This window comes from Heliconius melpomene, chromosome 5, assembly GCF_056956725.1.
Source record: "Heliconius melpomene rosina isolate 202511_hmr_F chromosome 5, ASM5695672v1, whole genome shotgun sequence".
In the NCBI taxonomy this organism is placed as follows: Eukaryota; Metazoa; Arthropoda; class Insecta; order Lepidoptera; family Nymphalidae; genus Heliconius; species Heliconius melpomene.
In genome coordinates, this window is record NC_140393.1 from 7137256 (window position 1) to 7198203 (window position 60948).

Here is a 60948-nt window from a genome sequence, read left to right on the forward strand (position 1 = left end):
TTTAAACATTAATTATAAAATATGCGAAGAGATTTTACTTTTATTTTAAAGTAGAGAAAAGGGATAATATTTTTCATCAACCTGTAGGGTATTAATTTTCATTCTTCATACCTCATAGCATGGCAGACAAAAATAAACAGTGTCAAAATACTCCGTCCTCCTCTTTTTGCCTATATTGGAGACATTGCGAAGACTCCCAACAAGACGTGCCGCTTTGAAATAATAGAGCAATAATATGTGGAAAGAAAAAAACTAACTCGTGATGCTGTCTAAATACTTAACGTATTTGGGCATCCATCTCATCATCTCCAAAAGCGAGTTACCATTTCAGGCGTGGATCTTAAAAACTGTAATGCAATTCACAAAAAAATCCAATAAGCCTAATTAGATTCAAAAATTACGAACATCTAATTGATGTTAAGTTGGCGTATCAGTGCCGACTTACGACTTACTTACCGATTATACTTACCGATACTTCCTTGCACTTAGTTTTTTCATATTATTATGACGGCATAAGAAACGAACGAAGATAATTCAACATACGCAATTATATACCTTATTTGTTTGAAATAGAAGTGAATTTGAAGTGATAGTTTAATAATCAAGACTTCGTTATAAAGCGATAAGTGACACCTGTCTTCTTTTCCCACAGGCAGACGGATGTTGCAGCTATTTGAAAACATAGGTATATTATATGTATACTTTAAAAACACCTTCGTTAATTTATTATGTTTAATTTCTGTGTTTAGTTGATCTACAACGTGAGGTCAGTCGTTGCGTAATAAGCGTGATAGGCTATAGGTTCGATTCCTACTCGAGAAATATTTCATATTTTCATTTCTTCGCTCTGTTGGTGAGGCAAATCGCGATCTTGAGTTCGGGTGGTCAACACGTATTGCTTTTAGAATTAGGAGGAAAGTAGGAAGCGGAGTGTATTTACACTAAGCTCACTCTGTCTACCCTATTACTTGCGGGATACAGCGTGAAGTTGAAAAATAGAAAGTTTCGTATATGATTAACGAATGGTTAATATTTATTACCAATATGAAGTTAGCTGTCACTACAATGGTATCTTCATTTAATAAAATTAGTCGAAGCTTTTTATAGATTAGTTGGTAATTAAATTTCATGGTAATTAATTTTTTTTTTTTTTAGTTACGCGCTGTATTTCAAACCTAAGAGAGTAGGCAGAGGGAATCTGGGAACCTAGTGTAATGACTCCGTTAAATATATATCTGTGCCTTGTTCTTAAAGCAATATGTGTTGACTTGTGCCCTTGCGTCACTTTAAAATTTATTATTAAATATTACCATAATAATAAAAGGTTATTCTTATTATAAACATTTAAAATGGTAATTTAGGTAATTTATTTGAGTTACTGGCGATAAGTGTCAGAAATTTTCTTATCTTAGTAAATCTTGTAGGTCGGAAATAATCGTTCAGATAAGAAGATGCGTATTTTTTGAGATATATTATCTACTGATGTTAAAAAGTCACAAAAATAATCAATTACATGAATATATATTATTACTATTCAGTTTAAACCTACAGCAAAGAGAACTTATTGTTCTAAGAGAAATTCGAGATATCTAAATTCGAGATATCACGAGATATCTAAATTCGAGATATCACGTGACTCCATCACAGAGATTAACACCATACTTACCACGAAAAAAAATTAATAGGTGCGTTGGATTCATTTATTTATTTTTTCTTACACATGGTATCCCGCATATAGCACGGTAGGCAGAGGAACCATGAAAACCTAGTGTTAAAACACTCCGTTAACTACTTTCCGCCGAATTCTTGAGAAATTATGTGATCATTCTCGCGAGTGCGATGACCTCTAATTTAGTTTTCCAAAATCAATAATTGATTTTTGATGTTTAATTTTACATAAAATCGATATAGTTTAATTATAATATGCTAAACGTAATTTATTAAACACTAATAGATTCGTTTACCTTGATATTAATATATAAAGGCGTTACTAACAACATTCAGACTTGAGAGTCCAATTTCATTATTGATATAAAACTACATATATATATTGTATATTTATACTTATTTTTATTATATATAAATACTATAAATAGTATACATTAATTTTTCTTTTTAAATTATTATTTCTTTGAATTTATTACAAAATTGTAATCTTAGTGTAAGTGGAGTGGAGCGGAGTAAAAGTGGTTCTGTAGCAAACATAAATTATTTAGCCAAAATATAATAATATTTTTTTCGTCAGTGAAATTAATAATTTAGTTATAATTGACAGATTTTTTTATTATAATTTTTAAATTTAAACTTTTAATTTACAAAAAAATATATAGTTTGTACCTACTACAAACATAAATTATCAGATTTTAACAGTATCATCAAATAAATTTTAATAATTACGTTAGCATTTTAATAATAATGCCATTAATTATTTATATTACATTCAATTTTATGGTCAATTAAGAATATCTAATATCTTTACAAATTAACGAAAAGAGTTGATGTTTTTGTAAAATCTATTATTCATTTGAGGCTGTCTGATGGTAGGACATGAATACACATTTGTTTCAATTGTTCTTAATTAAATGTTTATATAGATATTTTCTTGGTTTTTTTATATATATATAGCTAACAATCTGCTGAAATGGAAATCTATTACTAGAATCGTAATAATGACATAAAATAAAAAGAAATCACCTAAAAAACCTACAGTGTACCTATTAATTTGGTGTGTATAAGGAAACTGTTTTACATTGGTCAATTCAAGGAAAAAGTTTAATAAAAACACTGTATTTAATTAAAAACTTACTCCCAATTTATGGCCAAATAAATAAGAAGATTATAATAAATAAAATAAAATAAGAAGATAAATTAAATAAATTAAATAAGAAGATTATAATAAAATAGAAAATCATTAGGAAAATAAATAACGAGAATTTATGTTTAGCCTGTATGTGGTTTGTTAATCTAATTATATTAAATTAAATATTATATTAATTTAATATTTGAATAGTAGTCATATCAGAGCGATAGACTGTAAACGAGATGGTTGTGGGTTCGATCCCCACTGCGGGGGAGAGAACACCCAGTTGGACCTGTATACTTCTACGAGTGGGTATTATAAATTTTATTATAATATATATAAAAAACATTTTTAAATATAGATGTAGGTACCTATATTGCCTTCTTAACTCGTTATGTTAACACGGATAATTGTAATCAAAGATTGCATAGATAATTTCATAATGTTGTTAATGCTATAGAATAGATACATATTTAAATAATATTTGAAATAAATATAGATATCGATTTTGAATAATTAAAAATTTTCCACTATAACAAGAATGTTAATTTGGCGGATCTATTATAAAATAATTCATTTTGATTTGACATATGTACTACTAGTATAAAGATAAAAAAAAATCTTCAGAATAATCCTTAATACACCGATAGGCAGAGAAAAACTAGTGTTGAAACACTCCGTTTTCCACTTTCCATCAGAATAACTTCTACCAATTCAATGACACAAATCGTTTTTTCACATTACATATCTACATATCCTATACTTATAGCATAAAAATTTTATTATTTACCTTATTAAAAAGATAAAACAGAATTATCTTTAAAATGTTTAATTTAACTAACATTTTTATAACTTTAAAGTTATAATTTATACGAGAATTAATTTCCTATAATACGTTCTACCAGCAGTAAAAATATCGTAAAAATCTAATATTACACACATCCACGCAATAAAATCACTATAAATGATTATAATTGAACATAAAAGGCCTATTTCCAGTAAAATATCATGGATATTCCAATTTAATAGTGTTGTACTCATTATACTTATTTTATATTTTTTTATAGTTATTTATATATGTAATTTTTTATTTAGGTCTAGAAATAATATGGAATGATGGAATTTTATGGATTGGATATAATTGTGTCAGTAAGAAAATTTTATTTAAATATAATTTCTGTTAGTTGACTTAACTATTATATAAAACGATCAATATAAAAAAGGTACGTAACCTAGATTTTTTAAAATTACGAACTCTGGCCCTTATTGGGCAATACAATTTAGAAATATGAACTGTTATATAATATCTTATCTATTTTAAATTTAAATATTCTGTATTTTTTGTACTTACTCCCGAAGAAATGAATAAATTACGAAAGAAGATGAATATTTATTAATTGTATATGTATATACAACTAATTAATTCAATTAAAGATCACTTACAACGCGTAAAACAACATTTAAAAATAATTAATTAACTCGAACTATAACTTAACACAACTTAGGTAGTTAAGTAGAAATTTTGTAATATGTATAAAGGCTGACAGACATACAGACGGATGGATAGACAACAAAGATTTTATAGGGGTTCCTTTCTTTAAAAGGTACGGAACCCTAAAAAAATGTATGTTACTATTTCAACCAGGAGCTCTACACAAGCAAAGTAGCGGGCAGTAGCTAGTAAATATAATAATAAAAAATAATGTAATTGCTTGAAATCTGACTCAATTATTCTGTAATAGTGTCATCTGGCCATCTCCTCAATTGTCATCAACTGGCTGTCATTCCATTGAAACAAATGAAACGTCGTAAAACACGCGGTTCCAGGATCGTTAAATCCGATAAATTGATAAAGTGTTATTTGTGCTAGTGGGAAATGGTTATTGCGAGTTTTTGATTGATGTATTCTAAATACTAATGTTCAACAGACTATTATACTTACTTATAAATAAATATAAGCTAATACTTGTTATAAGAATTGGTAAGTTAGTTTCGTAAGTCAAGCTAATCAAGAATCCAGCAGAAAATGGGTAACGGATGTGTCCTTATGAGGAACGGAGTGTATTAACACTAGGTTTCCAGGTTCTCTTTGTCTGCTATGTGCAGGATAAAGCGTGAAGCTAAAAATGAAGACGACGACTGTTGGATGGCGGTACTCAAGGCCCCCATTGACTTGGCAAAGAAGGGAAATGAAAACAGTTCATTCCCCTTAATGATCGAACCCACAAAACATCGCGTTCCACTTTAAAACACATATTAAAAGCAATTTAGAACGTCAGCATTGTAAGGCTCAGGTTTAATTGTAAATAATCATCAATAATCACCATCTTATTTTTGCATTCCTAACCTACTTTTGAAATCATTAAAGATTTCCTTTATTTAAAAAACTCGTTAAGTGCGAGTTGGATTGCTCACCGATGCTTCCGTACCAGTTTCAGGCACAATTTATATAACTTTCCAAACTTAAGTTTGCTGGCAAATGCACTCATTTTATATGCAATAAACTGCTAATATAAGTTGGTAATTATTTTTTTCTATGGAATACGTAGAAATTTTTACTTTTCGGTTATTTTCTTACTTCATGCCCAATTTCATAACTGTTGGGAAGTACCCTGAAATGCAGCAAAATATTTAGAAGCTGCAATTTTTTTGTTCTTCAAGGGATCTTAAATATTTGACATCAATTTTTGCTTGATACCTTCACACGATCTCGAGACGAATGGTCTTGACAGAGAACAGATGGACAAAGCGATCCTATAAGGGTTCCTTTCACCTTTTGAGGTACGGAACCCTAAAAATAAATTAATTAAGAACAGGTGGTAAGGAAAGATTGTTATTTCACTTAGCTGAAACCCTGTACGGATATAATACCGCTATGCGGAGAACATGTACCGTTCACTATTAATGAATTATTATCTTCCTACTGTAGTTGTATTCTAATGTTTGCATTAAAATTAATATTTGCAAGATTGGTAATATATTGCTATTGAAGTTTAAAATGCTTACTTGCTAAAGTATAAAAGCTTTAAGGCTCAAAGATTACAAAATATTATAAAATATTTTTCTTTGTTTTAGCTTTAAAAAACTTTGATGTAATAAAAAAATCATTAATAGGTATTTGAGGGCATTCGGTAGTTTTTTTTGTTCAAATATTAAACAAGATAAAGAAATTAAACAAGATAATGTTTAGAAAGGTTGAACGGAAAGTGGGGAATGGTATGTCTTAACACTAGGTTCCCTCTCCCTACCCTGCTTTATGCGGGATACAGCGTGAAGCTGATTATAATATCTATGATGGAAGTTTGAGAGGTACCTTACTTATAAACCTAATCTAAAAAGGAATAATTTTACAATTTTCTAGCAGTAACGTACCAACTCAAATTACGTTAGGATATTTTTTTTTTTTATGGAAAAAGGACAAGGCAAACGAGCGTTCGGGTCACCTGATGATGATCACCGCCGCCCACGACCCCGTGCAGCACCAGAGGAGCTACAGGTATATCGTAATTTTACATTCAAAGACGCAAATACCAGCATGTTATACACACGATTACGTATTTCTTTCATTATTATTCGATAGATGAACTTTGATTTATGGTGAAGTACGTACGTTTTACGTTCTTTTGATATTTATCTAAAGCTGACATAATTTTTAAGTGCAGTAAGACAATAGAAGCGGGATATTTGAAGTGTAATAGTCTAAAAATACTTTTAGATTACGAAAACTAAAACGTATTTTTTTACAGCTTTTTTTTTCCCAAATAGGTAGGCAGAAATGTTCTACCAGCTGGATTCCGAACTCTAAAAGGAGAATTAGCAGACCAAAACGGAGATGGCGAGATGAGCTGGATTACAAGCCTGACTGGTGTTCAATAGCGCGAAATAGACCAGAGTGGAAGAAGTGGAGGGAGGCCTTTGCCCAACAATGGAAAAAAAGGTAGGTAAGGGAACAGACTGTACTAAAAACGCTTCCACAATTTTCGCCGAATATTTGCCTTACGAGACGTCTTGTGTGACAGATCATAATGCCGCCTTTCCTCCGAGTTGGGAAATGAAAATAAATTTAATTTCCCTGAGTAGGAATTGAACTCACAACCATCACTTTCACAGTCCGACACTATCCACCGCGCCTCAAAAGCGAATTACATTTTGTAAGCCAAAATATATAAAAAAACTACTATATATACTATATAAATTTAACTACAAAATAACATTACTTTGTGGGCGAAGCCGCGGTTGGTGTGCTAGTGTATAAATACTGGCACATAGATCAAAGTTTATTCTACGCAGGCGTGGTCAATTAAGTAGCTCGTAATAACTAGTCGCGACCGAAGAAAATATTTGTCTAGTTCCAATATAAATTACTTAGCCCCCCCCCCCACTTCTAATGTTTTAAGTAAACACATTATAATGAACATGAAAACTTTATTACGCAAAGCAATCAATTTGTACGAAAAACAATGTGACATACATATTTTTCCTATGTGGTACTTGACTTTTAAAAAAATATTTGATATATTTATTTTATTTTTTTGTCTGACTGTTAGTACGGTGGTTGTGGGTTCGATCCCTTTTGAGGAAAACATTTTTTTTTTCTTTTTACGCTGTATTCTGCACATAGCTGGCACCTGGGAACCTAGTAATAAGACATTCCGTTCTTATTAAGACAGTACTGTTCTTCACTTTCTGGTGAATTCTCGAGACATTGCGTATTGCGTGACCTATTGACCTTTAAAAAATGTTTTATATATTTAATTATTTTTATTTGAGGTTATTTTTAATTTTCTAACATACTTATAACATTGGTGCATATCAAGAAAAGAAAATAGATAGAGAGACCCATTGAAATAATGTTTGACTGTCAATACGGTGGATGTGAATCCGATTTCTTTTTAGAACAAGGATTCCTTTTTAGGCAGGCAGAGAGAATCTTGGAGGCGAGAGGTTCTTCTAATATATCATTTAATATATTCAATAGTTATAAATAACTTTTAATCTACAATTAACCTCTTAAACAATAAATTTAAATGACAAAACTCAACATTTCTTTAATACCCTACACCAGTTAACCAGTTTGTAATTTAAAACTAGTATTAATACGTTTTTAATCATTTTGTAAAGCTATACTTAATAATGATGAATTACATACGAATTGCATACAAAGAAAAAGATACTTTGGAAGATGAAACTTCACTTAACATAATAAAAGCATGTACTTCCCTCCATAATCCGATTACAAATGACTCTGTTATTCTTTCATGATTACCGCCAGTTAAGTAAGGCTTGATGATATATAACTCTAGTTGTAACTTATAACTATAGTTATAAAATATAAGTATAACCTTAGGCTGTATGGAATTTTCAAAGACATTTGTTGGTAGGGCCTGTGGAACCCAATATGGAATGATTGTTGCTTACAATTTTATTAATGTCGAATTTTGATATATTGTGAATGTATGTATGTGTAACGAGTTCTAGTTAACTGTTGTTTATAGTTTACAAGGAATTTTGGTTGATGTCGGCAAGTTTTCAAGAAAAGTTTTTTAGAAACGTTTATCTACGTAATATATCATAATAAATAATTTATCAATTAATTAGGATCATCTTCCTGCTTTATAGTCTGAAAGTCAATACAGTTAGTGTAGTGTGCTATTTAAAAAAAAACTTCTGAAAAATAGTATATCCGCTATTGCTATCATTTTTTTTTATATATATTAAATTATTAAAAAGAAATAATTAAGGTTTGTCATCGCCGAAACATGACATGTAAAAAACCCATTTTTTTCCGTTTCAGTCGAAATTTTAAGAAATTCTCCTCTAGTACTCCCCAAATAATCTATATGCTAATTTTCTCCATTCTACGCTATACGTAGTCTATCATTCCCTCGGTAGCGAAAAATTTTATATATTTATACAGGTATGTTTCTTCATACATTTTTATTCCAATCCACTTAGTCTATCATTAAATGAAAATGAAACAGCAAAGTAAATGTAGTTAAAGCGAAATACCGATCTATAATTATTATCGACACGTTTCATTCTAAAATAAGCTGAGTAAAAATGGAAAAAAATCTTTATCACCACCCAAGTGCACCCACAGACAGTAACTAGTATTTAATTATTGAGTAAAAAAAGCGTAATTGAGCCCGTAAGCGGAGAGCTGCCTCATTGAAAATGCAACATTGTTGATTCTTAGTGCCCTCGCGTGTCTTTTCCCTTTTAAAATTGATCTTCTTTTATATTGACTTATTATGTTGTTTGAAGATTTTTTTCATTAAAAAATTCGCGGTAGAATTTTTATTGCTAATTATTATTAACTGAGTATATTAATTATTATGTGTTTATGGTAATTTATCATTTGCAGAGTAAAATATACTTTTATTTATATATTTTTTTTATATTATATTATGTGGTGTAAGGCCAAGACAAGCGTGTGACTGTCAACGCGACAGGTTGTGAGTTCGATTCCCAATCGAGGACATTAAATATTTAGTATTTTCTTTTATTTCCTCTAGTGTCACGAGTTCCGCTGTTCAACATGGAAATTGGGGGGTGTAGCATCTTAAAACTAGCCTCCTCTGCCAACTCTGTTACATGCGTGATAAAGTGTGAAGCTGACAAAAAAAGAAAACCTGAACTTTTCTTCTTTGTTTATAATAGTAAAAAAAAAGATATTTGACTATCCAGTATTGACAAGAATATTTTACAAGTTCAAATTAACAGATATTAATGACGATCCAGTGGAAATATATGATTTAAACAAAAACGTAATCGCAAACGACGCGTGTCGCCGCACTATTTACGTGTTAATGCGTTAATATACGCCTTTATTGGACAAATTGCGGGGCAGAGCAACGCTAATATTTAAATAAAGCTTAATGTATCGTTGGTCAGCACTGAACTGCTGGGAAGAAGAGTTTATAAGGGTATAGAAGTCACATCGTCAGCTTAGAGTCTATTAAGATAATTTTAGGAGATACAAATGACATTTTTTAGTAAAAACTAAGTAATGGTATATTATATCGGGTTTTGAAAATTTAGATAATTGATTTTTATTATTTGCTATAAGAAATAAAATAGAGATCGATTTTGTATCTTTTTGTTACACTTTCGAATGGTCTAAAATGTATATAACCAGTATATAACCATAAAATGGATTTTGCAGGTTTACACTCTAAGAGTACGATATACCTACTTATTTTTTTTTCAGCTTCATTATTTTGTCTGTATAGCAAGCAGTGTATCCTGCAGCCAAAACATTCCGTTCTACAGTTTCTTATCTTAGTAGTAAGAATACCTGCCAGATATTAAATCAAGGCAAGCAATTGAGCAATACGAGAAATATAATATAGGCATATACGAGTGTTGGATAAGTTAGCGAAATTGAAGAGAAGAATGAAGTTGTGGTCAATCAATCAAAGTTAATATGTTTTCTAAATATAAACCTATCTAATAATACTAAACTGAATTTAATATAGGTAGGTATATGAGAGTTTTTAATATTAAATATATAAAAGTAATTCCTATTGTTTTAATCTTAAAACGTTTAACGAGGATGACACTGTAATAATTTAGTAAATTATTTTTATCTGTTACGTTGTATTAATGTAAATTAAATATAGATTTTTTATTAAATGAAACTAATGTGTACGACTGACCTTTGCTTATCTCTTGATTTATTGATTGTTAAAATATAATAATAATTTAAATTTTTAAACACACTTTACTATTTTGTCCTTGAAGTTAGTCCCACGTAGACTGATTTATGTCACAACTCTTTAATCTCTATTATGTAAATTATATTAGCTAATCGGTTATTTATATAATACTTTGTTTAGATACAATTTATTTCATTTAATAATATTTTATTTTACTTATTGTTTTTTATTAGTATACGTCAATTTATATAAAAACTGGATTATCTTTGGCTTCGTTCTCGAAGGTATGAGTGCAGTTATATAGAAGCCACAGGATCAATACAATTAATATTATGTAATATAGTCTAAAGTCGATAAATGGACTAGCCTAAACAAAAAAAAAATTCGAACCATTAGTTCCTGAGATTACTACATTCAATCAAACAAACTCTTGAATTTTATAATATTAGTATATATTTAAATATAATTATCTCTACGTCTTTACGTAGAGTTAAAATATAATTTATTAAAACATAAAAAAATACATTTTCCAATAAAACCTATTTACAAAATGTCTATTATGCAACATTCTTAAGTCTATAGCACTTAGAAAAATCCATACGTACGGCTCTTTCATAATACCTAAGGTATGCATAATATTGCACACGAATAGAGTTATCATATAGAGGTAATGCGTTTTAAATTGGCCCGGACTCTTTGACACCTGTGTGTGATGTGAGAATAATCAAAGGGACATAAGAAAGACCCCTATTTTATAGGGCTCCGTGGCTTACTGTCGATACGTTTTCGTATTCTACTTTATTATATGAATATATTATTAGTTTTATATATTGGGAGACTTTTTAGAATATTAATAAAAATAAAAAACAGAAATGAAGCTTTAAATAAAGGTTTTGCTATGATTTGATAGTATTATTTTTAAATCACCATCATCATCAACAGCCATGTTTTGTCAACTGCTGGACATAGGCCTTCCCCAATTCTCGCCACCACACTCCTCCTCAGCTCTTCGGACCCATCCGCTTCCCGCCAACCTCTTTCTTTAAATGATGTTTTTTATGTTTCACTAATTGCTATCTTTCTATTGTACCTGTAACGAAAATTCGTGAAAGTGATTTTTAAATAGTAGCGTGAAATGAAAAGGGTCGCGTTACCTTGTTGTCGTAGTGCTAAAAAATATATTATTTTCTATATTAATTAATAAATAAAACACCGAAAATTAATAAAATTATTAAAACGAATTATTTAATAATAATTATTATTAATACCAAAACCTACAAGTCGAATGCGTTATAGCCCTCGCTCATAAAACACACAAGACCATGTATAATGTTATAAGTGGGCAGTAAGAATATTTTTGCTTACATTAATCTATGACTTTACACGTATGCGTACACAATCAGCATTCACTATAATTTATAATGTGAGAAAATAAAACGAAAAATGTACTGCAGATGCTCTAATTCGCAATGGTAGATAATGTAATAAGGTTTGCTAAGTTTTATTTATATATATGTAATTTGTGTATGTTGTCTGTGTGTATATCTCGCATAAGGCAGTGTAGGCAGAGGAAACTTAGTGTTAAGGCACTCCGTTCCCCACTTTCCACTGAAATTTCGAGGCGACAAGAGAATGTCTCGTCTGACCAGAGTCAGGAAAGAGGAGGATTGAGAATATTAAATAATTCATTCCCCTGAGTAAAAATCGAACTCACAACGATCGCGTTTACAGTCACACGCTGTGCCATAACGGCGTAATTAATATTTACTATATTGAAATATAGAAAAAAAACATTTAAATTCGATTCAAATGAAATTTGGAATGGTTAGTTCGTTAGCACACTTAGATATATATAAAAAAAATATTTAAGAAATTCCTTTCTTAGCGACTTATATAATAATGAGACGTAAAAAAATCTTTGTTTTGAACACAAACAAAAGATTTTATCTCTTAGAGTTTTGGCGAAAACAAAGAAAAACGAAACTGGAATAACAGATGAAGTAACGGATACTAATAAAAATATATGGTAGAATAGAGTGTGTACAAAAACAATATCTTGCAATAAAAACATTATTGCTTTCAAATTCCTATGGAAGTCTGTTTAAGGCTTTACATAACATGTTGAGGCCAGTCGTGGCTCTGGTGCACGAGCCTATGATTTTACACGCGACAGATTGTGGGTTTGATTCTGACTCGAGGAAATGAATTATTTAATATTTTCATTTGTTGAGGCAATCCACGGCGTTGAGTTACACACAATGCCTCCAGAATTTTGCTGAAAGTTATAAGCGGAGTATCTTAACACTAGTCTCTCTGCCTATCCTATCGCATGCGGGATACTTCGTAAAGCTAAAAAGGAAATGAAATATATAAATAATATATTAAATATTAGCTATATAAAAAAATTGATAATAAAAAAATAATATATAAATAATTATGTCATCTTTTTTTTTATTTTTTCCTTATATTTTCATTAGAACACCATATTCAACTGACCTTATTAAATTATAAAAATATTTAGAATATATTTACTTTTAAGCATTTTATAAAGTATACAAAAGATCAGCTATTTTCGTTTATTCACATTCTTGGACTTTGGCCCACACTGTTTACATTCTTCATAAAATTGACTTTGGACTCTGTCGGTCACGTCAGTTACACCTACTACGTATTGTATTACACTTAATTTTCTTTCTAAACGCATAATTTTGTCGTTAAAAAAAATAATGGTAAATAATATTTACGTTACATTTTTTTTCTCTACACTTTCCTTGTTTTAATGATGCAATATGAAATTATAGTATTTTGTGGGTTCGATTTTCACTTGAGGAAATTAAACATTAAATATTTCTATTTCTTCCTTCTAGTGTTGATGCAAAGGGCCTCGTTGAGTGATGAGGAACACTACGCAATCATGCATTGCCGCCAGAAATCACATTAGGTTCCCTCTGCCTACCCTGCAGTGTCCAGGATACAGCTAGTTAAAAAAACATGGTATTAATTATTAAAAAGTGGACCGAAGTATTAAAAAAAAAATCCTTTGTCGTGTCAAAAAAAAACATACAAGAGGTTCATCGCCTAAAAAATATTTCATTAATAAACTTCCCAGCGTTCTCAAGTTTAATTAACGTTTTCATTGATTCACTAAAAGCAAAGTTCCTGTCACGCACACGTCGTAGTACCAAAATGTACAAGTCAATATATAATACCATAGCAATCTGTATGTCTGTATGTCGTATAAATTATTTATTTACCATGTTAAACTATTTTATATATTATTGAGGCCAGTCGTGGCGTAGAGGCATGGCATGGGACTAAAAACGAGACAGATCGTAGGTTCGATCCCCAATCGAGGAAATGAAATGTTTATTGTTTTCATTTCTTTGCACCTAACCCGTAAACTCCACGATTTAGTGAAAATGGGGGGGCGGAGTGTCTTATATGTATATAAAAAAACTATTTTAATGTTTTTTTTATTATTTTCAACTGCACGAGCAAAATCAGTCTCCCAAACTAGTATACATAAAAATGTCATACGAATGCACAATAAGTGTTATCTTACGTGGGCCGTGGGTGCAACCCGCTCAAACCCGCTCGAGCGTGTACGGTCTTACACAAACATAGTGACACGAACCGCTACTTAGCTAGTGACATGATTTCTTTAAAGAATCCTATATTTATATATTAGATATATATTTGGAAATATTTATAATACTTTGCCTCTAAAATTTCCCGGAAAATTGAGAACGGTAGTGTCTTAATGGGAACTGAGTGTCTTAACACTAGGTATCCAGGTTCCCTCTGCCTACCTTGCTATATCCGAGATACAGTACAGCTAAACAAAATCAGCCATCTTCAAATGCCATCATCACACCAATTCTATGGTACCATAATATTGTCTTGTCATCTAATCTACATATAATTGCCAAGTTTCATGGTGATACTACAAATTAGAAGTGCGTTTAAAAAAATATCTCTAAGCACTCTAGTTTAGAAAAGAGATTCTTTGAAAAAAGATAAGCACAGGTTACAGATAGTGGGTTCAATTTCCACTTGAGGAAATTAAATAGTTTCTCGCTCTGGTAGTAACTGGTCTGGTTGCCACTGCCTTCTGCCACTAACACGCAATACCTTCAGAATTCAGCAGAAAATGGGGAGCGGAGTGTCTTAACACTATTCTCCCTCTGCCTACCCTGCTACATGCGGGATTGAGCGTGAAACTGAAAAAAAAAAAAGATATTTCAAATTCCATTTAAGCAATAACTCCGTTTTTGCCTTATCGTCTAGACGGATACAAATAAATAAATATTTGCTTTACTACTGCCGCACTAAACGGCTGAGTTATTGCAAAAAAATATATATATGTATTAGAAATATGTTGTCCATATGAATGTTAGATACCTACATATATATTTTAAGTGTTAATAGTATCTAATAGCAGGGGCTTTAATATTTTTAAAGGAAACTAGAAATAATTGTAACAAAATCAATTAAATAATTCTAACCAATGCTAGGTTTATAATGACCGGGCATTTTAGTAGGCGTAATATAGAAGTTTTGAACGATCAATTTATATTTATGAGACATAACCTGTTGATTTATTTAATGCATAATTATATTGCGTATATTTTTATTTTATTTGTTTTTTCAGCTTTACGCTGTACCCCGCATATAGCAGGGTAGGCTGAGGGAACCTACGGAGGGAACTCCGTTTCCCATTTTCCGCCGAGTTCTGGAGGCCAAACTTAACGCCGCACTTTGTCTCGATACCATAAAATAAATATTGTACTTCCTCGAGTGGGAATCGAACCCACAAACGTCGTGCTTACACTCAAATATTTGTGCCCCAAAGTCACGATGCCCTCCTAAGATTTTTTTTAATAAATACATACTATTTTAAACTAAGTTATTTTATAGCTTGTACTCACTACCTAGTAAGAGTACATGTAGGTATATTGTAATAGGTTTAACCTTGCTTGTGATATGTTACATTCAACAAGGAAAATTCTTGTAATAAAAACATAAGTGAGATGTTTCCTTATTCAGCTTCACTATCCTTACCTAGTTTTAAAAAAGGTGGTGCGCGTGTGTGCATGTGAGGATCCTGCAGACGGTTCTAATTCGAAGACTTCCGATCCCCATTTTAAACGATTTTATTACCTCGAGTGGGTATTGAACCTACAACCTAGCGTTTACAGTCGCACGCTTGTGCCCCTGCACCATGTCTGGCCTCATATGATTTTATTTGGTAAATAAGAAAATACTATAATTAAAGTGAATTGATTAATTTCATAACTCTATTTATATGCATTCAATCAAACAAATTTTATTTATTAAATGTCCAATTTACTTCATTACCACTACATTGTAAAATAACTCTTAAAAAAAATTCGGCGCTAAACACCGTGTTTTATTTCTTACATACATACAAACCCTACAATGTCAGTTCGACAATCATCAAGTTCTATTATATTATAACCCTAAAATTATAAATTTTTAAATAGCTCATAAAAAACAATAGTGTACACTAACCCTAATAATTGTCAATACGATTTACTAATTAAGTAGAAGTAAATGCAATAATAAATTTTTATGTGTGTGGCATACTCTAGTTCGAAGGCGTGGCGGTAGGCGGGTGTAAATAAGACTTAACGGAACCTTACGGAACCTTACTTATAAAAAAACCTGACCACCTATATCTGTCTCAATCGATGATCGATCTATAAGAGATTAGATGTCAATTATCTAATGAAATATTAATGTGATATTGATCTATGCATTAAACGTGCTATGCCCTTTTTTGTATAAATGTAATGTAAGAATTAAAGAGCTATTATTATTGTTAAATGAATTATTATACTTAATATTTTTATGAAGGTCTAATGGAAAAAATATAAGGTTTGTTTAAAGTTTTACTATATTTATAATGAAAATATATTTACAGGTATTTCAAATTTATTAGAGGCCAAACGTGGTGCAGAAGCGCAACCGTGTGAACGTTACAGGTCGTGGGTTCGATTTCCACACGAGAAACTAAATATTTAATACTTGGATTTCTTCGCTCTGGTGCGAGGCGAAAGCACGGGGTAAAGTTCCTCCACTCCACAGGCAATGCCTCCAGAATTCACCGGAAAGTGGGGAATCCATCTACCCTACTACAGCGTAAAGCTGAATATAGATATTTCATGCTATCACAATAAAGAAATCATCAAAAAGCAGTAGGATGAAGGCAAGTTCAAGTTCAACTCCTGAGTTTAGCCTGGAGTATCTATCTATGTTTTGGACTAGGAAAAACAAACAAAGCTGAAAAATATAATTCATGTTTTTCATAAAATATCTAAATTTCCATACCAGGTGTGATATCTACCTACAAAATATGGGCGCGGCCAGGTGCGACAACCTGTTTACCTCGCTCCTTGATAATATTCCCATATCAAGTGCCCAATACAAACATTACTTGTTGATTCTTATAGATTATTAATAGCCAAATATTAGTGGGAGTTCAATACACCCGAAAATTCAAATATTTGATAGTACCTAATTTGAAATAATCCGGTGGAACGTGGGTTTACTCGTGCGCGCGGTGGCGTGTCATTTGTTGGCCGTAGGCAGTATTGTGACAGGAAAATTGACATTTTTAATATTAGCTTTTCATTGCGTTGCGTTTGCGGCGTTGAGTTACGCTCAATACGAAAATGGGGGACAGAGTGTCTTAACACTAAGTTCTCTCTGCCTACCCTGCCTTGTGCTGTATACTCGTACAGCGTAAACATAGACTCGATGAGTTACTATAGGTTTGTATGAAATTTATCATACGATTATTTTCCTGATATTATGAATGTTATTGACATAATTGTAATATATCTTTTTTTTTTGTTATATGGACCGTTTATTTTGAGAGTGGTGTAAGTCCATTTTCTTTTGTTTCGAGAAAATTAAAGGTTAGTATGTCGATGATTATGCAATTTCATTTACCGACCGATTTTAAGTTGTTTAAAACATGGGTTTTTTTTGAGAAATTATACACCGACTAGTTATATATAAAAAAATTACATTAAATTAAGCATGAATTACGTGATAGCTCATTTTTGTCAAAAATGGACTTACACCACTTTCAAAATAAACGGTCCATATATGTAAATAAAAGATTTTTATTTTATAATGTTGGCAAAATGTTTTATGTCACGTCGGCACGCTCACAAGTATAAACAATAAAGATACATAATAGATCATTAAACAAAACAAAAACCCGGTTTCTTTTTATTAGGTACTTTTTTTCTTCTTTGTTTTTTGAGTACCTTTACAGAATAAGATTATTTAAATAATATTTTTGAAGTCATTATTTAACAACAAAAATTATGGACAACTATTATAATCTATATAACGGTTGACAAATATTTATCTATAGAATTAAAGCAAAAATAATGACTTATAATAATAATAAAATATTATAATAAATAAACGTATTAAAAAAACGATTATTTGAATTAAAATGAAAAAAATATTATAAATAAGCAGAAAAGATCTAATCTTTAGTTATTAAAGATTAATGAGTAAAAAGCCAAGTATTTAAAAGGCAGAAAAACATAACATAGGTACTAAAAAAGTATTTAAATAGTCTAGAACTTATTCGCATATATGGCCAAATAATAACTTATCAGATCTTAAAAGTACCAAAGTAAGTACAAAAGGCAACCCAGGTGGTTCCTTGCGTCACCAGTCAACCAAACAGTCCACGCGCTAATATATTCAACGCGGCGATTGATGAAGTATAAAATTTCTTAGTACCATCTCACATACAATGGAATTATGATAATTTATCGGATGGCTTGTGCCGGCAGTGTGTGGGAACGCGCGCGGCACGGGCTTTCCCACGACAGAGAGGCGCGGAGAAGAATGTCACTTCTGTATACAAATGTTTGGTACTTACGACGTTTGTTCTTTAAGCCATAATAACTGCTAAACCCCAAAACGTCGTAAGTGATCCTGTTGATGGATGGCAGTAGTTGGAACCTGTCAAGAAGGTCGATTCTGGTGCTTAAGACGTTCTGTAGTCTGGTCGTGTAAGACAGAATTGGAGTAAGTAGCGTCATGGCAGTTTCAACCGCACAATGGGCTGGTGTCGAGTCGACTAGCGGTGCTGGGAACCACTCACACCTTTGGTTTGATAGAATGGTGTGATTGTTTTTTGTGACTAATTGGGATGGGTTTATCTATAGATAGATAGATAAATATATAAGATAGATATGGAATTAAAATTAAATGTATTGAATATATTTATTTATTTTATGTGTGCCTATTTCTAAAGAAAAGTACAATTCTAGATTTTTTATTGATATTTTTTTTGTAATAATTCTCAAACTCAATGTAAAAATAACACACGTGTAAGTTAAAAAGGTGAATCACAGTTTCTATGTAGAACAAATAATATAGAACTGTAATAAATGCAATATTTTCTTATAAGTACTTACAAATAAATATAAATTATTAAATTTCCGATTGCTACTTCTAGATAAACCTAAAGGAGCTTAATCATAAGTGGACGAGAAACGATCGAGTGAGCTTTCAAAATGTAAGAAATATATAAAATAACATGTTTTTTAACTGATAATTCTATGTGTAGTTATAAAAAGTTTGTATAGCAATTTCTATTCGCCTTGTCTGTCTGTATGAGCGACGATAACGCCGCGTGTCGCGGGACCTGTGATGATAGGGTTGCTACACGCGATAAATAATTGCGAAATATTCTAATATATTTGGTGTTATTTTTTGTTAATAAATATAAGATTTAATTAATGATTATATATAGTTAATTTATTTTTAAATTGATTTTTTTTTAAATATTTTCTTCGAAACAGTTTTCCTTAATTATATTATAATATTAATTTTATTCTATAATGACAATGAAATCGTAATATAAAAAATTAACAATAAATTGCCACGAGTCGTAAGAGGGAGACGTAGCTAGACGTCATTACATCATTGTCTCACGTATAGGGGAGCTTCTTACGATCCTTGCAGCTTTCGGAGGGTACGCGTGGGAATGTGCTTGGCCAGGTGACATCAGCTGATGCCCCCGAAGTGGTGTTACAGCTGTTCTTTCATAGAAAACTATTAAGAACTTATAGAAATTTTAATTAAAATATAGATCTATATATACATACATAAAACATTTATTTTAAATATTTTAACAAAATGGGAAATGTATGAAAAATAAAATTGCAATGCACCTGATTATTTTTACTTAACTGAATAAATAATAAAAATAAAATATTCTTATAAATACAAATATAATTTTTACTAGCTCTTTTAAGATAACTGAGAAATGTTGTTTTATTATATAAGCATAAAAAATATATCCATAATTTTACGTCTATAATTAATAATATTTTTAATATAAAAATAAATTATATATTTTAAATAATTATTATTCTATTAAAAATTCAACAGTATTAACGTATCTACCATTACAACAAAACGCCGTGCGTGCCACCCCTATTTTTATCACGGGCGCTTTGCCACAATCGGTGTAGGGTGCATAAAAAGAGAGAGGCAACCGTCGCGCGCGCCATTCGCTCACAACCCGTCGCGAGAGCAACAACAATGATCCTTCCAACTCGTACTATGTCCCCGCCGCATGGGGCCTTCCACCCGCCGACACACGCACACCCCGACGAGGAACCCGTCTCACGTACTTACCAGTACAGGAAAGTTATGAAGCCAATGCTTGAAAGAAAACGACGCGCCCGCATCAATCGCTGCCTCGACGAGCTCAAAGACCTCATGGTGACGGCGCTTCAAGCTGAAGGCGAAAATGTGTCAAAGTTAGAAAAAGCTGACATCCTGGAGCTTACAGTTCGTCACCTTCACAGCCTAAAGCGGAAGGGACAGCTTGTCCTGAAACCTGAGATGTCATACGCGGAACGTTTCCGTGCTGGATTTGCGCAGTGTGCTACGGAAGTGTCACAGTTCATCACGAACGCAACAGTTGCCGCTAATGCGATGCATCGACAGGGTCCTGTAGACCCACAAGCTGGAGCCAGACTACTGCAGCACTTGAGTAATTGTATTAGAAGATTGGAGACTCCACAAGTAGTTCAGCCACAAGCTATAGCTGCTAATAGTGTCGCAAGACCTACGCCAGTGCAAGCGATACCACAGGCCACACAACCTCCCCAAGTCCTTCAAAGGACGTCGTTAGTTGATCGAGGGTTGAAGAGGCAGGCCGAGGAGCTGATCGACGTGGAGGCGATTAGCACGAAGAGGGCATACGCGCCGCCCTCGCCTCCTCACAGCCCCGCCTCCGAGACAGACTCCGCCCAGTCGATGTGGCGGCCGTGGTGACCAGACCCGCCACGTGCCTCCCATGATCTCTGCTCATCCAGGATTGTGACCCCAGTGTGATAGTTACAAATGTTTTGTTGTTTTATACCGTTAACGTTCCTAGAACCGATGTGTGTTAAAAACTATGCATGAGCTCGCTTTGCTTGTTGAAGTTTGTTTTTAATTTAATAAAATAAGTTTTTGTTTTTTTACGAGTTAACTGTTATTTTTATATTCCTAAATTCGTCTTCCGCATCGGTCGTGCATTTACTTGTTAAGCTCATAGTACCGTAGTGTAGTACCTAGTAGCACCTAAGTTAATACTGTGATATATTACTACTATTCGTAATCTTCGAATAGGATTTGTTAGGTCGTATATAAAGACGTAAGCTTATATCTAAAATCGCTATAAAGTGAATAAAAATACAAATAAAAAAGGTTGTATAAAATATATTTATATTGTTTCTGTTTATTCCCACCATCATTATAATATATAATTAGTAAATTTATAATAATCTAATTTAAATAATTTTAAACATTTCAAAACAGGAAATTCTAATCAAATTCAATTAAAAAATAATTTCCAATTCGAAATCTCAAATTACAATGTCGACGAAACTGGAGAGCGTGTGAACATTTTTAGTAATTTAAATATCTAAGCAAAATCCTTATCGCATATATTATAGATAACTATTTATATTTAGAATTAATATTTAAAATACTATATTATGCAAAGAAAATCGACAAAAGATAGATGAAATGAATATGAATAAATGAAGTTTAAACAAGTTAACACAAAATAATCAAAGTAAAATCATGAAATATTCAAGAGTGACTCAAGTAAATGTCAATTCCCACGCTGTCGGACTATCGCTAACATCAGCCGTTACGAACGGTTCTTATTTCTTTGAAAGCCGAGATAGCTTATTTTGAAACAATTTAATTGATTTAGCACAGTAGAATATTATGTTTGCGATATACAAACATTTTAAACATTACATTTTAAAATTTTCTTTAAAGTTTCTTGATTATATAGGAAAATTTTCAATTTATATCTCAGAAATAAGAATATAAAAATGTTTTTACTAGTATATATAAAAAAAAAAATATATCTTTACAATTTATCATTATTTTTATAACATCAGTAGTCAATGTAAATATCTAAAGCCGACAAAATAAATAAGTAAGTAGTAAAACATGACGCCTAGTTATTGTCAAGCAATCGTTATAATTGATGAAGGCTCTAAAAATCTCATAATGAGATAAAAAACTTGATTTTATTTTAGAGACATTGAATGCTGGGTGGCAGAATTTAACTTCGCACAATGTCTTCGCCAAAAAAACATTGACATTGATAAATATTCAACAATCGTTATCTGTTTTGTATTAGATGTGTTATTTATTTATTTACATACTTAATATTTAAATGAATTTATTTATGTTGTCTAGCCACTATAAAAAGTCTGCTCGTTTCGTTTGATTTTAAGCCAGATAACATATTAATTAATAACTATTAATAACTACCTACTATTAGAGATATGTCTACTATTAGAGATACATGGAAGTTCTTCGGCATTCCTTAATCTTTAAGAGGCACGACCAACAAACTAAATCTACGAAATCTGCAAACAACGGTATCAAATATCAATATAGCAATTACTTGTTATTGGTATAATAACCATATTTACTCGACAGAGTAATGGCTGCAATAAACAAAACTTTAAATAGTTAAACACTTAAATTTTAACTATTATTACTTTCGTTCTGGATGTTTTTATTGCGAATGGCACGCTAGAAAGAAAACTATTCAGTTTGTTTTAATTGACATTGATACATTTGTTTCTCTATAGACGATCCAATCAAGAGTTATTAAATAATCCTTAAGTGATCTTTATTTAGAAAATATTTTAAAATCGATATAAATTGTATATTTCTATGGTTATCTGATAATAAAAGGATTTTTTTTTATTTCTTTAAGATAGAAATGGAAAATTCCATTTTTCATTTATTCTACTGGAAACATTCTTTCAGTATTTCCCTACACTTACACTTTTCCACCAGTTTCTATTTTCTAAAAACAGTACTTTCGTCTGTACTTTGTCTGTCAGTCATTCAGTAAAAGGAAAGTTTTATATATGTAATATATAAACCCTAAAAATTAAACTATCAGCGACATTTATACTAAATTAGTTAACAGTTATACCCACCCGCAATTAGTTCCAACTCCTTATTAGTAGCAAGTGGCAACTCTACATACTTCATAGCAATACTTAAACATCTATCAAATATTTAAAAGCAATGATTGCTACCTTCCATGGGCACCCAGAAATTAGCCCGACAGACCAATTTGGTCGTTGCGTGCGCGGCCGTGGGAACTCCAGCATCTACAGTGAAAACTACAGATAGCAATTTGGATTTAGTTATGGTGTACGATTTGGTGTAACAAAATATCACGAGATCGGATATTTTTAATTGTATTTATAACTCTTTTAGAGATTAAAATGGGAAATGTTCATCTATGGATGAAGTAAAAAATTAAATGAATGCAAGTTTTGGCCAGGCCATTGTTTTTCTGTTATTTTTTTACTTGACTTTGAATTAAACTATAACATATTTTTGTAAAGAAATGAAAATGTGTTCAGATAATAAAATTATCTACTACTATAAATAAATTAAATATTTTTTAAACTAAAGTCGACAGATTTCCTCCTACTAGTTTCCCTCTAAATACCCTATTATTTGGGAAAAGGCGTGAAGTTGTTTCATACATTAAGCATTAAATTATCTATTTTTTTAAATTATTAAATTACTCATGAATCGAAAGAAACCCTTTTGCTTAACGTTTTGTTAGAACCAGGAGATTATTAACAGAGAAATTCTTACTTACATAAGTATTTCATTATCCTTGCTTCAATCGTCAATTCCGCAATATTTTTTGCCGCTAATTTACTGTATAGAATAAACATAAATAACATTGTTTTAGAATATACATCGACGAAATTGTTGCCTATATGAAATAATCTTATTAAACTTATTACTTACTTTTAACCTTTTTTTTATCATTTATTTTTAAACTTGCTTAAGTATTTTTTCGTGTTTGTTTGTGTATGTGAAAATTTGTATAACCTAATTTGAACCGCTTCTCGGTCTCCTATTGAGCTGAAGTTTTTAAGACTTCAGTTCTGATGAGAAGAACGAAAGAAGAAACTACAAGTTAGGTAAGGACCCAGAACGTGGGTTAAGGGACTTCTGAACTAAGGAACATTCAGGTCATGTTTGGACTCATTTGATTTGCCTTGCTCTGAAGATAGTGATTGACCAGAAAAACACCTTGTGATAATGATGCATTAATAGAAATAAGAAGATTAAGAGGAAAATAGATAGATAGATAGATAGATAGATTAGATTTTTTGCAAGAGCTTTTGTTGCAATTTTATAAAACTATTGTTTTCATTTTAGTACAAGTTACATTTTGACTAAAGGCTTGTTGATTTTTTTTTATTTATGTTATTTTTATATATGCTATATTAAATATAGGCTATTGTGTTAACGTTTACGTTTAATATATTTTTTAATTAATATGACAACCCTACGAATTGAACTTACAATCTTAGCTAAGCAACTACTATTGTATTTACAACTGCAACTTCTACGTGAAAAAGATTGATTCTACAAAAACGAGAAAACCTTTTTGCACATCATATTGCACAAAGAATCATTAGACTCGCTTAAATAATAAATTTATTTTTTACAATATATTAAACAAAACAAAATGGTGGTCGTGTCAAAATGTAACGACAAAAAAGTAAAAGGCATAATACTCTCTTTGGAGCTGATTCGAATCGGCTTCCAATTTTTACGTAACCAAAAAACATTGGAGCCAGTTTATTATACGTAATAATAGATACTTTCTGTCAGTTCATTGTTATGATATTTGCGGAAGCGTCGCGATGAACTAACTAACTAACTCTAAATATCGTCGTATACTAAACAACCTATAACCAAAGCATTTGAAAGATACATAATAAGCTTATTATTAGTACTAGCAGGGTAGGCAGAGGGAACCTTGTGTTAATACACTTCGTTAACCACTTTTCGCCGAAACGGTTTTGGGTTCGATACCCACTTGGAGGAAAGAATTATTAAAAAAGGCCCCAAAAAAAAGTTTGGCGTTGAATTTTACAATGTCTCTCGGAGACACAACGGAGTGTTTTAGCACTAGGTTCTATTTGACAAACCTGCTTTATGGACTATATGACAATAATAAAATGCTATATATAAAGTGCAAATTCAGGTGCACTGATTTTAGGGCATTCATTTTAATAGCAGTCTGTGTGTAACTGGTTTACTTTCCAGTCGTAACAATTAAAGATTCGGCTTGTTGTTATGATTCCTGCATAACTTAAGTTTTTTTTATTTTATTTATCCCATAACAATTTATTTTAATTTCTGCAAAAATATTACGAGATATGCAAATATTTTTATTCAAATATTTAATAATATACGTATAGGGAGTTAGAAGATATAAAACGTGTGTAAGTTCGATTTCCATTCCGTGTAATTAATTATTTTCATTCATTATTTCATTTTCAACGAAACAAAGAGCGACGTTGAATTCCGCCTCTTCAAAAATTAGGCGGAAAGTGGGGAACGGAGTGTCCTAACACTAGGTTTCCTCTGGCTAACATGCTATATAGGGGTTGCAGCATGAAGCTAAAAATAATATTCTAAAGATATCAAATAAAAAAAACATTCGAAAACAATATTTTTATTTTTAAATATAGCAACATTATTTGAAAAGATGTCATAATATTTAAAATTTTTTGCTAATCAGAAGCGGACTACGAGTACACGCTGCTCTGAAACTTCCGTAGGAAATAAACATGTATAAATTTTAATCAATCTCTTCTTGGTATCTGCTGGTCACGTTCGTGTTTTTTTACTATATTTTTTGTATGGGACATGTAATTATTAATGTATTTTGATGGCGTGAAGTGTGGCGGAAGGCAAAAAATGCGCATTTAGTTGATATAAAGTATGAGAATTGTGGAGGAATGATTTTGCTTGGTATATAATAATTACTGAAGTGCGAAACTTTTTCAGCTTAACCGTGTATCCCGCACATAGCAGAAAAGGCACAGGAAACTTAGTGTTAAGGCACTCCGTTCTCCACTTTCCGCCGAATTTTGGAGGCATCGTGTGTTTATTCGCGGAACTCAACGCCGCGCTTTGCCTCGACAAGAGCGTGAAGCTGATTTGATTTGATTTGATCTATATACCCATATAAACATACCTAAGTATGTATTCTCGCAGTATCGGTTGCGTAAAGCGCGTCAGAGCACCGCGTCGGCGTCGTGACCGAGGCGCGCGCCGCCGTCGTCACGCGCCCGCGGTTGCACGAGCTGGGGGGGGCGGACTGTGGGAGACGTTCAGTTATTATGTTATTAATATAATAATTGAATAATAATAGTTTGATGGCTTAAAGTAAGGGTAGATATTGTGTTGTAAATGACCTGTAATAGACGAAAAATCTATATAAGTAGTTTAACCATAGTAGGTTGTGAGCCAGCCCCCTATCACCAAAGATCTGAAAACAATAGCTGAAGGGATTAAAATGCTACCTATGTCACTATTTTGCTTGTTTATGCAGCAATAGAACTACGTAAAATTGCTTAAAAACATTATTTCATTTATTAGTACCATAATATCTTGTAATTATCTATGCAACTCATCTGGCTTACAATTCGCACACAAAAAAATAAATATAATTTACATTAATATTAAATAAAATTTATACATTCACAAATTTACATTAAAATATATTACAAAAATTACACATTGTCTAACAAATAGCGAAAACGTCTTCCCGATTATAGTAAAAGAAAAAAAAACAATAAATACAAAAACATTAACATCCAAGTCCACCTCTGCGCATCACTCGCCACAGGCGATAGTTTTCCCACGGTCGCGAACGGCCAAGTATAGTCCTGCCATTTGCATGTCCGCCCCCCACTGCCTACTCGGTTACGCGACCGAATCGAGAAGCTTCCTAGGTTTCAATAAATCTGTAAACAACAGGCGATTTTCAATTTGGTTAGTTTACATCCTACTCGGCTACGCGATCAAATCGAGAAGTGTTCTGTGTTTCAATAAGTTTATAAACAACAGGCTATTTTGAATTCGGTCAGGTTATATCAACCAATTCATTAGGTACTTTAGAGCGGTCTCAAAGCTATTTAAGACGGTTAGGTATTCCAATTATGTTGAGATAAAACATGAAATATTAGCAATATATGGTAAAATACAATGGAATAGTTATACGCTGACGTTGTTATGGCCGATCTTAATTTGTAGCTTATTTGTGCTTATCTGAATATTAGTTTATTGTTTTAAAAAAGCTTTTTAGAAGCCAGTCCTGGCGTATGTGACAGATCGTAGGATCGGCTTCCACTCGAGAAAACGAAATTAATAAATATTTCACATCGTAGTTTTGGTAACGAGGCGAAGCGCGGCGTTAAGATCCGCCACTCAACACTCAATGTTACTAGAATTTGGTGGAAAGTGGGGAAGTGTCTTAGCATTAGGTTCCCAAGCTCCCTCTTCCTACCCTGCTATATGCGGGATACAAAGTGAAGGTCATTAACACCAGTTCTTTCAAATCCGTTGATATAATTATTCTAAGTGTTAATAAGCCACTTCAGTTATTGCTCCCTTAAAAGGTAGAATACCAGAAAATTATAGCTTGAGCCAAAATTATGATACCTCGAACGTTATAATTACATGAACCGCCCATAGCGATCTCCTTTCTCTTATTAACAATTTGATAATTAGTTACTTGACACGTCTGTATTAATAAATAATTAATGAAATTATGTTTTTTTTTTCTCCATTTTCGACTTAAGTTTTGAGGTATTGTATTGCGTTATTTGTAGAGCGAGAAAATAAAAACAAAAATTATCCGATAAATTATTGATTTTCCTTTGTTGCTATTTTAATTTTCCTTTGTTGCTATCTCACTATCGATTTGGGGAATGACGTATTATGTCAACGTCGAACCTCGAACTAAAGGAACAGAGGAAAGTCAACACTACCCACCCTAATAATCTCAAGGTCAAGTTCTGCTAACTGGTATGCCGAACCCTCATTGATGCTGAAATTGATGAATAAAATATCACAAGCAAGAATAGTGTACTAAGTAAGATAAATTAAAATTAGAGATATATTTTAAATAAGGTATAATTAGCTAAAGAGTTTTATTCGTATCCTGTTCTCGTCTAGTAATAATAAAATTATACAAATTATATATATATACTTATACATGACAATTTTCTAGATATCTCTTTAATATTGAAATTATCATTTTTTATTTTGAAAAGGTGTAGGCGTTGGTTTATAGCTTAATTTTTTTATAATTCGTTACAACAATGCGTGACCATGACATAACCAAATATTTATTGGTAATAAAAATCGGGCAAAAACAACCTCTACCGTCGTAGCGCAGTGGCACAAGCGTGTGAGTGTACGCGACGGTTTTGGGTTCGATTCCCATTTGGGGGAATGAAGAACTAATTAAGATATATTTTCATTCTCTCGCTATGGTACTAAAGCATAGTGCTACTTTGAATGCTCTCACACAACACGCAATGCTTCCAAAACTCAGCTGAAAGTTGGAAAGGAACTGTCTTAACACTAGGTTCCTAGGTTCCCTCTGCCTACCCTACTATATGAGAGAAGTTAAAAAAAACAATTTTAAACTTTAGTTTATAATATATGTGTAACAAGCGGTAACCTTTTAAATATTTATCTTTAACTAATTCTGATACTTTGTTCTAAGTTGATGTATTCAATTGACTATAGAGATCTTATCATTTCGTTTATATTAACCAACATTAAATACTTAATAAATCTTTTGAAGGGACAGGTTTAAAAAAACACGATGTGCTTATTTAATAACCAGTTTTTTTAAAAGCATTATTAATTATAGAAATAATCTATCTATCAATTTACACGTGTAAATTAACGTAATATAATATAATCATTAAGACCATTATGGCGCACAAGCGTACGACTGTAAGCGCGACGGTCGTAGGTTCGATTCCCACTCGGGGGAACGGAATAGTTAATATTTTCATTATCTCGCCCTGTAACATCTGAATAGCAGAGTAACCAGACGGAACCTTTTACTAATACATTCTCCTCCACACTTTCCTAAAGCCCGAAATATATAATATTAATATAATATTGCATATTGAAGGGCGGAACTTAACGCTGTGAGACCTGAGATTTCCTCAAATGAGGATCGAACTCACAACTACCATATTCAAAATCCAACTATTAAAAGATAATTTAACTCTCAACTAAATAAAGACATCAACTTTAAAACACATGTCTGCGCATAAACACGTAATGTTGAATAAAACGGAAACGAGTCTAAAACAACGGAACATTTAACGATTCGTGAAACTATAAATATAAAAAAGTATTATAACCAACTAAACTATCTATTTAATACAGCAGTTTGCGATTTTATTGAGAAAACCGATCGTCTCCCGTTCCCACGGCCGAGTTTCCGGCCGGAGCGAATTTTGACAGATAACTGTGTAGGGATAACATTGAAAATTGATAACATGTTTTTTTTTTATTTAAATTTTAAAACAATTAGTCCTATTAGATTTTTTTTTATCTAATGGGTTCATTGTTTATGTGTTTTTTGTATTTTTTTCGTTTTTAGATAGCTGTTGTTAATGTCTTTACTATCAATAATTATGGTTTATGGCCGTGCCGAAGAAAACCGTTTATAGTGTATATATCTTTTTTTTTTCATATTTTTACTTTGGAAAATTATTAAAACATTCATAAATAAATAGAAATAGATTAATCATGAGAAGTTATGTTTTTTCCAATAAGAAACCGACATTTCTACACTGCATAAATATTATATTATAAGATTAAGGAAAAAGGAAACAAAAACCTGAAGAGGAAAATCAGCAATATTTTGACACGTGCCGCAATATTTTACATACAATATTATCTATACTAATATAATAAAGCGGAAGAGTTTGTTTGTTTGTTTGTTTGTTTGTTTGTTTGTTTGTTTGTTTGTTTGAACGCTAAGATCTCTGGATCTACTGGTCCGATTTACATTGTTTTTGTTTTGTATGAAAGCTGCATTCTTCAGAAGTGCTATAGGCTATATAACATTACATTACACATATAAACTAATATATTTTAAAGTACTTTCTAATTTGACATGCAATTTATTCTGCCATGTTAATAACAACCGTCGCGTCGCTACGCAACGCCGTTACCGCGACATTTTGATATTCATCCTTATGAAAATAAATATAATAGTCACTCTTAGCATTTTATCTAGATTGATATTATAGTTTACTGTATAACGTTCTAATAAATAATTAAGAAGATGTCACTGATTCCAAATGACCTAGCCTACGGGCACAGTATGACCGACGCGAACGGGTTTTATAAATTTTCATACATTTTCGAACTATTGTAAATTTTTATGTAATTATTTGCAGTTTATAATTAATTTAAACTACACTTTCTCTGGTTCTCTTCTTATTTTATTTGATATTGCCCGCTAAAAAAAATTATCCTCTTTAATAGAGAGAAATATTTAGTTATTTCATAGAGTCGATATCTATGTCCGCAAGCACGAAAAACTTACGTAAGGTACTTTTTCTAATGTTAAAAATGTTTAGTTACCTTTAGTTACTTTTAATCCTTTTGTTGGTTCATTTCAATAACTCAGATAATTTTTTCTAATGATATGTCTCTACTTATTATTCTTTTTGATTATTTAAGCATATATTTTCTTACTAATTCTATAGAAAATTGAAAATAATTTCATGAATATATTTAATAAATATTCTTATAGTTGAAGCAGGCGTAGCCGCGTCCGGGTCCACTAATATATTTATATATATAAAAGCCAAAAGTTTAGTCAGTTGGAAAATAATGACAATGATAATATTTATATGATGCTAGATCTGATAATGATATTTATTTGGTAAGTGATTCTCGAATGGTAACGTTTGAAAGTATCATTAATATTCATTAAGAAATAACAATGATATTCTTTAGTTATTATAATATGATTTTAACGATTTTTAGGAAATTGAGGCCAGTTGTGGCACAGAACATAAGCATGTCACATGCTAACGCGACTGGTTATGGGTTTGATTCCAACTCGAAGAAATGAATCTATACTAATATAATAAAGCGGAAGAGTTTGTTTGTTTGTTTGTTTGAATGCTAAAATCTCTGGATCTACTGGATCGATTTACTTTGTTTTTGTTATGTATGAAAGCTGCATTCTTCAGAAGTGCTATAGGCTATATAATATTACATTACACATATATACTAATAAATTAAAATACTTTCTAATTTGACATGCAATTTATTCTGCCATGTTAATAACAACCGTCGTCGCTACGCGACCGCGTTCGTTACCGCGTCATTTTGATATTCATCCTTATGAAAATAAATATAATAGTCATTTTTAGCATTTCATCTAGATTGAAATTATATTTCTATAGAAATTATATTCTTATATTTCAAGCAGGCGTAGCCGCGTCCGGGTCCGCTAGTGTTATTATAAATCAATATAATATAACAGCAGCTTCATTTAAAATATTTATAGTTTTTGTTTCATTTTTTTGTTATCCTGACGTACAAGAAAAATATATTTAAATGTCGAAGCCTTTTATATACGTTTTTTTTTAAATATAACAATAAAGATCTTTTCTTTTGTGTTTACTTTGAAAACTATATCTTTTTTAACATATTTTATAACAGATAAAAAATAATAACGCGATTTAACAGATTAAAAAAAACGTTTTTTTTATTTAATTAAAGGCACTGTGTTAGATATTCAGTATATAATTACATAATTAAATTTAAAAAGTGGGGAACGGAGTGTCATAACGCCAGAGTCCCTCTGCCTATCCCGCTGTGCGTGATAGGTGATACGGTATGAAGCTGATTTAAATTATTTTTAATTTAAAAAAGAAAGTTCCAAAACAATTTTTCTGCTATCGCTGTCATCAAAGAAGAATAACCATCAATTAAGCGCGGGCGCCACGCTGCCGCAAACTAGTTCTATGCTCACTATCATCGATGATAGTGTTTTTACTGTCGACAATCGATACATTAATTTTTTATATCAATAGATTGTATTGTAAACAATATTTTTTATACCACATTGCCACTTACCGTGTGAACGATTAGTGAGAATAGAGACCTACAAGATTGTTTGTAATTTAAAATTTTATTTATATTATATATATACCTAGATACAATTTTAGAAGCCAGTCGTGGCTTGACAAAGTGTGCTGGCAAATCGATGGTTGTGGATTCGATCCCCCATCAAGGAAATGAAATATTTAATATTTTTATTTCTTCGCTCTGGTGTCGAGGAAAAGCGCGGGGTTAGGTTCCTCCACTGACCACTGACCAGAAGTCGATGGAAAAGTGGTGAACGGGTTGTCTTAACATAAGATTCCCTCTGCTTATCTGCTTATCTTTGCTGTGTGGGGACACAGCGTTAAGCTAGAAGATAAATCATGTTACATTCAGTAGGTCAACTTAACTAAATTATGATAACATTAATTAGTAAGGTTTTTTAATGTCGTGTTTGATGAACAGAATAATGTAGTGCGGACGCAGTTAATTACGTTTGATTTATAGCTTATTAAGTTTAACCCTTTTTATCTTTTATACTTCATTAAATTTTAAAGGCTTATTATGGCGGAGATAACTTAAAATTGAGGAAGAAATATTATTTCTTTGGTTCATTCATGTCATATATACCATAATTTTGGGCATTCCGGTTTTGAGATGCGAGTGAAATTTACGGTTATTTAATACAAATTAAGACTTTCGCAAAAAAAAAAACTTTTTCCTGACACTAAATTTTGACCTTTTCTCTTATACCTTTATTTTAAAAAATATATATTAGGAGGAACTTGGTAATAACAGACCTTAATTCATATCAACTCCCAGCCATTTAGCCTAATATTTAAAATAAACATACATTTAATACATATATTAAAATGCTAAAACCTTTGTTGTAGATCAATAAAAAATATCATTCAAATATTAATGTTTACTTTGAATAAATTATTAATAATATAGCCCGATTACGACAATATATTAAATTTATTCAGTCGTTTATATCTTAACTTCTAATCAACAACGACACTTATGAACTATTAATTCAATTATATCCATTAATATGGAGCATATGTATAATATTGTAAATATTGGTTTTATATTTTTTAAATTAACTAATATTCGGTCGTAAATTACTCCGATGAGTTCCGCCATTTAATACGCTGTCTCGAGATTGAGCGAAAAGCGGAGAACGAAGTGTCTTTGAGTGTCAGTAGTGTTCTCTATCTTCGATTCTATGCAGAAACTTTGAAAGCATTTTTTGTTAAAAGAAAGAAAAAAAAGCGAAGAAAATTATAGATCAATTATTTAAACTTTACAATGATTGTAACTGTTTGAAAAATGTTTATTATTTATTATAATTCTTATTTCATCGAGGTTCTTTTTCTTTGAAGTGTTTAGATTACATCATAAATTATTCTTTTTTTTTATTTTATTAAAATTACTATTTGAAACTTTGATGCTATATAAAAATATTTTAGGTGAAATGCTGGCTTTTGCGACGGTGTCTAAAATTTATGTTTATCCACTACTGCAACACGCAATGTCTCGAATACGTGGTATGAACGTAGAACGTGGAAAAAAATGGTAAACGTAGTGTTTTGACACTAAGTTTTATTTACACACACTGATATGCGGGATAAAGCGTGAAATTGAAAAAAAAAACTCTTTTCATAGGTAATAATAATTTAAGTAATTATTTATATTTAATTTATTCCGTATAGTTGTAGCAAAATTCACAAAATAAAGTTATGGGACAACTTTTTAAATTCCCATAAACCATAGATAGACTTTATTCATGTTGACATCAGTTAATCTATTTGTGATTAAATGTGGCAACACCAAATCAAAAATTTATGTAGTTTACCTTGGACCGTGTCGATTACGAGATTATTCTAAAATTTATGTTACAACCATTCAATATTCTTGAATATGTGGCTTATCTGATAATTTTGTATTAATTTATTTAAATCTTTAAAAATAAACATTAATTTAGGAGGAAAAATATAGTAAATATAACTCTTCCTTTCCTCTTTTTTTTTTGTGTTCCCAATGTCTCGATTTCGGATAGAAACAACAGAATGTCTTGAAATTAACTTTTGTTTTCTTATCTTGTTATGTGGGATAAAATAAAAAAAAACACACACAAATAGTGTTGCCATTGAATACAAAAAAGGAAAGTTCGAAGGTGTGAGAAGATTTCAAAAGACATAAATGCTTCTTTACATAATTAAATAATAAATCGACAACACATGTCTCTGTGGGATGCGAGCTTAAGTGACGGTGCTCACGCTTGGAAAATAATAAAAATATAAAAAAAAACAAACACTCAGCCCAGCAATATAATGATAATGTAATAAAACATACATATGTCGTATACCATAAGTTTATTTTTAGTTTTTTTTTATTTAGACTTTTTGTTTCATTTCTTTTTACTTTCACTATCGAAGGGTACAAAGGATTAGAAGTAATTAGTTCTAAAGTTAAGAGTTTTAAAGTTTAAGTAAGTTAATTGTAAGGCGGCACAGTGGTACAGCGACCGACTCTAAGCGCAAGGGTTGTGGTTTCGATTCTCAGACTAAGGAAAGAAATAATTTTCTTTTCTCATTCTGGCATCGCCACTTAACACGTAATGACCCGGAAAATAGGATGGAAAGTAGGAAATCGATTATCTTGACGCAAAGTTTTCCCTGCCTATCCTGTAATGAGCGGGATACAGCGTGAATAGTACTTATGTAAAAAATATCAAAACATAAAATACAATAAAAACGTTTAATCTTATCAAATCCAATCATTAAAAATATTCTATAAACGGGATTACCTCAAAACATGCTTATTTCCTTATTGAGCTGACCATTTTAAATTCGAATAAAAAATAAGGCCATATTGATATAGACACGTTCCAATGTTTACCGTCAAAGATAAGTATGTGCATTAGAAGCTATTGTTTTAATTATAAAAAAATCTTATCGATATGTTTTTTTTCAGCTTCACGCTCTATCCCGCACATAAAAGGTTAGGTCGAGCAATCCTGGTATTAAGGCAGTCCGTCCCCATTAAGACACTTCCGTTCCCCATTTTCTGCCGAATTCTGGTGTGGCGGAACTAAACGCCGCGCTGCACCGTTACCAGAGCGAAGAAATGAATATATTTAAATAAAATAAAAAAATAAGGCCATAATAATATAGACACGTTCCAATGTTTACCTTCAAAGCTAAGTATGTGCATTAGAAGCTATTGTTTTAATTATACTATATGCATAATGCATATTACCGAGAAAAAATTCTTATTCTTATCGATAAGTTTGTTTACGTATTCGATCGTGGTGAGAATTGTCTGTCGTTTCGTTCTCACGCGTGCCGGCGTGGTGTACACCCACTGGCTAATTATAATGAAGTAATTATGTGTGTTTGTACGTGTGTTCCACTAATTCCTCTAAACTCTGTCACGGTGGTTAATCTAAATGATGTCAGTTCGGTTTTCTTATTAGATTTGTTTTTTTTCTATTTCTTTATTGGGAATAGGGAACTTGGGAACCTAGTCTTAAGACACTCCGTTCCCATTAAGACACTTCCGTTACCAATTCCCAAAAGAAGTGTTGAGTGGCAACTCAATACCGGGCTTTGCCACGTTATCAGAGCGAAGAAATGAAAATATTAAACATTTTATTACCTCGAGTGGGAATCGTACGCACGACCACTGGCGAAGATACTACAAGACCTTCTTGTGAGCTTTAGTCCTTTCGGCCTTTACAGCGGACGGTACTCTGTCCCTGACTACCTACATTCTCCAAGGAACCTAAATAATATGCAATATTTCAGCGTTCTACGCCGAACAGTTCGATCCGTTATCTGTCAATTAGTTAGTAATGGAAGAGTTTTATATTCTACATCTAAATTATGTAATACCTAGTCAGGGATTCTAATTAGAATCTAGATTTCGTTTTGTATAATTTTTTTAGAGGTATAACATTTCAGTTCATAGAATTAATATTTTTTTATGTTAATAAACTAATTAGTATAGATTATGCAAAATTGTGACTGAGTTGTACGAAGTGATTTTTAAATATAAATATATGTTTATTTTAAATATATGCTAAAATAAATATATTTGGTATTTAAAAAATAATTTATTCTAATACAAATTCGTTCCAAATTTTATTTAGTGCCAAAAATTCGTGATTAGATATAAAAATCAATTTTTCTCATTAAGGTCCCATTTATTATATATTTAACAAGGATATTGTATTTTTTTAATTAAATGTCACAGAACACCTAATAAAAATGCTAATAATAAAAAAAAAATTAAAAGAGAAGACAACGTGGCTTACGAGGACTTTCCCAGAGGTATTTTGCGATTCGTTGTCTCGGCATATAATAAAGCTAAGGATATAGTAAAAAAAACTCCAGCTTTCACCATGCACTATAAAATTATCCATACATTAATAAATTAATTAATAGACAGATTATAATCTAGTGGTATTATACAATATATACACGTATATAACCAAGGAATTCTTGTTTTTTGTATGTAATTTAGGTAAAGGCAAAATTAAAAATAAAACATTTCATTTTACAAAAAAAAAGCAGTTTCAATTCAGCGGGAACCCAGTGTTAAGACATCCCGTCCCCCAATTTCTACCCGATTTTTGAGACGTTGCGTCAACTCAACACCAGGCTTTCCAGAATTTGGCGGAAAGTGGGGAACGGAGTGTCTTACCACTAGTTTCCCTCTCAATATCCTGCTGTGAGCGGGATACAGCGTGAAGCTGATAAATTAAGCAAACTAATATATGTAAATATATATATATATATATATATATATATAAAAAAAAACCAAATTTATAGAAAATCAATGGAAATTGGATGTAAGTTAAGAGTCACACATTATAGAAGATAAGATATAATGATTACTTATATAACCGGTTGGATAAATAATTCAAATTAAGTTACAGGATATTATTTTATCTCGATGTATTAGCATAACTTTTTGAATATCATAGTAACGTTTAACACGTGTAAACTACATATATAGGCATATAAAATAACTGAGATGTCAATCAAATTATACAAAAAAACATTATATTTTAAGTTAATTCCTAATAAATATTTAAATATTTAGAAGAGGCATTTATAAGAAATTCTCATAAGCCGACTTCATTTTTTTATTATAATTTATAATTGTTATTATAGAATTAAAACTATATTTTTTTATCACTTTATGTTATCTCATAAAATCTTTATTTTATTTCGTCTCCTCAAAGAAAAGTTGCCCCACATATATTGGGTTTATTTAGCTCACAAATTGCAGACGACATGTTTAACCTAATGTTAAGACACTCCGTTTAGTGGCGGAACACAACGCCGCGCTTTGCCTCGACACCAGAGCGGAAAAATGAAAATATTAAATATTTCCTTTCCCCGAGTGGAAAATTTTGTGCCTCTTTGCCACGACTGTTAAATACATTATACGATAAGTTAATATTATATTACTTATTATAATTTTTAAATAATTTAGAAAAAAAAACATTAAAAAATAAAAAAAACGTTAAAAATTGCATAAAACGACCATATCCCTAGTGACTAGACAATAAAGCAATATAAAATTCTACTAGATTACGTAAAATCTCACCAGTATTAGGTTACAAATTACAATTTTTAAATAATTTAAAAAATCATTTTCAGCTCATTTGTATATACAATTTTAACAATATCTATATATTTATATTATAATTAAGTAATACACACATAAATTAGAATATTTTAAATAACACCTACCAATTACAATTTCAAATATAACATATTAATTTAAAATATATTATCAATTATTGTTTTAAAATACAAGAATTTATGTTAATTTGGCAGATAAAGGGAAAATCTTTGTTGCAGTTTAGAAATAAATATCAAAAATCAATATAAGCAGCGAGTGATTAAGTGTAAAATATATGAAATTATTTTATTTTAGATTATTGTAAAAGTGCTTCGACTTCCTTCCTTCAGAACTCGAAAAGTATCTGAATGCGACGAAATTATTTTTTAAATTAATATTTAAACGAAAGAAAATGTTGAAATTTACCTCTACCTACAAGTATATTAAAAAAAATATACATTAACTTACAACTTACTCTTTTTCTTCTCTCGATAAGAAATTTACAAATTATTATAAAAAACAAGGTGGCCTTAAATTTTAAGTTTTCTAACTATATACAAATTTAATAAAATATGTAAATTTTAGTCAATTCAAAATGTAGCTTAATTTTTTATTAATACAAAATTTTTGTATGTTAAAAATCAATTATGTACAGATAGAAAAACCAGTTGTCGTTAGACATAGGCAAGACTGTGCATTAATCAACGTAATCAAAAGGTTTTTTTTATTTTTTGTCTGTTTGTCTGTGTTTGTACATATTAATCTTAGAAATGGCTTACCCGTTTTAAATGCTACCACTATTGATTTTGGCTACTTAAGACTAAGAGGTAGTTCTATTTAACGTTTCTAAATAAGTATTGAAAAGTTATAAAGTTATAAGTAAATATTTATTTAAATGTATATTTTCATTTCTTCGCTCTGGTGTCAAAGCAAAACACATCGTGGAGTTCCAACTTAACACAGGGTTCCCTCTGTCTACCCTAATGTGCGCGGGAAACAGCGAAAGCTGATTTATTTATTTAGCTATTGTCTTTAAAATGATTATGTTATTATACCACAAAATAAATAATTTAATAGTACTCGGGGGGTGAAACCGCGTGTTTAGCTAGTTCAATATAAAATTTGTATTCCTTATTTACGCAAAATACCATAAAATTGACAGTTTCCAATAAATTAGATAATGGGATAAGAATTCAGATATAAAAGCTAGATTAGCGTTATTTTAAATATTTGTATTTTAATATATTTGCATACGTTAAAATTATACAAATTTGAGGCTTTTTATTTTCTTAACAATATATTCTATTTTTTTTACCTTTTTAACGATAAATTTTAAATTTTAAAAATATGTCACGTTACACAAACATGTAGGTGTATATTTATTGGTATTTAAATATTATTAAACAATAATATTATATCATGTATTATGCTACTTTTTAAGATTCGTAAAAAAATAGTTATTTTAACTGTTTTCTTACCAAATTATAATAAGTAATACAATTTTATGTAATTAAAAGTTTTTAACCGCGGCTTCGCCCGCACGTCGCAATCTAATATAAATAATTAAGACTTGCGTATCTTACGCAGATAAACAGTGATAGCTCAAAACCAATAACCTATATATAGCCTTTCTCAATAAATGGACTATGTAACGTATCATTTCTTGAGATTAGCGCGTTTAACCAAACTAACTATAATTTAGTATAGAAGTATTCAAACAAAAATCGAACCCACAATCATTGATTTTACGGCCGGAATCTGCTCCACTACGCCACAACGCACCGGTCTTACTAAAAGAATTCTTTATTTTTTTATAGGAAAACAAACTCGAAAAGCTTTATTGACTTAGCCTTACCACTAAAATTTCCTATTTTTCTATTTTTATGAGATACTGTACTGTACAGGAAACAACAGAGATCTCTGATGACTATTAGTTAAAGAATTTTTCCTTTTAACCTATTCTAGGCTGAGTAATGTTTGGCTTTTGCATTATTCAGATGGTTTCTTAGGCAATTTAAGTGTAAAATATAAAATTCAGTTAATAGGTATATTGCGTCAACTCAATAAAAATATAAGATGCGTAATTATTTTATTATTATTTCTTTAGGAAATTTTGGGTTAAATGTAGGCTTTTGTAGTTTTGTTTCAGTTGTAAACAGTTCAAATCAGTGTAATCTGCGTTAATGATGAAAGCGGTGGCGCCGGGGTACAAGCGTGAAACTGTAAAAGCGACAGGTTCTCGGTTCGATTCCCATTCGATCAAATGAGATATTTGATATTGAAAATATTTTTTCTTCGTTTTGGTAGCGAGGCAAACTGCGGCGTAAAGTTACCCCACTCAACACGCAATGCAAACTAGGTTCTCCCTGCTTACCCTGCTATGTGCGGAATGCAGCGTGAAGCTAAAACAATCTGTGTTAATGGTAAAACATTAATATAATGGCGGTCAAATCATATTAAATAACTAAAGAATGACATTTTGTTTTTTTTTTTTTTCAAGAAACGCTAACCTACAGGCTATAATTGAATAGTTTTTAAACGGTAATTTTATCATTAAATAAGGTTCGAAAATGACAAAGACAAACTATTCGAGAATTTCAAAGAACACTCGCGCCAAATTCTACCTGAGTAGAAAAAGATAATTTAGCTTGTGTCCCATTTCGGGCCCGCCTCGTTTATTGCCTAACTTTTTTTATTTCTTTTACACACCGACAAAGTAAAAATTGTATGTCGGTATCTTAAGAAAAATAGCTATTTATATACAAATGAATTGAAACACAGTTATGTTTTTGTTTTAAATATAGGTAGTGTTACTTTAATGGCCCTAACGACTTAGGTAAAATGTATTCAATATTTTATTATTATCTTAATGTTCAAAGCAAGCCGAATATATGGATATAGAAAAGGAAAACAATAAAGGCAAAACACGCTGTTATCGCATATCCCGTTGCAGTAATAAACCACATGGAATTCCATTTGGCGGCTTTTTTTTTTCATTTTTTATATACAAACTTGCATAATCAAGAACTTTATTAAAAAAAACAAAACTAATATTAAAACAAGTTCTTAATTAAGAAGGTTTTAAGTTATTTCACAGTATAAAATAATTTAATCTGTTCCTGGGAAAGTATTTCACGCGTGTTGGTAAGTTGATCCCAGCAGGGGACACCACACGTGCATGCGCACGCCATGAATGGGGGAAGGGACGGGAAGGCACGGGATGAGGGGGGAAAGGCTTTTTTCAGGCAGTACTAGCCGAAACGCGGCCGGAGGCGCACGCGCTTGTTCCCACAAAATAAAAAGTTTATAGTTTTACCCAGTGATCGTGTTTCAAGGTTAGGAATAAAATATAATAATAAACAAGTTAGAAACTAGATCTCGAGTTAATCTTTATAATAAATTATCATATTAAAATTTTATAACTTCTTATTTATGTGACAAATTTCGGAGTTTTACAATTTAATAATTTTGTTTGTCAGGTTTTACAAAATGTCGTCGGACCCCGCGCCGCTGTCTAAGACGGCTAAATACAAGAAGATAACTAAGCCCCTGCTTGAAAGGAAGCGGCGCGCGCGCATCAACCGCTGCCTGGACGAATTAAAAGATCTAATGGTCGGCGCTTTGGAGGTAAGTTTTAATTATAATACCTAAAAGTGATAAGATTAAAATTAAAGTGCTAAATAAATAAAATACAATTAATTTTTATGCAAGAAAATGTCCTTTTAAAATCAACAAAAAATAAATAAACCAATTTAAATTTATATTACATTTAATTTGCTACCAACACCAACAAATTACAGTTGTCTCGTTTCATTCATGCGCCAGAGTGTATTTATCTCTGACCGGTTGTCTTTTTGTTTGTTATCCGACTTAATAAATGCGAAATTTGTTAACTAAAAATAAACAGAAGCCAACTAGTACAGTTATATTAATGTTACACTCAACTCCCGTAACGTGGAGCTCGAGGTGCACCTGCCCATTGCCCATCATTGTACTATTTTATTTTGTTCTCAGATCGATGACGACAACCTGAGCAAGTTGGAGAAGGCAGATATCCTTGAATTAACTGTTAACCATCTTACAAAGTTGCATAGGCCGAAAGATCCTGTTTTGGAAGCTAAGAAGTTTCAAGCTGGGTTTGGGCAATGCGCCGCGGAAGCGTGTAGATTTATAATGTCAGTGCCAGACCTGGATTCTAATGTCAGTCAAAATTTAATAGGACACCTATCAAGAATGATAACTGTTCAGCCATTAACTATCCAAGTTCCTGAAAGACCATCTTTTTCACCGCCAATTTCACCGTCTTCCGTCGCCTCTGATAGACAGCACTATTACAGCGATCATGACAGATCTTCATCGGATGCGGAAGATTCAGTTTACTCGGCAGAAAGTGCTTCTAAACAATGGTCGTATGTTAGACCTAATAGTAAACAAAGCGGCCCCATGACCGGTCTACTCACGACTGTCGACAAACTAGTTTCACATCACAACTCCGAAAATGGAACAATAAATGGTCATCGAAATGGAAGCTACTTTAACAGGGTCCCAGCCGAAGCCAAAGATGTTATTCTGCAAAAAATACGTCAACACATAATGGATAAGCGCGGAAATGAAAACAATCACTTTGAAGTTAATGTAAACGCTGAGGCTCAGTTGGAGCCGAGGTATTCGAGAGATGAGACATACAGAAACGATGCCGCATACCATTATCCTACGCAAAGTTACCCCAACAATGACACATTAGATCTTAGAAAAGTACGGTCACCGACTAAACCCCCTATTGTACAATCATTGTCACCAAATGGTCACATCGAAAAGAAAAGTCCTCGCGAACCGGAATTGCCAGCATATGAAAAGAAGTCTAAAATCAACGTTAATCTCCACGAACAATGCGAATCGGCGATGGATTACAGTAACTTACCGCCAAAAAAGAAAAGGAAATTGATTGAGTACCAAGAGTACAAAAAACAAGAAGAGGCGAGACGGCAACTCGAAGCTTTTTATGCTGAAAAAAAAGGAGAAGGACCACCAGCGGACCATGAGATAGACGCAAACAAGTGGCGCCCCTGGTAATAGTTTATTTTTTATGGTTAGTGACGATTTTAAAATGAGAGAAATTATGAAACTTACGATACTACCAATTTTGATGATTTTTACGATCAAATCAATATAAGATGATTCAATCAGTCATTTTATAATTGTGATAATAATTCTTCCACAATAAAGCTTTAATTTGTTTTAATTTGTTATATTATAGATTAAGTATTATATCTAATATCATTAGTGCCTTATGAATTGTACCTATATTTAAGTTTTATTGAAGGTGAAAACAATAAATTGCAAGCATGTGCCATGTATCTGATCTCCATGTCTTCCTTTATATACGGAGTCGCTTTTTATTTGATGTCATATTGTTGTTTATATTTAGTTATAAGTACGATTATATAATTTTGTGTGATTCTACTTAAATTTACAAATATTAATAAAAAAATCAAATCAAAATTAATTACTTTTTTTTATTTTCCTTCTACTAAAACAATAAATTATATAAAAAAACTGAAAAAACAAATTTCAATAAACGATACATTTAATACCAATAGAAAAAAAACTTAAGCAACACCAAATACAAATAATATAAAAAATATGAAAAAAAACCTCAAATCATAAATTTTGTATTTAATAAATATATATATTTATTTTTATAATACAATAATCTCAATTTTCAAATTTGAAAAATAATGTCGGTCTGTAAGTGTAGCTAATATATAATTCTTAATTATACTAGTTTTGACGTTCTTAGCGACATCTGTAGTCTAATTTGTATAACATTTTAGAGTACAAAATTAACACTAGATGGCGCACGTGCAAATAATATTAAGCTCGTCACCGCCGTCTAGCGTAAAATACAAAATAAAAACACTAAGTAAATGTTAAACGCCATCTATCAATAACATTTTTAAGCAGGACATAGCTATTTAAGAATATATCTACTGAGCGACAGATGTCACTACATAAATTTTTGTAGGTTTGTTTAAAAAATATTCTATATAAAATCTATTTACCTTATTTAAATTTACAAATAACGTAATGTTACTTTTAAATCCAAATTTAAGTTTTTTAAATAATTAGTAACATGTTTATTAAAAATGCATTTTTTTTAAATACAGACAAAATAACTACCTATTATCATAAACACATATTAATTTAAATTACAAATAAATTATACTAAATATTATTCATTAATCTACTCTCCGCAAGATGGCGCTATACACAATCTCACTACAATCACTCATTCTCGTCACTCGTAGTAGTATAGTAGTGGGGCGCAACAACTCCATTTATTCAATGACACGCCGGCGAGCTGGCTGGTCGGTGACAGTAACAGATAATAAAATGAATTGCGCGCGAATTCTAACGAACACATTCGAAGTTTAAAAACGATTTGACAGTTACAAATAAAATTTTGACGTATCGATTTCAACTAGATTTATTTATTTTAAACTAATGATTAATCATTTGGATAAACAGAAAGTGATGTTTTTTTGGTGTTGAGTGAAGTGTTTATTATTGAAAATGTTGTTGTGAGGCAATGCTTGTGGGGGAGCAATCGCCGGCACCGCGGGTGGTGGCCGGCTTGCGGAAACTTAGACCTGAACTGACACCAGGACCTGTGCCTACGCCAGCTGATCCCAATCTTAGGATATCAGGTAAACTCCTATTCTTATCTTATATGAATTAAATAGAAACGTGTCAATTGTTTAGTATACGTAATTCCCTTCATTAATATACCAAAACAAACTGGCTGGTACATTGACCCCTTTAGTGATATAATTAATATTATAATTAGGTAATAGAATATGCTATAATCAAATAAAAACATTGAGTCTTCTCCGTTTTCTTCGGTTAATAACATTTACAAATTTAGTAGTTTTATTGAAATAATGATAAGAAGGTAGACATAGAAGTTTATCGAAGATTTTTCTTTATGCCAACCATATTGTCGTGGTATTAACGAAAATTGAAGCAAAAATATTTAACTCTTAGTACATCCTTAAAAATCCTTAAAAATATAAATTTTAAACATTTCTCAATGAGTAATATATCAAAATTATTTTACAATCGCACATCCCACATGGCATTCTATATTAAAAACATCTGTCATCAATGGGGCGGAAAACGAATGGGATGACTTAACATGTGGTAGACAGTACCACCATTGTTTTATTTGACTGATTGCATCTTGTCTCTGTATTTAATGACGTTTCCTTTTATATTATTGTAAAATGTAGCTGTGAATTTTATAATTGTAATAATATTTTTTCCCCATTTTAACGGAAATCTGTATATGTTTAAAGATTAATCGTTATTTTGTTGAATGGTTCGCGTACCCACATTTTATGAAGTTAAAGAATGTAATAAACCAAGTTGAATTTTTTTTCTCTGAGCTTAAATACGTTTTAAGTATAGGAATCTAGCGTTGTTTTTTGTAATAATAATTTAAATATTTATTCATCTATATGTATACTTATTTACTCTTGACTATCGTTCCATGAGATATCCCGTATTACATACCCACCCATACATTGTCCACGTAACGTCCTAATCGTACGTTTTGTAAAGATATTTATTTTAATATTGCAAACGCGACGGTTGTGGGTTGGATTCCCTTTTCTGGAAGAATGACCTGTTTTTATATTCTCACTCCTGGTTAGAAGATAAAGAGCAATGGCGAGTTCTGCTACTCAACCGTGCTAAAATTTAGGCGTAGTGTGGGGGGCCTCAACCTGTCCTGCTATGCGTGAAAGAGCGTGTTTGTGCTATTTTATTAACTGATACTTTGCGGAGCAACCAGATAAAATTTAATAATAAACAACTCTCTTTGTAAACTTCTCACGAAGAAAATCCAAAAACGTGCTTTATCTTATTTTATCTATCTTTTGCTGTATTTACTTTGAATGCCTACACCAACAATATTCCGAATATTAGATTCATTGAGTCATACCCTTCGGTTATTATCAACACAATTGTTTACAGTGTTATCAGAGCAGCTGGTCCGTTAGGCGCCCTTTAACATTTCTGGCGTTTGAATCATATTGTTAATATATTTCAAACTAAATTAGTCGTTTAAATGACCAAAGATAGTAGTCTGGTATGTAAGATTATTGCTTTATTATTTGAGTTTGCTTAAATAAGTTATTTTTTTCTCGTTTTCATTCATAGATATGTAATTTCTGAATGAAAACGGCATCTCAAGATTGATCTTAGAGTTGAGAGCGGTTTATGCCTTTGCTTTATTGGCAATAATATAAAAATAATCTTAACAACAACTTTCACATTGTTAGTTTTAAAAAAAAAAAATAATAATTGTTATTGTTTATTTTTAAAAGAGTTTTTGTTAACGGAAATCATAAAAAAAATATATAAGTCTTGTAAGTAGGGAAATCCTGTAAACAACCTTACAGCGACCAATGAAAGTCACGTGATTGTCACAAGGCTACAATTTATGGTCGTGTGAATTATTTTTTATAACTGTCTAATGGTCAAAAATGGACCAATTATTATTGCATGTTATAAAAATATTTATTTCACAACCGAAAAAGCCAAAATTAATTATACAAAAAAATTCATTGCAAAACATACATTAAATGTAAATATGTATTAATTAATAAAACACGAAATGTATATTAATTAGTGCCGTCATCGTTGCACAGTGCGTTTATGTACATCTGAATTAATTATTTTCTGTTTATATTAAGTATTTTATTTTGTATATTTTATTTTAATATAATTAATATTGGCAATGCAAAGCGTAGCGTTGAGTACCACCACTCAACAGTGCGGACAAAAATATATCTTCTCTATATATATAAAATCGAAAGGTCACTCACTCATCACGAAATCCTATAAACTACATGTGCTAGGAATCCCAAATTTTGCATAGGAGTTATTTATAGGACGTAGGTGCTCGCTAAGACAGGAATTTGCAATATTCGATTTCTAAGGGGTTGTTTTTGGGGTCGAAAGTTTGTATGAAACTTCGTTACTACAAATGCTAGGAGACTCAAATTTTGCATAGACGTCACTAGGACGTAGTCATGGAGACAGAAATTAATAATAACATAGTTCACGCGGGTGAAACCGCGAGCGGGCCGCTAGTAAATAATATTTATGACACAATAAATAAGCTGTAAACCCTTACACACATCAGATCTAAATCAAAAAATTGTACACACTTTTTTAGCTTAACGGTTTATCACGCACATATCAAGATAGACAGAGAGAATCTGAGAGATCCTAGTGTTAAAACATTCCGTTCGCCAGTTCCCACCGAAGCCTGGAGACATCACCTATGTGCTGAGTAGCGGAACTCATTTCCGCGCAGTGCTTCGTTACTTAGAGCTAGGAAATGAAGATATTAAATATTTAATTTCCTCGTGCGGAAATCGAACGCCCAACCCGTTGCGTATTTAACATCTAGCCTACATCTATTGGTTCCAAAAAGCGGTAAGTATGGCATATAACAATAGTATAGGTATGTCTGTAGATTATTGCCTTAAATCGAAAACAATAAATAAAACTAATAGGATACTTTTCCGTTATAGCATCGCGTGAGTTCTCCCAAAACACGCTATGTTGTTTGGACGTTCTGTCGATGTTCGCTATAAAATCGATATTCTGTCGCGTGATTCCGATAGCCGATGCTATTCCAACTGGCATCTTCCATGTTCAGTTTTCATAGTTGTTTTATCGATATTTTTTTACGAAACAAACGAATATTGAAGCCAGAGTCGCTAAGACCTCGCGAGGCCTAGAAATATAAAATTCTTATATTATATGAAATTGGTAATTATTATAATTAAAAATAAAAGTTTTTTTACTATTATATGCGGGGTAAAATTGAAAATACATAAACGTACTAGCTAGAGAAAACACTATGATACATGGTGTTTAAAGAGAAGTTTCGTTCTCAGCTTTCTGCTTATTAAAGAGATATTGGCGGAACTCAATATCCTTTAGCCACTATAAGAAAATATTAATTCAAATATAACTGTCCCTGAACGAAAATGGAATCCACTGTCATGGATCAAATGATTCAAGAGGAACGTTTTAACATACTTTTTTAGCTTCACTCTGTATCCTTCACATAGCAGTGTAAGCAGATGGAACCTGGAATTCTAATGCTTCCAGAACGGTTAAGGAAACCTAGTGTTGCCAGGTTCCTTGGTTTTTTAAGTGGGAACTGTGTTTTCTTCGTCCCCATTAAGATACTTCCGTTCCCGACTTTCCTTTACGAATTCTTCCCTTCCTTTTCGAATCGAACTCAAACTTGTCACATTTACAGACGCTTCTTCCCCCTACAACATAACTGGTCTCTGTAGATGCATAAAATGCATGCATTGAAATGCATTGGAGTTCAACCACCAAAATTTATGAAACCAAAAATAACAAATATTCATAATAATTTTTATGTAGTCCGTACTATCGTCACTCTGGTCAAAAATCATCCCTTTTTACGAGACTTTTGTATATGAAACATATAAGCGATTCGTTTTGTTCGAAAAATTGAACATTCAGCAATTTGCGAATTAATCTATTGTAGGTAGTTAGTTGGTGATTTAAAGAATTAGGTCGCGTGCGGTTGCTGCGTTAGAATTAAATTTAAAAGGCATTTGTTGGAGTTAACCATTCAAGGTCCTAACTAGGTTAAGTATTGAGTGAGTATAGCGACATTTGCTTCGTAACTCGTTTACAGTACGGTCAACGAGTTGTGGCCGCTTTGCAGCTAGCTGTAAATGGGTGCGCAAATTAAAAAAAAAAAAGGATTTTAAGATTTTTCTTACTTTTTATTATTTGTTTTCGTGTGAACATTACGCAAAAGCTCAGAATTCCTATCTTCAAGTCGGCCACGACTTGTTAACCGTACTATACTTACATAATATTGGTTAGTTTGTATACACAAAACTGGACGGTCTCTTCAAATGGCTTGGTATATTTGTTTTTGTTATTCGGCCGTCTAGACTTGAGTGTTAATTATTATTTAATTTACATAATTTTGTGAAATTAGTTGCTTTTGTATCTAGATCAAGTCACGAGTGTTTCTAAATTATTTTTAATCTCTCCGGAGTTTACGAAAATTTTCTAAATACCTTATTTTAATTAATGGCGAAATTTTGTTAATGTTACTCTAAACTGGTTCAATGTGATGGTGTGTTCGCATTTAAAAATGTCTTTTACAACTATTTTAAATATACTCACAGCAGTTTAGAATGTAGATACAATTTCTAATAGTGTTTTCTCTATAGATTTGTTGAAATTTTCTTAAGTAGGACGACTCATTGTTCTGTTATAAGCTGGGTTAACACACGTTCTGGACAATCATTCTCGTTATTTTAAAATAATCCTTATTTTAGGCCTCTTATAATTTGGTAAATAAATTAATTAGGTATAAATCTATCCCTCAGGTGTCCTACGCCAATACTACAATGACGACGACCAGTCGTTCGCGTGGGTGCGAGCTGCCGTACGAGGGGGGTGCCTGCTGGCGTGGCGTGACGGCACTCTGCCCCGGAGGTCAGCTGCCCGTCTGCCCCTTAGACACCTGCATCTGCGGGCTGCCACCACCCTGCCCAATGCGTTCCAGCTGTCCAGGTTGCGGGATGATGCTGCTGTTGCCACGTTCCAGGTAGCTATTTTGTTCAAGGTGTTTCGTTTTAGGCTAGAGTCTAGAATTAGGAAATATGTGGAAATAAATCAAAATTCATATTTCAATGTTATTAAAATTTGTACACAATTGTGCGTTAGTAAATGCTACGGCTGCGGGTTCGATTCCCACTCGGGAGGATGAAATATGATGAAATGAAATATCGATGATTCAATGGAAAGTTCTGTTCCCCAAGTTTCTTAATCGGAACGAAATATCTGAATTAATTCCCAGGTTCCCTCTGCCCACCCTGCAATATTCTGGGTACGGTATAAAGCTAAAAAAAAATGCATTTTCTATACACCCAACAAGAAACTAAAATCATTTATCTCCTCGGCCCAATTGTAAGTGATTGTCAATCGACATCTTGACAGAGTATTTATTGGAACAGTTAGCGTTTGATTAATGATCTGTCAGTAAATTATTAGTTTCGGTTACAGATAAACCGATCTATTAAATTTCAAATCATATCCCGATAGTGCTTGGTATTTGAATACCCTACCAACTGCTTCTAGCATCTATGTCATAAATAATATGGATATATCAGATTTCTAATAGAGGCTTTCGCGGCTTCGCCCGCTTGAGCTGTATAATTATTAATATATTAATCTGCATTACTATCGTTGTCTCATAATAATAATTATCATTTTAAAAACTATTTTTTTTTTAAATATTTATAGCAATTTTGTCGAATTATATTCTTTAAAATGGTATAACTTTTAAATTTATAAAGCTATTGAAATAAAATAAACACCAAATGTTAAGGGGAAGTCTAAAAAAATATAATAGTGAAAACTGTAACTAAATCCGTTAAGCCGTTTGTAAAATTAACATGAACAAAATGCACAGACATATAGACATATTTTACATATCTTCCATGTACACATACCGATCCGTTCCGATTTTTAACCGACTTTTATAAGAAAAGGAGGTTATTATTATAAGTATAAATATATTTAAGAGTATGAATGTGTAAATTTACTATTGTAAAAAGTGCATTAAAACCAATTTTCGTTTTACCGTTAAATTTTTCCATTTTTCCAATTTAATAATATTCTAATTGATCTACTTATCTATTATCTTGTGGAACTGGTATATCAACTAACCAGCTCTAACTCATATGTAATTATTTAAAGGACAAACTACGCCAATTTTGTCGTACGTAATAACATACAGGAAAACACGCGACCGCAGTCTCTTACATTATTTAGTTAAAGTCGTTAGCTGCTGTGTTATTAATATAATAAATCGTATTATATTCAATTATAGGAGTCAAGTTAAATAATTATTGTTGTAAAATAACAAAGTTAATAACTAGGATTTATATAGAATTTCTTTTTTTCCCTTAGAAGGTTAGGTTTTGTACGATTATTATATCTATTTGTTGTTAGTTCTTATTTTTTGACGCAACTTAACGCCGGTCTTTTGCCTTGGTGCCAGAGCAAAGAAATGAAAATATTAATCAATAATCATTAATTTCCCTAGTAGGGATCGAACCCATAACCATCACGTTGCAGTCACACCCTTGTGCCCTGCGCCACGATGATCTCGTTCCATCCAAACGAACATAATATATAACCAAAATATATTTATCCTATATTCGAGAAGTTACGAGATCGCAATCACGCCTCGACCGCGTCCTTGAGGACTCGTTTACTATTGCAATTATGTTATTAATTCGATACCGTAAGTAAATTACACCTGCGTACAGTCACCGTCGGTTTATCTTATAATAATTATTAATAATTGTTAAGCTATGTATTAGTTATGTCTTTGTGGTCTATACTTGTTGAGTCAACGTGTTTTCGTTCCACATGTACTTGTGTTAGGAAAAGTTGTATAAGAACTTTGGTAATATTAGTAGTAGGTAGAAAGAAGATATATGTATGTAAAGCTTCACAATTTCGCGGAAATGAATATTAAATACTTCCATTTTCTTGGCTCTGGTGTCGAGGCAAAACGCAGTGTTTAGTTCCGCGCCACTTGACACGTAATACTTCCAAAATTCGGCGGAAAATGGGGAACGGATTGTCTTAAGTACTAGATTCTCTCTGTCACTCTACCACAGTGACACGACAGCGTGACGCTAAAAAAATGAAAGAGTTTTTATTCTTTACGTTAGAGGTGGTGGTTAGTGGTACTCAATGGTTCCAAATAGCCTTCGAATATCTCAACCGCAGCTGGTCTGCGGTCCCCAATATCAGTATTCTAAATTTTGCCGCAATACGTCAAAGTATCATTTGTGAATTTAATTAGCAAAGTACATTGAATAAATATGTTTTATATTATTTATATTTATATTACTTACAATTGTTTTATATTTAGCAACGATATCATTTTTCCCGTTGAATAATATTCGAATATGTCGACTTTATTACCGTATGCGTGAAAGTATTGAGAATCGTTAATTCCGTACTTTTTACCCTCGACTAAGAATTGAACCCGTTACAATCAAATATAGAGTGGTAAACTTGCAACTTACGTCAAAATTTCTTAATTTATCTCCTAATATATAAGAGTTACATACACATATAAATTTTCGATTCGCACTTGAGGAAATTAGGTATTTAATATTTCCATTTTCTTCACGGGGCGTTGAGCAACTCAAGACGCAATACCTCGTAATTTCGACGAAAAATGAGAAACGGAGTGTTTTAGCACTAATTTCCCTCTGCCTACCCCAACAAAAACAAGTACAAAATTTATGAATATAGAACCTGTAACATTATAGTTCTCCCAAACATACTTATGTAAGACAGACCTTGGAAATGTCATTAAAATGCAGCAAACTGCATATATAATGTCATCAAGGAATTCTATGACATAGTGGACGTATATGTAACTTAACGTTTAACATTTGTTTTGCTAATGGTTAGATTGTGTGTTCATAGAGAGAACATGTTAATGGTTGTTTAATTAAACTAGTGTTGTGTGTGTTCTCGTTTTTAAATACCGGTATTTTTTGGTTTTTGGTGTAGGTAGGTATATATGTAAAATTTTTTTTGAATATTTAGTTACAACTTTGGACGATTTCCACGAGGCGCGTATATAAATATTTTTCTTTCCTAAGTGTGGTATTTTAAAGTGTTTTAAAAATGTAAAAAAATCCTAAGTATGCAATAATAGTTTAAAAATGATGTTTTTTTATATTTGGTATGAAAATTTGTAGTCAACTGGAAAGTGGTATATGTAGTGTTTGTTTCAATAATAGTATTTTTATACAAATTAATGCACAAGGCTGTGACTGTAACGCGACGGTTGTGGATTTAATCCGTACTCGGGGGAATGAATTATTATTTATTAATATTTTCATTTCTTCACTGTGGCACCAGGAATTGTCCTTATTAAAAGTCCGGCGTTGAACGCCTCACGTAATGTCTCGAAAAAAAATTCAATCAATCTTCTAAAATCATTTAATAAACATATATAACATAGTAATATTTAAACATTTTTCAAAACAAAATATAAGCTAACAACCATTTTTGATGATCCTCTTGTATATAAGATCGTAATTACGACTTCAAAATAGCTCACACAGTTAATGGTCGTTATATAACTAACACGCTACAACCATAAGTAACCATAATTAATACATAGAAGGCCACTTACTTCACATCTCACAAGGAAATATCATATGAAGAATATACAATACAAATATTATACATAAACTAAATAAGTATAGTAAAATTATGAAGTCGGTCGATTCAATAAGTTGGTAACATTGAAATTGTCACGTCAATATAATTTGAATAATTTATGAAAGGATTGTCGTTTAACAATATAAACATACGTGTCAATGAAGTATACGTTTGCAAAGATATTTCTCTATGCACTGCGGTAGAATAATTGCATATATTGCATACTAGCTAGTGAGATACTGGATGCACTGTGAATGCACGCTAATTATAAATTCTGCGTGATCGGATGACTATTACGTGATAGACGGTTCTGCCTTTTTGTATGTTGGTAGCTTTGTGAGAATAATAGTGTATGTAGGGTGTATATGCATGTGTATATATATGTATATGTTAAAGAGAATTTGTATAATTTAGGTATTCTGTACAATATCTCGGCTATATATATAATACCTGGGGTGTCCAGGCAATGTATGAATTATTATGGATATTTCTTACATGCATCTAAACCTCCCCCTAAAATCCACTAACCCTACCTACCCCATCCTTGCTTTCGTCTTATACGGATATTTTCGGGATATTAGGTATTTTCTTACATTGCCAAGGCATTACATAGCCAAATTATACAAATTGCCGGTAACATTTATAATAACACTTCAAACTAAGCAATGCTTGGTCTGTTGAACACTCCGTCATATTAAAATAATATTTAAATAATATTACCTATGTATCGTATCTAAATATATACGAGATATTAAAAAAAACTGTGTTAACGTTAATCTAGGTGCGCATTAAATCCAACGAATATAATAAATCTTGTACACACAACTGACACTATCAGAAAAACGTTTAATATAATTTAAAAGAAAAAAATATTTCTGGAATTATTATACTGAATTATGAGTCTATTATATATATTTTTTATTTCTAAAACTGTAGTTCTACTAGTTCACAATAGGATATCAACGTCTTGCAAGACGTTCGGGTCCCCTTCGAAGCTCACCTTTCTCACGACCCGCTCGAATTAATAGACCTCAATAAAGCTCAACACCCGTAAATCATTGCTTCTTTGTCCTGTACGATCTTTTGATGCCAGTGTTTAACATAAGAAGGGCTAGAAAGCGAAGGTGTTGACACGTAAAGAAACACGTTACGACGAAAGGAAGTTCTTGTTCCTCTGCATAATATAATAGTGCCAACTAGTTTCGTTTTCAAGATCAGCTGGAGCTGACTTGGAAGTCGACAACCCTTTAAATATTCATACTATAACACTATTATGTGTATTTAAATAACAATTTTGGATCTATTCAGAACGGATCAACGATTGAGTCATAAATTTGTAGTGTATTTTCTTACCAATAGTAAATTTATATTTAATTGTTGCAGGCTTGCAATGCGACGGAATACGCCCGGTGGGTGCGAGCGCTTTGCGTTGAGATACTCGGTCAGACACCATTGCCACAAGTCAGATTTTTGGATGTGCTACCAGCTGCGGACACGTCCAGCAAAGAACCAAAGAAGGTACCCATTCAGGAGACGCCTGTATGTCCTCCCAGACCACCTCCCCGAGCGAGACGAAGGTTGCTAACCGCTCCGGAGACCCAGCTTCCTAGAAGAGACCATTCCCCTGCCGCTACGGACGAGGGCATCGTCGTAGAAGACGACGATTATGATTCATCGTCCGATCGCAGCCTCGATCTATCTCTATCACTGGACGCGCTAAAGACAATTGATGTGGTCGACGCGCCAGTGCGGAAAGCTGAGGTCGTGAAGTGCGATAACTGCAGCAAACTAAACAAAAGCCCTCAACATCACACTCTTCCACGAGCGAGGACTAGCGACACTGATATAGGGAGGCATAGGTATTTGAAACGTTGGGAGGGCACTACAGGAGGTGCTGAACGGGGCAGATTTGCGATGGTGGCGGCAAGAAGAAAGGCAGCATCACTAGAGAATCGCGCAAGATCTTGTTCCCCAAATTCTCACGAAGTTGTGTCAAAGTACGTTCCAGTGCGTGAGAGACGGGCTCTGTTTGAGTCGCTTTCGCAAAGCGGTGGAAGTTTGGCAAGAAGTAGTGAACAGTTAGCTCGACCTGTGATTGTGAACGATACTCCGAGGAGGGCGGCCTCGTTGCATGACCTCCAAGCGCCTCCAACAAGGTCGGTCAGCGACTTACGACAGTTCTTCGAGGCGGTGGCTCGAGGCGCAGGACAGTGTTCAGGCTTACAGAGATACAGTGCACCCCCTAACCCCGTGTCGAGAGTTTTCACATCCCTCACAGTGGTTTAGTTTCTTATGGCAGTCCTTATTGAACATATCTTGACTCTGACTCCCAGAATGCCAAAAATGAACTTTAAAGCTTCCCAAAGTGACTTCCTTGTTTTCCTTTGTGTTGGCGAGCTTGACTTCTTGTACATATTGTATATATAGACTGGCGTTGACCGCCGATTGTCACTAAGTCGTACGTTTTAAGACTGTTAAAAGTATTGTTATAAAGTATCTAATATAAAATGTATTAACTATGGTGTGTTTCTTTTAAACCTTTATATTATGCTAATGAATATAGTGAAAACTGGAGAAGGTCTTGAATTGAGGCCTCCCATCCCCTCCAGGCCATCACTCAGGGATATAAATGATTATTTATGCATATTTTCATTTCTTCGCTCTGACCAAGACCAAGAGAAAAGCGTGGGGTTAAGTTTTGCCACTCAACATAAAACCTCGAAAATTGTACTGAAAGTAGTTAACGAAGTGTAATAAGAGTAACACTAGTCTAGCTACCTCGTTATATGCGGGTTAGAGCGTGAAAGTGAAAAAAAATACAACCGAATAAATATACTAAGTAATTTTAATAGAAATAATAATTTTTGTAGCGTACTTCAACCGTACGTATTGCTTGAAACTAAAACACTGATGTTCTTAATGGAGTTTTGACAGTATTAGTTGGTTGTATTGTCGCTCGCATCGCTCTAAAGGTCGAGTCCTTCAGTTTTTATATTGTATTGTAAGTTATTAGTATGCTCACCTTCTATGTTATATTTAAATATATTATGTCGTATTTTTATATTCTGTTTAGGCTGTGCTGACTCAGTGACACAAGAATTCTAAACGCGACAGTTTTGGGTTCGATCCCCATTCAGAGAATGAGTTTTTATTTATTAAAATTTCCATTTCTTCGCTTAGCTTTAGAAGATTACTAAGCAGATTTAGATGAAACATTACAGTAAGATAGCTTATATATCAGTAAATAAAAATACATAGGTAATCATTTATATAAATATTTTGTATAATTAGGCTTCTAACAATAAGTTTAAGCGGGCGAAGCCGAATGAGTCGCTAATGCTTTAATATAAGAAGGAAATGACAATTCAACAAGTCACTGTTTTCTACACATGGAAAGTCCAGTAATATCAATTTTGTTATCCCAAGCTATACAAAGATAATTAAAATTGTATGAGTTGGGATTTTGCAAACCTTAGTTAACTCTCGTGACTAATTCTGAATGTATTCTATAAAAAGCTCCTACGCCCCCACTGCACTTCATAAGGAGAGACATCTGTACTCGATAACGTCATTTTCTTGAATCGTAATCCTGTTTCATTGCTTATAATTTAGATAGGCAGTAGAACTGAAAGAGATATCTATAGTCGTATCCCGCATATAGCACGCAGAGAAATCTTAGTGTTAAGACACTACGTAGGAAAGTGCATTGCTTGTTGAATTGCGGAACTAAACGCCGAGCTTTGAAACTGAAAATGAAAATGAAAATATTCAATAATTCATTCCACCGATGAACAATCGATCGAAATAGTTATTTAATTCTTTAAATGTTTAATATTTTTTACTCTAAAGGATAAGCAGAAGGTACGTGGGAACCTAGAGCTAGGACAAACCGTTCCCATGACACATCTACTTTATTTGTCATAAGAGTTTTGGTAATTAGATATCCTTAAGTTATGGCTTATCTTTTTCGGAAGTCATTTATAAGTGTATCTTATCTTATTTAGATTCCTGTCATTCCATGCTTGTTAGTAAATGTGTAATGTTAGTAAGGCTAAAATAAAATTGTTAAAAATTCTTATAGTAGGTATATCTTTCTATTTCTTCCATTTAATTAGAGTGCAATAGATATTTACAAGCAGCTATACCCATGGGGGTATGATGATGGGGCTGGGTTGTCCGTGCCCACCCCAGAAATTTTACTAAAAAAATGTTGCATCGAAAACATATCTGTAGAAAGGTGAAGTCCAGAGTCCCCACAAAATAAATTTAGATACCCTAATGACCATAATATACTACGAGATAATATAGTACGAGTTCCTTCTATCATTTAATTCGCAATAAATACTTGGCAAGCAATTAAACACATTTAAATGAACCAGGCAAGCGATTTAGTTGCACAAGAAGCTTACATTCCTTAAGCGTATACACCCATTACTAAACGGTTCAAATGTTAAACTGAAGTAATTAACGTTTTAATCGAGACAAACTCCTGATAGCGACCTACAAGACTATTTACGTAAACTAATTGTTTTTCGCTAATTGTAAGAGATTCTTGGAACTTTAGGGTTGTAATTAATTTTGTATTTATTTAAATAAGTTTTTGGTTCAAGTTTAATATGTTTATTTTTAAAACGCTATAATAATAATAATAATTAATATGTATGTATGTTTAATATGTATTTCTTTTACTGAGATTTTTAGTAGATTTTGTATAATATATCGCTTTTTATATTTTCATTTCTTCGCTCTAGTGTCGAGACAAAGACAGACTTCGACGGAAAATGTTGAGCGGAGTGTCCTAACACTAAGTTTCCAAACCTGCTGTGCGCGGGATATAGCGTGAAGCGGTTTTTATAGGCAACTATACTCAGAACAAGTTTTTCTATAATATGCTGTTCATTCATAACAAAAAAGAGATCCCTTTCTAATGCACAGGGTGTATTCTAATGCTACCAAATTAGCAGCTGGAATGTAAGCGTGTCGGAAGCAAATAGACACCGTAGCCACAAAAAATATTTGGACAAAAGGTGAAAAAAGGGACAAAGGGTGCCGAGGCACTGGAATAAAAACGTTTCTATCAAATTTACTGTCTTCTAATATAAAGAATGTGTCAATGATTGGAAATATGAAGGATTATATTTCTAACTGAAGTTATTATTTTTTATGTCTAACGTTAATTTCCAGATTAGTACGAGGCCGTAGAAATGAAGAACATGGAGAAATGTTAATATTTATTGAACCATCATCATATAGATTCAGCTTGGCTATGAATAATTTAAGTAAAAAAAGTTGTGTAAGAACACTCCGTTCTACATTTTCCAATTTTTCGACATATTTTTATATATATAAAGAAAAACTCAACTGCTGCGTTTTTCCCAGAGCGAGGAAATAAAGATAATTCATTCCCTCGAGAGGGAATCAAACCCATAGCCGTCGCGTACACACGCTACAGTCAGACGCTGTGCAAATAAAAAGAAAGAAAACATTCTAACTTAATAACAATACTATAACCGTATAACTTTAAGTAAACAATCACAAAATTTTATTATACGATGACCTTTAACTTTATGAGTTAACATTTAGCGGTCTATAGAGGTCCATTAATTGATTTTTTTTTATCTCTCGATCGAGTGCACTTGCTCGAGTGAATCATGTTCAAGTGACTGGCGATACTATTTTTTCTAACTTACGAGTACATAGCCAAGGTCGACTTTGCATAGAGTAGCGTTTGTTATTTATGTTTAGTAAGCTAAATAAATAAAATTTTAAAAAATGTTTATTTTTCAGCATACATAGTAGGGTATACGAAGCCAACTTAGGCGCGTATTTATAAATCGCTCTCAAGTCTGAGACCGATCTTGAGATGTGGTTTTCATTCATAGATACGTAATTTATGAATGAGACCGACATCGCCATAACGAACAACACCCTTACAGGATATGAGCGTTGCATCAAGACACTACATTGTCCACTTACCGCTAGAACCCAAATTTGAGACATTGAATGGTGAGTAGCGGAATTAAACACCTCGTTAAATAAAAAACGTATCTTCAGTATTCTTTGTCTACACGTTTATACCATTTAGTTTTAAATAAGTCTAATTTTATTATAGTTAGGGGGAGGAGGGATGAAGGGGGGTTAGATAATAATCTTAGTATCTAATGCATTTGATCGTATGATAACGTGCCCGTATATCCCGCATACTTTAATCAGTTGAACCGTTGTCAAATAATAAAATAAATAGAAACATCCCCCCTTTTTATTTATTTTTTTGTTTGTTATTTATTGTTCTTAGAGAAACTTACTCTTCTTGAATAAAATGCATTTAAATTTAATAATTGTTTAAATCTTAGTTATTATAATATAATATATGGGTCATGTTATTAACAGGTTATTTTGTAAAAATAATTTAGCGCAGATTTGGTTTTTCTTCTCTTCTGGTAACAAGAGAATTTTTTTCTTCTGTTCTGGTAACAATTCAACTTGAAAATTGGGCGGAAAGTAGGGAATATAGTGTCTTAACACTAGGTTTTTCTTTGCCTACCCCATTATTATGTATACAGCGTTAAGTTATTAAAACAACTACCACAACTTTGTTTGTACATATTATTACTATTAAAAATTTGAACATCATATAAAAACATAATATTAATATTTAGTAAAGAAATACAGAGAAAGTAAATTAATTAGACAAAAAAAGATAAGATAAGAAAATTTGAGCTATTCCACTGATGTCAACGCCGCGGCCGCCCCGAACAAAAATTAAATTGGCGTTAAACCTGTTATTTAATCGCTATTCAGATTCGTCCTTCGCAAACCGGTAACCTAGAGAAGAGACAGCTGTTAAAGACAGCCTATAATTCTCAAAGTAGTTTACTATACATACTAAAATATACTTTAAAGTTATTGTAATAACGGTGCTTTTGCTATATAAATTTGTCTATTATACTTTTAAGTATAGATTTAACTATGAGAAAACATCTAGGCAGGATTAACTTGGACGGTAAAAGGGTGATGTTTTGATGAAAGGTGGGTATAATAGAATTATTCTTGCATCGTAATAAGGTTCCCGTGTGTGGTTTAAACACGGGGGTAATGTGGGAATACATTTGAATATCTAAGTTCAGTGAAGTGACCTATTCGTATTTATTGAATGTGTTTTTCAAAAAATATATGTAGCTATAATATGGGAGTACAGTCATGGCGCAGGCACAAGTGTGTGCAAACGCGACTGGTTGTGGGTTCGATCCCCGCTCGAGAAAATGAATTATTTAATATTTTCATTTCTTCGCTCTGGTGTAACTTCGCTTCGCTCTGGTCTTACTCATCACGCAATCCTTTCAGAATTCGGCAATTCGGAAAATGAGTAAAGGAGTGTCGGTTCCCTCTGCCTGTCCTGCGGTGTGCAGGATACATCGAGAAGCTGAAAAAAATACTGGATCATAAGACGACTTTTATAGAACTTTAGGTAAAGCAGGCAAGTCTATTCTTCACTTTCTAAAATTCATTAGTTCTAAGAAGTACTAAAAATAGTATTTCCCCAAGTCCGATTTGAACCTATAATATTAATTATAGGTTTGTTATAATGACATCTATACGGGAGGTATGTGAAAATGAAAGATCAATAAGATCAAAGATATAAAAAGTAACTTTTTTAATATGAAGTAATATTTAATTATTAGATAAAATTTATTCTTCAAACAGGTTTTGAACGAAATATTAGTCAATTAAGCTATTATATTATAATTATTTTATAACTAAGTACACATATTTCTTTATAAAATATGCCAAACATATTTAAGGTAATATTACGTCTATATTTCACTTCGATATCTTTTATCTATCTCACGTTTACCTTATAAAGAAATTCGTTATCGACCAATCGATCTCCATAAGATTTCAATTTTATAGTAATTTATTCAAATGACATACTTACTTTTTTAAAATACAGCATCGGTGTTAGGGATAATTTTATTTGTTTTGAATTTT

At 32.0% G+C, this 60948-nt stretch overlaps 2 protein-coding genes and 1 pseudogene across 2 annotated transcripts; all 3 read left to right on the forward strand.

Moving 5' to 3' along the window:
* Nucleotides 1-20013: 20013 nt before the first annotated feature.
* On the forward strand, nt 20014-21234 carry LOC146539123 (enhancer of split mbeta protein pseudogene; annotated as a pseudogene).
* A 19615-nt stretch (nt 21235-40849) lies between these two features.
* On the forward strand, nt 40850-43116 carry LOC146539124 (uncharacterized). Its single transcript, XM_085185796.1, has 3 exons — nt 40850-40955; nt 41100-41247; nt 41635-43116. Exons 2-3 carry the CDS (start codon nt 41110-41112, stop codon nt 42691-42693), a joined length of 1197 nt encoding a protein of 398 aa, XP_085041922.1. The 5' UTR covers nt 40850-40955; nt 41100-41109; the 3' UTR covers nt 42694-43116.
* Nucleotides 43117-43957: 841 nt separating this feature from the next.
* On the forward strand, nt 43958-55478 carry LOC146539125 (uncharacterized). The gene is made up of 3 exons (XM_085185512.1): nt 43958-44327; nt 49083-49303; nt 54343-55478. Exons 1-3 carry the CDS (start codon nt 44210-44212, stop codon nt 55243-55245), a joined length of 1242 nt encoding a protein of 413 aa, XP_085041638.1. The 5' UTR covers nt 43958-44209; the 3' UTR covers nt 55246-55478.
* Nucleotides 55479-60948: the final 5470 nt, after the last annotated feature.

What these genes read in the sequence shown, in the direction of transcription:
- LOC146539124 (XM_085185796.1), top strand. Translation starts at nt 41,110, where the DNA reads ATGTCGTCGGACCCCGCGCCGCTGTCTAAGACGGCTAAATACAAGAAG. An exon ending in TAATGGTCGGCGCTTTGGAG is followed by an intron (nt 41,248 to 41,634) that starts GTAAGTTTTAAT and finishes TTTTGTTCTCAG; the next exon opens with ATCGATGACGACAACCTGAG.
- LOC146539125 (XM_085185512.1), top strand. Translation starts at nt 44,210, where the DNA reads ATGCTTGTGGGGGAGCAATCGCCGGCACCGCGGGTGGTGGCCGGCTTG. An exon ending in TCCCAATCTTAGGATATCAG is followed by an intron (nt 44,328 to 49,082) that starts GTAAACTCCTAT and finishes TCTATCCCTCAG; the next exon opens with GTGTCCTACGCCAATACTAC. An exon ending in CTGCTGTTGCCACGTTCCAG is followed by an intron (nt 49,304 to 54,342) that starts GTAGCTATTTTG and finishes TAATTGTTGCAG; the next exon opens with GCTTGCAATGCGACGGAATA.